General features: G+C 38.2%; 3 protein-coding genes across 3 annotated transcripts; all 3 read right to left on the bottom strand.

The window, feature by feature from the left end:
• Positions 1-1023: 1023 nt before the first annotated feature.
• LOC142850878 (olfactory receptor 10A2-like) lies at positions 1024-1977 on the bottom strand. Its single transcript, XM_075974782.1, has one exon. It carries the CDS (start codon positions 1975-1977, stop codon positions 1024-1026), a length of 954 nt encoding a protein of 317 aa, XP_075830897.1.
• Positions 1978-33617: 31640 nt separating this feature from the next.
• Positions 33618-34571, bottom strand: LOC142850877 (olfactory receptor 10A5-like). The gene has a single exon (XM_075974781.1). The coding sequence runs from the start codon at positions 34569-34571 to the stop codon at positions 33618-33620; it is 954 nt and encodes a 317-aa protein (XP_075830896.1).
• A 33740-nt stretch (positions 34572-68311) lies between these two features.
• On the bottom strand, positions 68312-69277 carry LOC142850876 (olfactory receptor 10A5). Its single transcript, XM_075974780.1, has one exon. The coding sequence runs from the start codon at positions 69275-69277 to the stop codon at positions 68312-68314; it is 966 nt and encodes a 321-aa protein (XP_075830895.1).
• Between the last annotated feature and the right edge of the window lie 2812 nt (positions 69278-72089).

Below are 72089 nucleotides of genomic sequence, written 5' to 3'. Positions count from 1 at the left end.
CTATGTTAAAATTAGTCATTTTATAGTGTTCAAAATGTGTGTCACACAACAGTAAAAGAACATTGAAATCCTTGGCACTGAACTGTTGGAATGCCAATAGAATCAGCAAGGAAAGAAATACAAAGGCTTTGAAGATGCTGCTGTCCCCTATAGCCACTTGCTATCAGTTTTGATCAGCTCTAGTGTTCTCTGGTATTGTGGTTGATGTTGAACCCTTGGGCTCCATCTCCTTTAAGATGTTTGCAGAAAAGTTCCAGTAGAAAAAATTTCATATTCTGAGCACTGTAGAAGAACCTGGTAATAAAGTTTCTATTTTTTCATAAAATTGTTCCAAGATTCATGTGTAACTTCACATGCTGTAGTGACAACATCAGCAAGTCCATCCACAGGCAGAAATTTAAAGATGAGCACTTCATCGTGAAGTGTATGGGTCCTGTATTTTGTCCAGGACATGCAGAGTTTCAAGTTAATCTGCCTTCCCAAAGTGGAATGGTTGGATGACAAGCATGTGTTTATTGAGAAGGTTAAAAGCATGGTCATTTTGGAAGCATGGAGCAATTGGAGTACAGACATGGCAAGGCTAGGAATGAGGTCATCGTGGGAAGCCCCAACTGCTGACTTGTGTACATCATAACCACTGGCCAATCCCTTTTAACTCAAGAGAGCCCCACCTCATCTGTTCACAATACTCACAGTTCACCTCTCTGCAGTTCTAAGGGATCCATTGCTTCCTTATTTGCCTCAAAGCCTAGGTGGATTTCAGAGTTAACTTTATAATTATGAATAGAAATTAAATAAAAATAAAGATATACCATTGTAATGTATAGTTGGCAGGTAAAGGAAACTTTATATATAACAATAATAGATCTAAATTACATTTGTATTTTTCTCATTCTAATGAGATTTCTAAGAGTCATTCATATTGAAAACTAAAATTCATCACAATAGAGATAAACCAGAGATAGATATGAATCACAAATATATGTTCTCCATTCAGCAAACATTAATCTTACCTTTTAATGTCTATAAGGTAAAGTTTCTGAGGGTCAGGGCCTTGTGGAGGGTCCGGCTGAGAGCATTCTTCATCTCATTATTCCTCAGGCTATAGATGATAGGGTTCAACAGAGGAGTCACAACAGTGTAGGCCAATGATAACAATTTCTTGTTTTCAGGGGAATTATTTGATTTGGGTCTAAAGTAAGTGAGGCTTAAGGACACATAGAAAAGAGAGACAGCAAGGAGATGTGAGGAGCAGGTAGAGAAGGCTTTGTGCTTCCCTTTGGCTGATGGAATCTTGAGGATGGAAGCAGCAATGCGAGTGTAGGAACACAGGATCAGCAGGCAGGGTGTCATGATTATCAGAATGGTGCCTACAATGGCATAGACCTCAAACTGTGCTGTGTTTGCACAGACCAGCATCAGCACAGGTGGGCTGTCACAGAAGAAGTGGTTCACCTTGTTGTTGGCACAGAATGGAAAACTGAAGAGCCATGTGGTCTGCACAGTGGCTACAGGGAATCCTGGAAACCAGGAGGCAGCAGCCAGTTTGGCACATGTCCCTTGGTTCATGATGACTGGGTAATGCAATGGACTGCAGATGGCTGCATAGCGGTCATAGGCCATGGTGGCAAGGAGGAAGCATTCAGCCACTCCAAAGAAGACAAAGAAATACATCTGAATGGCACAGCCAAGGAAGGAGATGCTTGTGTCCTGGGCAATCAGGGTCCCCAACATTTTAGGCACAATGACCATGTTGAAGCCAAGCTCTAAGAAGGACAAATTTCTGAGGAAGAAGTACATTGGGCTTTGCAACATGGGATCAGCCAGTGTCACCAAAATGATGAGGCTGTTTCCCAGCAGAGTGATTAGGTAGATGCCTAGAAATGCCAGGAAGAGCAAGGCCTGAATTTCAGTAGGCAGGAAAGAGAAGCTCACGAGGACAAACTCAGTTACTCCTGACCAGTTTCCTGCAGCCATGGCTGTGGACATAAATATCCAGTGTGCTCAGAAGACAGATTCTTGATTGCACAAATCAGATTCTGGATTTTTTTTCCTCCAAATTACTGATTAGTTTCATGGAAAGAGACAAAATCAGGATATGGTGGAAGAGGACAAATTCCTAGTGCTTATTTGAGCCATGCCTGAGTGAGCCCTAAGTGGATTCCCCATTTGCACATTCACAAGTAGGAAGGACAAGCATAAGGAGGTCACTGAGTCTGCAGAAGGGACATTGAAGGATACATTTTTGGAAATAAGATGGCTCTGAAAATGTACAAACTTTTGAGAAATATGTCCATTATTCATAATTTCAATAAAACCTCATTAAACAGGCATTTACTAAACCTCTGGAAATAGAATTGCAATAGTAGTTAGGCAAGCTGACATTCTTCTACTTCTCATGAACCTTGACTTTGAGAGGTGAGTGGTGTGCAAGCATGTACTGAAAACAGTTTATGTGTCCCATCTCCCTGAAATTTCTGTTTTCTGTGTGATCACACTGAACTCAGAGAAACAGTTGAAAAGAAAGGAGGGACAGGATTTTTCCTCAGAGTGGGTCTCACTGTGTAGCCCAAGTTGGCCTCAAACCCACAATTCTCCTGCCTCTGCATCCATCTCAGTGCTGAAAATAAAGATATGCATTACTACTCCTGTAACAAAGCAGATTTTTTAACCCAAACAATATCTATTGAATTGCACACCTGTTTCGATTTCTACTAAATTATATGTTACAGGAATCTGCTTTTACCTGAGGACATGTTCATTGAATTAATGGAATTTTTAAAAATAATTTCTAGAAGGATAAAGGAAAAGGTAATGAAGGGAACTCATATCACTAACATCAGTGTGTTCAGAAGGTTCTCTAGGCTTAGCTGGATGCTAGCTGTATCATATGGTTCTAACTATGTTGATTACCAGCAAGGTGTCACTATTGCAATCTAGGATATTGAATTATAAAGGAAAAATGATGAGAAACAGTTGGAAAATAAAATTTAATAAACTAGACATGGTGAGGTAATCACCCACCATAGGATAAAAATCTAAAAGAAAAACATGAACAGTGAAAGACAGAAAGACAGAGATTTAGATTCTCGGTGTAGTTGTCTGACTGTAATCCCAGCATTTGAGGCCGATGACCATGAGTTACAGATCAATCTGGAACTCCTGTGAGTGCCAGCCTAGCTTGGGCTGGAGAGTAAGGATTTTCTCAAATGTAAAATAAAACAAACAAACTAATTAAAAAACCCACCATATCAAAATTTATGCAAAGCAAAAATACTGATGTTGGTTGGGTATTTTATACTCCTATATTTTTTTCATGCTAATACATTTGAACTTTATTTTGTAGATGAAGAAACTACCTGAACGTTGGGGAAGTGGAATGACTTGTTCATATATGTCATGTAAAATGATTACTGACAATTGCGAGACCAGGTGCTATAGTGCAAATGAAGGAGAGGGATGAAAGCTGTGTGTATAGAATCAGGTTGCATGTTCACCTTTCTCATGAGTGTTCACTGCCAACAAATTCTGAAGCAATAGAAAAGCTCAGTGAAGAAAGCTTAATGTTATTGATAGATGATGCAAATATCAAGGTTGCCTTTAATATTCCAAGGCACCTACAGAGGAACAGAGAATTTTTATCACAGAATAAGTATGGTCACATGGACCAAAGATTTTCCTGAAGCAGGCAATGTCTTGAGTTTTCCAAAAAAGTCTTATAAAACAGTAAAAGAATCAATAATGCAGCATAAACTGTCAAGTAGAAACCTTTTTACTGCCACTGAAAGGCAAAAGTCAACTCTGCCATACAAATTATAATTAAAAAATGGTTATACTTTGACTATAATACACTCATCTGTATTTTATTTTACTTAATTTTGGGGTGAATAAGTAAAGTTCTTTTAAATGGCTTGATTAGAAAAACAATTAAACAATGCAAAATAAATAAAAATATCCATATAAATCACAACTAAGAAAAAAAAAGAAAATTACTTAACATCACTCATTTTTAAGGAAATGTTACCATCCTGAATCTGGCATTATATTGCAGTTTTTAAAGCCATTATCTTTGACAGAAAGGATATACTGAACTTCACTGGCCCATTTCCTGCAACTTTGTGCAAAACCAAATTTACCTCGGAAAGTAAAATGAAAAATGCAAAACGGAAGGCTGTATCTTTAAAATACAGTTCATGGTTCAACAAATGGAAACAAGTAGTTTTGGAAAGGAATCTTTTGTGAGAAGGGGGTAACTGGATGTTTGGAAAGATCTTCATCACAATAGTTTGTTGTCATAATTGGTGATATCTTCCACAAAACTAACATTCTTACTCACATAAAATCATAAACAGAATTTTATGCCAACTAAAAAAAATCTGTCTGATCCAGAATATCAATCAGCTTTGAATGCATTTTAAAAGAGGTTCTGCTTAAGTGAATTACTTTGAGTGCTACCTAACAATTAGTAACACGACAATCATAATAATGAAGGCATGATAAATGACCATATCTTACAATGAGTCAATAAGAAGTTTTGTTTTAGAAGATTGGAAATTTCTATAAAATTTCTGCATGTTTGTTGATCAGAATCATGGAATCAGCGACAATATTTAAGTAGCATAACCAGTAATACACTCATTTAATTTGTTTTCCTTCCTATATATTTAACAACACTCATTCTCTTAATAGTGAAAAAATGTTAACTGAGATACACAAACCCTGCTGCAGCAGGCAGAAGAAAATACTAAAAGATGCTTCGTCTACTACACTGAACTTACAGGATCAGAACAAGCTGAAGCAGATGACAGAAAACCCCTGGTTTAGTTGTCCTTAGCTGTCTCTCTTTTGTCTTTGGTGTTAGACGAAGAGATTAGAACCTTGGTTTCCCTCAGGTGTTACTAGACTTTCTTTTATTGCCCATGGGATCTGAACTTTCTTTAATCTATTGTACCTTGAGGATGTGATGAAGTTCCAGTGCCAACAGGATAAATCCCAAGAAAGAAAACCAAACTGTAGTTAAGGGTGCATCACCACCGTGTAAGAGTCTGCAGCTGAATGTCTTAAATTTAACCCTAGCTCTGGGACTCTCTGCTTGTGGTGCTTAGCAGTTTTGTTAAACACTCTGAGCTTCAGTTCACTTTTTAGTAAAGATAATTTTCTCATTGGATGCTATGAAATGCTATAGGAATGATGCTTTTATTAAATAAAATGTCATATATCCATTAAAAAGGTAACAGTTTATAAATTTAATAAATATTTGTATCACACAATAGCACAGATCGGGCACACTTTTACCCATTCAGTTATACTAGTAAGACAGTTTTGGTTCTTTTGCTTAGATGGCTTATACTTTTATTTATTTTCTTTGAAATAGGTTCTCATGTAGTCCAGGATGGCATTTGAGTCACAAAGGAGCTTTGTGACTTTGAACTATTCCTTTTGTCATGACTTACCAAATAATGAGATCATGGCTATGGACCACCATGCTCAATGTGTACAGTTCTAGGGTTGAACCAGGGCTTCACTTATGCTATGTAAGCACACCACCAAGCGAACTAGATCCCTAATCCAAAGCTTAGCCCATGTGTAGTGGGATTGCCAGGTAGACTGGAAGTAAGTATGACCCAGTGGCTTCTAGAAGTTCAGTAGGCAAGAGACAGAAAAGTATAAGGAAAAATTGTCCTAAGTACGTAGATGTTTTTCTTTCATTTATCCTGGTGGCATTGGAGGCTTCGGTGTGTCATGTAATATATCCCTTTGTCCCATCAGCTTAACTATAAATGCTCATTGCAATGAGTCACTGGTCTGGGTCAAGGCTTCTGGTTTTTGGTACATCATCCTCACGGGATTTTCACCAGAGCTCCTCCTCAGGCAGCCAGTGGCGGTTTCATGTCTTGGAGATCTTGTGGGTATGGTTCCAAAGGACCAGGCCCTTCATGAGCTCCAGAAAGTCCCAGGTGGGATAGATGCTAGCGTGTGTCAACTCAAGGCCCAGTTATGGGCTTGGGTGTTAGCCAGGCAGGTCAGATAGAGTCACTAGTGCCACCAGCCTAGGGTATTGGGGCAGAGTTAGTTCCCCTACATGTATGCCCTTTAGGTAGGCTCATCCTCAACTGTGGTATAAGGGGTGGGGGCCCTTTCTCCTAAATGCAGGGTCCAGCTCACTTACTGTAGTGGCCAGCAAGAGGCAATACCAGCTTTCCCAGCATAGTGAAGGGTGGTGCCGACTTAGCATAGTCTTCTGTTATCATCTAGCATGCATCCTAAGCTCTACTGAGGTGACACTGGCCATAGACTTCAAAAATAGACCATTCTGTGGCTGGACCACAAACCCAGACATGGTCCTTGGTAGCAGCCTGATCTGGACACCATGGTCCCAGTTGACAAGCAGACATCCCTTTTCAGTCTACTCCTCACCACCATCACCATGGACTCAGGAGACAAGTTGGCCTCCAATACACGCCCACTGCTTTGTCTACATTTCTTGCTTTATGTGTCTTTCCATGGTATATGAACCATTCTACTTCTCTATCTCTTTTGTTTCTCTGCCTCATTTTTCATTAAAATGATAAGAGGGCCCCATATTTCTTTCTGCTAGTCCGGGCCTAAGTACCCAGACTGGCTTTCTTCTCACCAGTAGGGGCCTTGAGGGTCTAAATACATAGATCTTAATCTTAGGGTTTTTGATTTTAGTTTTCTTGTTCTATGCTGATCATTTTCCAGGAAAGTGTATATGGAGGAGACATTTGTTCAGGTGAATGGAGGCTATTAGATTTTGATGGAGCTAGTCAACAGTTCAAGACAAATAGAATGGAATCAAATTAATATCAAATTAAGCAATCTTTTTTGTATAAACATCTTATATTGTAGCTATAGCTGGAGATAGGGTCCTGTGTTCAGAGACCCTGGGGTGGGTTTTAGAAGATGGTAGGTGAGTTCCTGACAGGAAACTTTGAATACCATGTTTCCAAAGGTCAGGGGTCAGGTAGCTATAGGTCTTGAAGATGGCATAAGAGTCTTGATCAAGTTGTCCAGTGTGGACATACAGTCCCTGGCTGAAGTGAGGCATCATCAGTACTGGCCGTTAGGATCATCTGAATTGCCAGTGCCTTTAGGTCTTGGATAAGGTTTATTTGTACAGAGCTACAGTGGATTGTCACCATTTATAGGTTAGTGTGGTACGTGTTTACATTCTCCCCTTACTAGCCTTTGCATAAGGGCACTGAGAACTTGGTCAAGGTGACAATCTTCCATATGGAGGTAATGACCTGCTTGAAACACATAATATTCAGTGTGAATGTTTTAATCTCCATAGCAACAAAGGCATTGAACCTGATCTTCTTCTACACTTGTGTAATCTTCAAAATCTCGTCCTGGAGGGAGACCCACAAGAAAAAGTCAATAATCTCAGATTCCTTGATGGGCACAGAGGGCAGGGACTTGAGCTTCATATTCTTGTCTGGGTAAAAAAGCTTGATTGGGATCCATTCCTTGTCTGTGGCTTTCACCATCATTCTCTTCCTGGCCAGAAATAGACACTGAACATGGCCCAAAAGGTCTTTGTAGAGGTACTTTGCCTCCTGATTCTTTGGGGCTACACCTGTGTCATCTGTTGTTTGTTGTTTATCAATTAATGCAGAATTAAATATTTAATTTGAGGCTTTAAAATAAGCATTTTACTACAGATAGCAAAATCTTAATTTTAAGTTTCAAAACCATATAAATTCACCATTAAATTTCAAAACAATATAGAAATTATCTTAAATCCACAAGTAGGAGCATTTATTAATTATAAATTAAAAATTTATAACCATAAATATATATTATTGTTAAAATTAAGATGAAGATCTAGATCTTAGTCACTGTTCTAGTTGTAAAGAGACACCATGATCAAGGCAACTGTTATGAAAGAAAACATTTAATTTGGGCCTTGCTTACAGTTTCAGGGGGTTGGTCTGTTATCGTCACGATGAGAACATGGTGGCACATGTGGTCCTAGAGCAGTAGCTGAGAACTACATCCTGATCCATTGGCATCAGGCAAAGGGAAAGCTTATTATGGGCTTTTGAAACCTCAAAGCCTACCCCTAGTAATATACTTCCACCAACACCACCACAGCTCCTCTAACAAGGCCTCCTAACCCTTCTAATCCTTTCAAATTGTTCTATTCTTTGGTGACTAAGCATTCAAATATATGAGTTTATGAGGGTCATTCTTTTTTCTTAAAGATCAGAATCTTTATTATGTGTCATAAATATTTTCTTTTTCATCCTACAATATTGTTTTTTTTTAATTTTTTTAAAATTTATTTATTTATTAAAGATTTCTGTCTCTTCCCCCCCACTGCCTCCCATTTCCCTCCCCCTCCCCCAATTAGGTTCCCCCCCCATCAGCCCGAAGAGCAATCAGGGTTCCCTGCCCTGTGGGAAGTCCAAGGAACCCCCACCTCCATCCAGGTCTAGTAAGTTGAGCATCCAAACTGCCCTTGCTCCCACAAAGCCAGTACGTGCAGTAGGATCAGAAACCCATTGCCATTGTTCTTGAGTTTTCAGTAGTTATGAGGGTCATTCTTATTCGAATCACCACAACCTAATATTTAGAATTGTCTACTATCTTCTTCTTTGAAAGTACTGGCTGTTTTCAGGATTGAGTAGGAATTGTGATATGAACTTGGATGCTCTGATGGTCCAGAGAGCAAATGCTCAACAAAACTAAAATGAAATATAACATATTTTATGTGAAAGTGGGGGTTAGAAACTGGGGGTAGAAAAGTCTAAGCAGGGAGATTAGGATATGTAGGAAAAGAGAGTGTAGAAAATAGGGTTAGTGGGCTGGAGAGATGGCTCAGTGGTGAAGAGCATTGCCTGCTCTTCCAAAGGTCCTGAGTTCAATTCCCAGCAACCACATGGTGGCTCACAACCATCTGTAATGAGGTCTGGTGCCCTCTTCTGGCCTGCAGACATACACACAGACAGAATATTGTATACATAATAAATAAATAAATATTAAAAAAACCAAAAAAACAAAAAAAAAAAGAAAATAGGATTAGCTATCATTAAGGAGAAATGAAATGCCATAAGGAGCACCACTACTTTGCGTTATTATAGAAATATAATTAAAAAAAGATTCTCAAATTACTCCCAGAAGTCATAAGATATTAAACAAAAATAGGGTCAGGAGTGAGATATCTTCTTATGAATTGTTGGGGGAGGCTCTAGAGGCATACCAAATAAAACAGACTATTGATAATGCTCTTGGTTGTCTACCATAGTTAGTATTTAGTTAAGGTTTCTGTTGCTGGGAAAAATCACCATGACTATGGTAACAATTTCAAGAAAAACGATGAATTGAGATGACTTGTTCCAGAGGTTCCACAGTTCCAGAAGTTCACTCTGTTATCATCATGGCAGCATGCAGCCACACTTGGAGCTACCTACATCAGAAGGCAGCTGTAAGTGGTCTCAGTCTCACATTGAGTGAAGCTTGAGCAAAAGAGACATCAAAGCAAGCCCCCACACAAAACCATACCTACTCTCCAAGGCCACACTTCCTAATCGTGGCACTCCATTTGGGGACAATTTTCTTTCAAACAACCAGAGACAGTAACATATTACTTATGAAGACACTCCACACTTTGATGACAGAATCAGATAAATCAAACTGGAACTTTACTGGAATCTTCCACCTGACTATTACATTTTCATGGTGCTGTAAAGTGCTGTGCAGCTACTGGAAGAAGAAGTTCATACTACAATACAGACCTTCCAGGTAAGATGGGCCCACAGACAAAGTGTGATACAATTGTGTTGGCAGTAACCAACCATAGTATGATTGAATTTGAGTCCTCCTAATCTACAGACAGGAATTTGTTCTTGTTACTTCAAAGAGACTTTCAGGGGAAAATGCCTCTAGGCTTAATAGCGACACCAACTAGTGCTGTTTTGTTAAGTGGATATAGGAAACTGCTCTTTAAATAATCATTTTATTCTAATATTTTTATGTGTGAGAATGTTTTGCCTGCAAGTAGAGAGGTTTTATGTGTTGGTCTATAGTCCTTGGAAGAGAGAAGAGGGCATCAGGTCCTCTGGAACTAGAGTTTCAGACAGTTGTGGCCCACTGTGTGGGTGCTGGGAACAGAACCTGGGTCTACCTCAAGAAAAATATATGCTTTTAAGTGCTGAACTACCTCTGTAGTTAATGCTTATGTTTATACCAGTAGATCACTACAGCTCTCAGCTGTGGCCAGATAAATTTCTTTTGTCAGTAGATAGAAATTGATGTAAAGATCCATGCCTGGTTGAAGTATGAAGAATAAGTGGCTGTTTCATTCTCATCCGTAAATGTGACATCTGTATCATGCCCTTCCACCAAGGCTTAGAGAACGTTGTGGAAATGGAAGCAGAAATAATATAAGAGTTAGAGACTGTGGAAAAGTGTGGTGAGATGCTGTCTCCTCATTACAACACAGCCACAGCATTCATGAACTTAGAATTCGATGTCTGTATAATATTTGGACATCATTGAGCCTCTCAACATTGCAGAATAGGCAATAGGGAACTTATCTGGCTACACCCAAGCTGAGGGTGTTAACAGCTGCTGGAAGAAGTAGGAACAATTTTCTTCAGTGCTGTAGCTGCTGGTAAGTGGCCCATGTTCCCACGAGTAACCTTGCCTTCATGCTTGTATAAACCATTCTATTTAAAGTAAGCATGTCATTAAAAATGAAGAAAGAGACTTATTGGGACTAAGAAGGCATCTAGAAAGAGTGAGAGTGAGCCTGTATTTGGAATTTTCTTGGGAATTTCTACCAGCCAGCTCCCAAATAAAGATTCAGAGACTTATTAAATATGAATCCTCAGCCTTAACTTAGGCTTATCCCACTAACTCTTTTATCTTAATTTAATCAATTTATATTTATCTATGTTTTGCCTCAGGCCTTTTTACCTTTCTTTCATTCTGCATGTCCTACGTTCCTACTTCCTCTGTGTCTGTCTGGCTGCCCCTGTCATTTCCCTGACTTCTTTCTTTCTTTCTTTCTTTCTTTCTTTCTTTCTTTCTTTCTTTCTTCCTTCCTTCCTTCCTTCCTTCCTTCCTTCCTTCCTTCCTTCCTTTCTTTTTTCGAGTCTAAACTCCTTCTCCTACTTACTCTCTCTGCCTAGAAGTCCCACCTATACCTCCCCCCTTGCTATTGTCCAGTCTACACTTTTTAAGACCAATTAGGTACCTTAGGCAGACAAGGTAAAACAGCAACACATCTTTCCATAATTAAACAAATGTAACACATCTTTACATGGTTGAACAAATGCAACACAACCAAAGCTAAGTAGTAGAGGGGATAAAGAAAACTGAATATAAATATGATCAAAATATATTATATACATGCATGGAATTATAAAGGAATCAATAACTTTTAAAATACTAAAAATAAAAAGAGGTCACTGTAGAATCATGTCAAAGAGGCACAGATGCCAGGTGTTCAAGAGCTTTAAATGATAGAATTTTAGAAGATTCATCTTTATTATTTGTAAGATTGTATGTTTATGTGTTTGAGCATGTGTACATGAGTGTAGGTTCTGATAGAGGTGAAAGAAATTAGAGACCCTGGAACAGTTGTCAGATGGTCAATGTGGGTGCTGGGAAATGAGCATGGGTCCCCTAGAAGAGCAGCAAGTGCTCTTAACCACTGCAAGAACTCTTAAACAAGTGCCACCTTTCCACCTCCAAATAGCTTTCAATAGGCATAGCTGTAACAATTCTGAGAAAAATAAAAGTAATAATAGATAATAATAATGATTAAAATTGCATAAGTGTGTATTGATGTAGACACAGGGTTCCCTGGAGCTTGTAGATGAATAGGTGGGTTTGAGGGCATGGTGGGTTGGGGGTATCCTAGCTGCAGGAAATCTGGCTGGCTGGCTAGAAAAGCCAAGAGAGTTGGGGAAGGACCCCTGGGTTTTGTCCTAGGGCAGGTCCTAGAGAGTGGGGCATCTGGCTGTGTGGTTGTTGACTCATCTTATAGCTCCCCTGAGTATTGGAGCAAACTGTTAATACATGCTTGGGTAAGAAAAAAAATAAAATGAAGAGAATCAACACATTTCTTCTGCAGAAAGATTCCAAAGAATTTATGTTGACACAAGTGTTATAATATAATGTCTCACATTTTGGGTTTTGTCTTCTGTGTATATGTATGTTCATATGATATGCACATGTATAGTGTGTACAGATGCATGGTGTCATGATGCATGTGAGGAGATCAGAGGACAACCTCAGGTGTTGGAATTTTCTTTTTACATTGTATGAGGAAAGGTCTCCTTGTTGTTCTCTGCTATGTATGACAGGCAAACTGGTCTTCCAACCTCTAGGGGTCTTCTGACTCTACCTCACATTTCACAGTAGAAGATCACAGAAGAGCCCCATGCTACCATGCCTTACATGGGTTCTGGATATTGGAACTGAAGTCTTCAAGCTTGTGTAACAAGAGGTTTACTGAGGCACCTTTTCAGCCAATTTCCCCACCTTTTGCCTGGAGACTCAGAACAGTGACTTTCCCATAAACAGTGGCGTATGGAAGTGTGAGTGTGTGCATGTGCATATATGTGCACACAAGCATGGTGTGTGTGTGTGTGTGTGTGTGTGACCTTATAATAGACACCTGATAATCACTGCTTCCACTGATCAATAGCCCTAAGATGTGAATAAGGAGTCCTTGATGGATGCGGTGACAGTGACACTTTAATCTTGTAATTCTTTTCTTAAGTCATAAACCCAGTCTTGGTATAGAAAAGACTGCAGAGTTACCTCAGTGAAGGATAGTGTTTTCTATTTCCATCCATTTGCATGCAAAATTCTAGAAGTCATTGTTTTTTACCGCTGAGTAGTACTCTAATGTGCATATATTCCACACTTTCTTCATCCATTCTTCCATTGAAGGACATCTAGGTTGTTTCCAAGTTCTGGCTATTACAAATAATTCTGCTATGAACATCGTTGAACAAATGCCCTTGTCATATGATCGGGCATCTCTTGGATATATTCCCAAGAGTGGCATTGCTGGGTCCAGGGGTAGGTTGATCCCGAATTTCCTGAGAAACCGCCACACTGCTTTCCAAAGTGGTTGCACAAGTTTGCATTCCCACCAGCAATGGATGATTTCCTTTCTCCACAACCTCTCCAGCAAAGGCTATCATTGGTGTTTTTGATTTTAGCCTTTTTGACTGGTGTAAGATGATATCTCAAAGTTGTTTTGATTTGCATTTCCCTGATCGCTAAGGAGGTTGAGCATGACCAGACCCAAAAAGACGAACATGGGATGTACTCACTCATAATTGGGTTCTAGCCACAAATAAAGGTCAGTGAGTCTATAATATGATATCCTAAAGAAGCTAAATAAGGTGAACCCAAAGAAAAACATATAGCTATCTTCCTGGTTATGGGAAGTTAGACAAGATTGCCGGGCAAAAAATTGGGATCTTGGGGGTAGAGTGGGAGGGGGGTAAGGGGAGATGGGGAAATAAAGTGAGAAGGAGAGGATGGGGGGAACTTGGGGAAACGGGATGATTGGGATAAAGGAAGGTTGGATAGGGGAGCAGGGAAGCACATATCTTAATTAAGGGAGCCATCTTAGGGCTGGCAAGTGACTTGGACCTAGAGGGGCTCCCAGGTGCCCAGGGCGATGTCCCCAGTTAGTTCCTGGGGCAGCTGAGGATAGGGAACCTGTAATGACCCTATCCTATAGCCATACTGATGAATATCTTGCATATCATCATAGAACCTTCATCTGGCGATGGATGGAGATAGAGACAGAGACCTACACTGGAGCACTGGACTGAGCTCCCAATGTCCCAGTGAGGAGCAGAAGGAGGGAGAACATGAGCAAAGAAGTCAGGACCACAAGGGGTGCACCCACCCACGGAGACAGTGGGGCTGATCTATTGGGAGCTCACCAAGGCCAGCTGGAATGTGACTGAAAAAGCATGGGATAAAACTGGACTCTGAATATGGCAGACAATGAGGGCTGCTGAGAAGCCAAGGACAATGGCACTGGGTCTTGATCCTACTTCATGTTCTCGCTTTGTGGGAGCCTAGCCAGTTTGGATGTTTACCTTCCTAGACCAGGATGGAGGGGGGAGGACTTTGGACTTTCCACAGGGCAGAGAAACCTGACTGCTCTTCAGACTGGAGAGGGAGAGGAAGAGGAGTGGGAGGAGGGGGAGGGAAATGGGAGGCTGGGAGGAGGCGGAAATTTTTTTCTACAATAAAAAAAATAATAATAAAAAAAGGAGAGACTGCAGAACAAATCCTGAGCATGTTTTTTTTTTTTTCAAAATACCTGCCTAGAATGAGATATCTGAGAAACTGGCACAGCTAAGAGTACCTCTTCATATGAAAGGGTATCCTAGATGTGGCCCTGGAATAGAAAAAAATGGCATGAAAACTGAGGATATAGGACTAAATAAGTGACTTTAGTTAACATAGGTGTGATCAGCAGGGCCATCTATGTCGATACAATTTGTTGTGCTACTGAACCATTTCTGAAAGTCTACAACTTGTAATTTTTTTAAAATCTTCATTTTTAAAAAGAAAAGAAAATGGCTCAGTAATTTGATTCAGGGATAAAAGCATCTTCCGGGGAAGCTGTATGAACTAAGTTCAATCTCTATAAACTGTGTAAAAGTGGATGGATGGAGAGATTCACCTCCATAAAATTGCCTTTTGACTTTGGCATGTATGTCATGACATTCATGTGCTCCCAACCCACAGCCTATACTGAGAACAACACCAGTAGATAAAATGTAAAGGATAAAGGAAAAGAACAATATAGACATAGATACACTACTCATGTATATATTGTATAAAAAGAAAATAATCAATACATAAAAATTGTTATTAGGAAATTTCAGTCATAATCTATAAGAAGTTAGTAGTAGCTGTTGTCCATGGAAGAGAATCACAATGTGTTGATAGAGAAATCTTCTTTCAACAAAGGTTTTTGTTTATAAACACATATTTATGTGCATATGTGAGTGTAGTATTCATAATGGCTGGAAGGGAGTATCAGATCCTCTGGAGTTGGAGTTACATGAGATTTTGTTTTATAAATGAAGACACAAGATTTAAGTTGCCCTCACTGTATCCTCTCTATCTCTGGAACACAGTACAATGTAATTAATACTTACTACCCAGCCATACAAGGTATTTGAAAATGTATGTGCATAAGGGAAAATGAGTTTAGATTTGTCAAGTGCAATTGTAGTCATAGAAAGGAAAACTTAGAGCTGAATTTTAAATGATGTTAGAGTCATCTTGGGATAAGGCATATGGGATAAAAGAAAGAGACTGTAGTCAGAAAAAGTGAGAAAAGACACAGAAATGTGATAATAAAATATGCTTTCTTTTGAAGACCCACACTCTTCCAAGTAGTGTTATCCTTAATATATATATAAAGTTCCATAACCTCAGAGAAATAGTTTTCTGTATACATTAATAGTTCATCTATTTGCATTTAATGGATTTGGTTAATTTTTCTCCTTCTGACACACCTGAAAAGTTTGACATCCCATATCAGACACTATTATTTTCTTTCTTCCTTCCTGTTAGTCTTTGTATATTAGAGCAGAATAAGCTATATTGAAAAGAACACAGGATTTGGGGTAGGTATCCATGGATTTCAATCTAGGTTATGGCAGTTATTACTTTGTCTTCTGTACTTTTTGTTCATACCCAAATATAGTCTTACACAGATAGAGCCCATATTTAGGCATCAATTACAAGTTAGTACCTTTAATCAATAGTATTCTCTTGGTAAAGGAAGAGACCTGATAAATCATCTATGCTGCAATTGTGGCATCATGATAATTTATTTCTCATTCACCTAATGAACGAATGTAATAAGAAATATAGTTGTAAAGAAACTAGAACGGAACTGTAAGCTTATATGGCAGACTAAGAACATTAGTTTAATTATGTAGAGAGTTAAAATGAGTTTATGCACCATAATGACTGATATATGCAAATTTAGAAAGCATTCAAGGGCAGCTAAGGAGAGTAGATTAAAGGACTTGTAAACTTGCATCATTACTGAAGGCAGCCAGGCCAAATAGTATGCTCCACTCTTGATCCTTGTAGGAAGTAAAGTCAATGCCTGAGATTTATCTCCACAGGGATGATTCATTGCAACCCTGGGAAAGGCTGGGCTGTCTGAGAGATGCACACCAAAGAGGAAGGAAGGCTATTGGATCCCTAGAACACGAACTAAAATAGCTTAGGAAAAAGGACTCTGCGTTTGGATAGGAAGGGGAAACAACAAGAGCATCTATAGATATAGAAGACACAACATTAAATAGTTCTGAGAGCAACATCTTTTTTTCCACAGCATCCTATGAAGCCTGAAGAGCACCTGACTTCTTCAAGTGTTTCTATAGGTGAAGAGTTGCTGCAAGCATGGGATCACAGGACTCTGTCTTTCCTTTATGCACCAAAGTCTTGTACCTCTAGGTCTGTATTTTCAGAGTTACAGTCTCTGGGAGCTGCTAAGGACCCTAGAGGTCTAATAGTAAAAGTTCGGAGTCCTCCAAGAGAAGTTTTTTCTTTTCACCCTGACCCAGCTACTCTTTGGCTGAGCACTGTTGTCACTGACTTCTGTTCTGAGTTTCCTTAGTCTCTGGGGCTGCAGACTACTCAATTTATTAATGAGCAGTAACTGTGAACTCATTAAAAAGTTGTTAATGAGCTACTCTGCTGCACAGGGAGAGCAGTTGACAGAGGCTCCCAGTGGCCTACAATGGGACCTGGGGGAACCTTAGGTGTATAGCCAGGATCAGATCTGGAGAGGCTAATGGCACAGACATCAGAAATATATCCCCTGATTAGCTTACGTTGACAAGAGGCCACCTCCAAATCCCAAGCCCCTGCTGTCTTCAGGTTTAAGGAATGGCTGCTGTCCAGAACAGTGGTGGATTTCCTTTGGGTGCCCAGTTTTGTTTTGTACCAACTCTTATGACTTGTATTGATGGGAGACTTCAACTTCTGAGATAAAAAAAGTGACCCTCCTTCACCTATTTCTGCTCCATTACAAAATTCTTTTGATTTATCTGTCTTACAGGCCATTTCCCCATGTTATCTATGAATTTTTGTGACTGCTAAGGTGATATTTCTAAATATCCAGGTCTAACTATTTCTTTGTCCTAATGTCCTAAATTAATTTATTATAGTTCACAATATTGTTTTCAAACAAGTTGGTATATAATCTTCTCAATATCTGTTTTCTTGCTACCTCTACATCTTTATCATCATCAGGTTTTCTCTTCCATGGCCCTGGCCTATATTATTTTCACTCCCCCACAAATTTAAATACCACGTAATCATGTCACCATAATGACTTACATTTCTATTGAAATTACAATGTTCCTAGAATAATTTTTACACTGTTTTTCACACACTGACTTACGAATTCATCCACTGAAACTGTTAAGCAGGGATATGATTGTCATTCTGTGTGGAAGAAGAGACTAAAGCACAAGAAATTCCAAGCAAATTTCCCAGAACTATACAGCTGATTAATGATAAGATCAGTATCAAAGCCTAGGCATTTTAGTTTCTGGATTTATATTCTTGGAGTATTTGAAAACTAAACTATAGATCATGAGCTAAATTCAACCCTTCATCTGTCTTTGTCTATAAGGAAAGACTTTCCATTCGTAGGTTGCATAATTAATTAGTATATTTATAATGGCTATGTTACTAAAACCAAATTTCAAATTCAATGAAATCCCCGTAAGGCTACTATTTTTGCAGAAATAGAGAAAACAATCTATATAAAACCCTCTTTTAAAGGACCTCAAATAGCTTAAGCAGTCCTGAGCAGCAGCAGCAGCAGCAACAACAAAAACAACAGAGTTAGATAGGTCAAAACATTTGATTTCAAATCATCTTCAGGTAGAAATCACATTTTCTGGATTTTTTTTATGTTCCTAATTTTTGTAACACTGGAAAGAAGTGAATCAATCACACCTCTATCAGAAGTTTAAAAAGATGTTTACTATTCATGAGGGGGGGTTACTTTTCTTAAAATTTTTCATTAAAATAATTTGATATTCTTAAAAAAACAAAAAACAAACAAACAAAAAAACAAAACAAAATACACTACAATGTCTAATAAGAAATGTCTATGTGCTTTGGCATAAGAACACACACACACACACACACACACACACACACACACACACACAAAGTAGATTATAGAATCCAGAAATATACAACAACAAAATGCATCTGATTTTCAATAAAGGTGTAAAAGATGTAGAAATACCCGTGTTGGAGAGAAGACAGTGTCTTGTCCCCATGCAGAAAAGTTAAACTAGAGTTCTCTCTCTCATCCTATAATAGTCAACACCCTTAATGTACACATATGAAAATCTGAAAGTACTAGAGGACAAAGTGGAGAGAACACTTTGAAATACAGCACAGCTGAGGAAGTAACAGCAAGAAGCTGCAAATAGTGTCACAGGAAATTCCAAAGCTTCTGAAGGGAAAACGAAATAGAAGAGAGTCCAGAAGGTAGACAATCTCTGGTAATCATTTTCCAGGAGAAGGTTAATATCCAGAGTGAATAACAAACCAAAAATGTTGATAGCTTAGGAGCCAATCTTTCAATAAGTGGGCAAATGATGGACAGAGTACCCAAAAGGACATGAAGGCAAAAATATATGAAAAGTATTCACCATGTTGGCCATAAGGAAATGTAAATAGAACCTACAGAGAAAGCCCCTCACTCCTGACAGTTCAATAGAGACAGAGTGTATATGGAATGAGATTTTTTTGCCCAACATAATATTATTATTGTTTATTTGGGAATTGCATGCTAAACATCCAGATCACACTCACTTCCCATTCGACCCATATCCAACCTCCCATCCTTGTCTTCCCCCTGTTGACTGAGTTTTCTGTCCTGCCTAGTTCCTGCAGTCATTAAGTCCCAAAGAAATCACACAGATGTCTACATTAACCATAAAATGATTGGCCCATTAGCTCAGTCTTCTTATTAATTCTTATAACTCACATTAGTCCATTATTCTTATCTGTGTTAGCCAAATGGCTCAGTACTTTTATCAGTGACGTAGTCACATCTTGCTTCTTCTGTGTCTGGGCAGGACTACAGAGGGAGATTTCCTCTTCCCAGAATTCTGCTGTTCTCCTTGACCCGCCTCTACTTACTGTCTGGTTTTCCCACCTATACTTCCTGCCTGGCTACTGGCCAATCAGCGTTTATTTAAAACATAATTGACAGAACATAGACAATTGTCTTGCACCACTCCCCCAAATACACCAAGTACAATATGTGTTACCCATATACTCATTGGAGCGTTGTCAGACTCTCAGTGGCCAGATTTTTACAGATAACTGATACTTTCCCCACCCTCTAGCCAGAAGCCAACAAGTGTGAGGAGCTACACTTCAGCATCTTTACCACACTTTTAAAAGACACTCTCCTCAATGGCAACCTGTCTAGACTGCTTGTTTCTTCTTTGTTGAGGAGGGTGTTAGTTATTGCAGAAATCTTCAATGTCTCTCCTATGAGTATGGAGTCATCTATACCACTGTGATAGATGCTTCCTTGCGGGTGTAACAGTCAGTGTCAGTATGGAACATGAACTTCCATATGGCTTTCCATGGCTGCACAGAACGGTAACAACCCACAGGGTCCCTATATGAATCACGGACATCAGAAAGTCCCCTGGAGGCATCAGAGATCACAGACATCAACATGGGCTCCTGTAGCAGTTGTGATCACAGACATGGGCATGGCGTCCCTTGGGGAAACATGAAGTTATGCATGATCTAGTAGACCTCTGGAGGCTGTGTTGATCAGGGCTGTCACAGGAGACAATGTTGATGTCTGTGATCTGTGCTGCAGCAGGAGGTCCTGTTAATGTTCGTGAAAAAGAGATTATGAAGCCCGTTATTCTGTATGCTAACTAAAATATGAGGAAAAACCACAAACGAAACAAAACAAAACAAAATCAAAAACCAATACCAAACCAAAACAAAAACTGCAATAAACTCTTCAGCCACAGGATGGCACTACAGATTCAGTTAATATCTTTGAAGCCAAGAAGAGGAAGCCTTTTCTTTTTTTAAATTATTTTTTATTGAAAATTTCCACGTCCTTCCCTTCCCCTCCCTCTCCCTCTCCAGTCCAAGGAGCAGTCAGGGTTCCCTACCCTATAGGAAGTCCAAGGTCCTCCCTGTTTTCCCCAGGTCCAGGAAGGTGAGCATCCAAATAGATTAAGCTCCCACAAAGCCCATCCACGCAGTAGAATCAAAACCCAGTGCCGTTGTCCTTGGCTTCTCCGTCAGCCTCCACCATCAGCCACATTCAGAGAGTCCGGTTTGATCACATGCTCCACCAGTTCCAGTCCAACTAGACTTGGTGATCTCCCATTGGAACAGTTCCACTGTCTCAGTGGGTAGACGCACCCCTCACGGTCCTGACTTCCTTGCTCATGTTCTCCCTCCTTCTGCTCTTCATACAGACTTTGGGAGCTCAGTCCAGTGCTCCAATGTGGATCTCTGTCTTTATCTCCATCTATCGCCAGATGAAGGTTCTATGGTGATATGCAAGATATTCATCAGTGTGGCTATGGGAGAAGGCCAGTTCAGGCAGAAGAGGAAGCCTTTTCAAAGTTTTGTCAAGCTTGTGTAGTGAGGCTACTACAATTATTACTAATTATTACCCCAGATGAATGTTTAGTAAATTATGAATAAAAGAAAACACAAATTAGCCATAATTTAGAATAAGATAAAAAGAAAAACCCCACACATGCTGTTAATGATGACTTAAAAATATCGATACACTTCATAATAAACAGGTTAGTATTCACTTTAGGTGTCTGTGAGTGGATAAAAAGACAGAACGTGTGCTGTGTATGAAGAATGGAATATTATTTGTCAATAGAGTAAAATGAAATCCTGCTGTTTGCAGAAAAATGGAGTAAAATAAACCAAATACAGAAAGAAAAGCATCAATGGCTCTCATATGCCGTCTAGGGAAAGGAGTAGAAAGGAGTTAGAGGAGGGAGTGGAAAAGGGAGGGCGAGTGCAGGGCAGGAGAAAACAATGGGTGTGTATGATAAAACATGTTGTACACATGTAGGAAAATGGGTCATGAGACCCATTATTTTATATAATGCATGTTAATTGCAAAATGCATTTTTTTCATTTTAATTCATCGTAGTTGAAATTGCAGCAGATTGAAGTTGTAGATCAATGCAGGGATTTTTTAAATTTATTTATTTATTAAAGATTTCTGTCTCTTCCCCACCACCGCCTCCCATTTCCTCAGCCCGAAAAGCAATCAGGGTTCCCTGTCCTGTGGGAAGTCCAAGGAACCCCCACCTCCATCCAGGTCTAGCAAGTTGAGCATCCAAACTGCCTAGGCTCCCACAAAACCAGTGCGCAATGCAGGGATTTTTAAAATCATAATTTTAACCAGTACATAGATGCCATGTTTATTTATCAGAACAATAAATTTCTCAACAAACAATGTACATGCCATTTTTTGCATGTGTGTTTACATCTCTAATCCATTCCATTATCTTCTAGCTTTTGTCTTTGTTTGTTAAGAAACACACTGATAGTTTTTCTACCCCATCTCTATAGTATGGAGAGTGTGTGTCCTTTAAGACTTGCTTAACATTTTCTTTTATTTTTAGTGTTCAAATACTTTTGGCCTGATAGATGTAGTAGTAGGATTCTTTTTCATTAGCTGACTTGTGACTTACTTCTGTCTCTGAATGTGAGGATTTAGGTATTCTCATTCAGTTATTGACAGATACCCCATATATATATGATAATAAAATATAATTAATTAGAAATTGCATGAATCTAAATATCAGCACAAGGAAGGAGGATCTTATTAGGTTAGAGTCACACTCATATGTTTGTGTATTATGGCTGTTTTGCCACTAGAAACCCAAAGCTGAGTGGCTTTGACAGTTTGTCCATTTGTGGGTCTGTCATCTTCTGCCTGAGCACCGAGACACATAGTGTTTAGTCACTACTGGTTTGTGTTTTTAATGCTGCACGTATTTATGTTAAATAGTATTTTATATATATTCCTTTTTATTGTCAGTACACCCATCATGATAGATAATAGCAAGTAGAGTCTACACTTCCCGAGTGTAGTGGAGTAGGGATCATTTGTTGTCCAACTTGATGGGATAGTCAAGTGCTTTTTACTATGCACATGGCCCTGGATTTGACTCCCAGGGTTATAAAAAAAGAGACAGGCTGTAACAGCAAGTTTATTAAGCTATGTTTAATTGTCAAAACCAAGATGAGTCCAGATAAAATGAATAGTTGTGATATACCCCTGATTCCTGGAGGATTAGAGATTAGGGAGTAGAACCAATCTCTAGCTAGAAAAGGTATTTTTACTGTCTTTAGTGACTCTTTATTAGCTGAGTGATATTACTGATACAAATCACTTTTTAGTGAAAGAGCACTAGCTGAATTTAAAACGTTAGCCATTACATGGAATTGAATTAAGAATATTATTCAAAGGAGGAGGGATTATATGAGCAAGGGGTTGTCAAGATCATGAGCAGATACCAAAGAGACAACTGACCCACAGACTCTAAACCAAGAGCTGGGGAACCTGCATGGGACCTAACTAGGCCCTTTGCATGTGGGTAACAGTTGTGTACCTTGGTCTGTTTGTGGAACCCCTGGCAGAGGGACCAGGATCTATCACTGATGCATGAGGTGGCTTTTGGAGCTCATTCCCTATGGTGGGATGCTTGGTTCATCCTTGATGCAGGGGGCAGGGCTTGGTCCTGCCTCTATGTGACAGGCTTTGTTGACTCCCCATGGGAAGCCTTCCTTTTTCTGAGGAATGAATTGGGGAATGGTGGTTTGGGGGAGGTAGGGGGGATAGCAGGAGGAGGAGAGGGAGGGGGAACTGTGGTTGGTATGTAAAATGCTTAAAAAGGAATATAACTTAATAATAAATTCAGGAAACATCAACTAGTACAAGTTGATATAAACTACATTCAGGTGTCATAATTCAAGGAGTAAGAAAGTGGGGAGAGCATGAAATGATTCAGTTGAAAAATTTTGCAGTCATGGAAATGGTAATATTTAAAGCAATTGGGCTGTGAAGTCATGCTTCCCATCCATTCTCCTGTTCTAGCCATGTCTCTGTATCTGTTTTCCTAAATTGGGCATGGTACTGGCATGCTTATCCACAAAGCTGAACATTCTTAATTAGGAAACCAAGTTTTTGATTTCTTTCTCCATGCCTCACCTTTCCCAACAAATAAACTCTTCTTCCTTCCTTTCTGTCTTGATAAAAGGGGCAACCGTGCCATTGGTTGCTTATGCCAGAACTGTGGGAGGAGTTTGCTCTCTCTTCTCCCTTAGTTGTCATAATCTAGCTCAAACAACTTTGTGAACTTCACATAAATGTATATTTAAAATCTGAACTGATTTCTGGTGCCACTATTGTGAATGAGGCCACCATTATACCCGTCTCTCTATTTCAGCTCTTCTTATTTTCAATATGTGCTACCCAGCTACCATTGTTATCTAAGTCACTGTCTTGATCAAAATGTTTCAAAGTTTACTAATTGTGTACAGGTTAAATTTTAAAATTAATACTGTGATCAATTAAATTTCCTGTTTGTGCTGACTTCTGGGTATGAATCAACTATTTTTCTTTTTTAAAAACATCTGTACATCTTCTCCAATTCACAAAAATTTACCAAAAAGTATTTTGGGACTGGAGAGATGGCTTAGTGGTTAAAAGTAGTGGTTGTTCTTGCATAGGACCTGAGTTCCATCCCCAGCACACACAAGGTTGCTCCCAACCATCTCTAACTCTAGTGCTAGGGGATCCATAGCCCTCCTCTGGCCACCACAGGTACTGCATGTGTTTCTATTTTGTTGATTTCAACCCTCAATTTGATTATTTCCAACCATATGATCATTTCATTAGTTGCTGAAAAAAAGCATTTGACAAAATCCAATACCCCTTCATAATAAGGGTCTTGGAGAAATTAAAAATAAAGGATCATATCTAAATATAATAAAAGCAATATATAGCAAGCTGACTGCTAACATCAAATTAAATGGAGAGAAACTCAAAGCAATTCCACTAAAATCAGGAACAAGACAAGGCTGTCCACTCTCCCATATCTTTTCAACACAGTTCTTGAAGTTTTGGCTATAGCAATAAGACAACAAAAAAGATCAAGGGGATTCAAATTGGAAAGAAAGAAGTCAAACCTTTGTTATTTTCACATGATATGATAGAATATATAGGTGACCCTAAAAACACTATCAGAGAACTCCTACAGTTAATAAATACCTTCAGTAATATGGCAGGATACAAGATCAACTCAAAAAAAGTCAGTATCCCTTCTATATACAAATGATAAAGAAACTGAGAGTGAAATCAGAGAAACATCACCTTTCACAATAACCACAAGTAACATAAATTATTTTTGGGTAACACTAACCAAGGAAGTGAAAGATCTATTTGACAAGAACTTTAAGTCTTTGAAGAAAGAAATTGAAGAAGGTACCAGAAAATGAAAAAATCTCTTGTGCTCATGGATAGGTAGGATCAATATAGCAAAAATGGCAGTCCTACCAAAAATATCTATAGATTCAATGCAACCTCCATCAAAATCTTAACACAATTCTTCACAGACCTTGAAAGAACAATACTCAACTTCATATGGAAAAACAAAAAACCCAGGATAGCCAAAAAAAAAAAATTATGTTGGAGGAAATGATGCTTGTTAGTCCCCTCCCACCTGGCTAGCTTAAACCTGAAATAATTACACAGAAACTGCATTTACTAAATTACTGCTTGGCTCATTAGCTCTAGCTTCTTATTGCTTAACTCTTACATATTAAGTTAACCCATCTCCATAAACCTGTGCATCATCACGAGGTCATGGCCTACCAGCAAAGTTTCATCATATCTTTTTCCGGTGGCTCTATGGCTTCTCCTTGACTCTGCCCTTCTTTCTCCCAGTATTCAGCCTAGCTTTCCCTGCCTACCTAAGTTCTGCCTTGCTATAGGTCCAAAGGAGTTTCTTCATTCATTCATGGTAATCACAACACACAGAGGGGACTCTCACATCACAATCCTGTATAATAAAAGAACCTCTGGAAACATCACCATCCCTGATATCAAGCTTTATTATAGAACTACAGTAATGACAATAGCTTGGTACTGGCATAAAAGCAGAGAAGTCCACCAATGGAATCAAACTGAAGACCCAGATATTAATCCACACACCTATGAACACCTGATTATTGACAAATAAGCTAAAATTATACAAAGGAAAAAAGAAAGTATCTTCAACGAATGGTGCTGACATAACTGGATGTCAACATGTAGAAGAATGAAAATAGATCCATATCTATCCCCAAGCACAAATCTCAAATCCAAATGGATTAAAGGCCACAAGATAAACCCAACCACATTGAACCTGATAGAAGAGAAAGTGGGTAGTAGGAGACCATTTCTTAAATATAACACTAGTAGGACAGATACTGAGAGCAGCAATAAATAAATGGGACCTCCTGAAACTGAGAAGATTCTGTAAAGCAAAGGACACAGTCAATAAGGCCAAAAAGGCAGGCTACTGAATGGGAAAAGATCTTCACCAACCCCATATCAGATAAAGGACTGATCTCCAAAATACATAAAGAACTCAATATATTAGACATCAAAATTCTAAATAATCCAATTTAAAAATGGGGTTCAGAAGTAAATAAAGAATTCTCAACAGAAGAATTTTAAATGGCCAAATGATACTTAAGTAAATGTTCAATATTCTTAGCCATCAGGAAAATGCAAATCAAAACAACTGTGAGATACCATCTTATACATGTCAAAATGGCTAAGTTCCAAAACACCAATGATAGCTTATGCTGGAGAAGATGAGGAGTAAGGGGAACACTCATCTATTGTTGGTTGGAATGCAAACTTGTGCAACCACTTTGGAAATCAGTATGGCAGTTTCTCAGAAAACTTCGAGTCAACTTTCCTCAGGATCCAGCAATACCACTCTTGGGCATATACCCAAAAGATATTCAATTATAATACAAAGGCATTTGTTCAACTGTGTTCATAGCAGCATTATTTATAATAGCCAGAACCTTGAAACAACCTAGATGCCCCTCCACTGAAGAATGGATAAAGAAAATGTGGCACATTTACATATTCGAGTACTACTCAGTGGTAAAAAGCAATGACGTCTTGAATTTTGCATGCAAATGGATGGAATTAGAAAACACTATCGTGAGTGAGGGGTAATGTAGACCCAAAAAGATGAATATGGTATGTACTTACTCATAAGTGGATACTAGCTATAAACAAAGAATATTGAGCCTATAGTTCATGATCCTAGAGAAGCTAAGTAATGAGGTGAACCCTAAGAAAAACATATATAGATTTACCTGGAAAGTGGAAACAGACAAGATCACCCGACAAAATTGGGAGCATGGGGCCTGGGGGAGAACGGAGAATAAAGGAGAAAGAGGGGAGAGGTGAGGAGAACTTGAGGGAATGGGTTAGTTGAGATGGAGGAAGGATGGAGATGAGAGCAAGGAAAGAGATATCTTGATTGAGGGAGCCATGATAGGGTTATCAAGAAACCTGGCTCTAGAGAAATTCCCAGGAATCCACAAGAATGACCCCAGCTAAAACCCTAAGGAATAGAGAAGAGGGGGTCCAATCTTGACTTGCCCTTAGTCAGACTGATTAATATCTTAAATATCATCATAGAATCTTCATCCAACAATTGAAGGAAACAAGAGGCAGAGACCCACATCGGAGCACTGCACTTAGCTCCCAAGTCCAGTTGAAGAGTGGAAGGAATGAGAATATGAGCAAAGAGGTCAAGACCATGATGGGTATACTCACTGAAACAGGCTACCTGAGCTAATGGGAGCTCACCAGCTCCAGCCAGACTGGGAAGGAACAAGCATAGGACCAATTTATTCCCTCTCAATGTGGTTGACAGTTGCATGGCTGGGGCAGACTATGGGGACAGTGGCAGTGGCACCAGGATTTATCTCTACTGCATGTATTGGCTTTCTGGGAACCTATTCTCTTTGGATGGATACCTTGTTCAGCCTAGATATAATAGGGAGGGCCTTGGCCCTTCCACAAAACAGTGTGTCTTACCCTCTCTGAAGATTGGATGGGGGTGGGTTGGAAGCAAATGTGGAGGGAATTGGAGGAGAAGAGGGAGTGGAAATGTGGATTTGTATGTATAATAATAAAAAATTTTTCTTTTTTAAAAAATAAATTAATTAAAAAACAAAACCAAGCAAACATACAAACAAAAGTAAAAATAAAAATTCTGAAAAAAATTTTAACCACAGTTTCTTTTGCATTTCCACCCTGTAAGTTCATTACCTGGAACTTTTGTGGTTTTGTTAAGTGGAGTCCTATTTCCCCACCTCTTAACTCAATTACAGGACTTAGTTTAAACATCACCACACAAAGGGCTGGAAAATATTTCTTTGTTTTTATATGTTTGGCAATTATTCTTTCCCCATCCTGGTAATTTAAGAAACTTCTAATTCTAGTTGTTTTAAAGATGGGGTTTTATATAGTCCAGATTATCCTTGTATTTGATATTTAGCTGAGGAGTATCCTCTCTCTTCCCTTTGAGAGTGCTGATATTACAAGTGTCATCACTGTGCCCTGCAGCACTTTAAATCTGAAAGGTATGGTGCCATTCCTTTAAATGCCAGTGAGTCAGCCATGCTCTTGAATTATCCAAAATACCACTGTACTAATAAATCCCTTAATAGTTGGGCGGTGGTGGCACATGCCTTTAATCCCAGCACTAGCAAGGCAGAGGCAGGTGCATCTCTGTGAGTTCAAGGCCAGCCTGGTCTACAGAGTGAGTACCAGGACAGCCCTACACAAAGAAACCCTGTCTTGAAAATAAAACAAATAAAGAAACAAAAACCAAACCAAACACCCTACTTTAACAGTTTTCCTTATTATTTATAAAGTTAAGAGCAACCTGACTCTGTAAATTTCAAGTGCTGTAACAGCTTTTGACGATCCCCATAAGATTATAGGTGATTAATTTTTATTTTATCTTTATAGTAATGATTAAATATTGTTAAATTTCCTACAAATATTTTCTAAAAGCTTGAAGTGTCTTAGTTTTGGCTGCACACAGGTAAAGGAGACTGTGGATGTGAGGAGAGGGTATTGCTTGGGGCTTATAGCTGGAGTTCTGTAAGTGGTGAGAAGTATCCCACAGTGTTGGGGGCTGAATTCTGGTCCCCTGCAAGAGCAGCAAGCACCTTTAACAGCTGAGCACACTCCCTAGCTCCTGGTGTGTTCTCTCAATCCTATTTTTGGCAACTTTATGTTTTCTTGCTCAAGACTTTTTGTGTTTACTGTTTTTCATTCTGCTTACTTATTTTTGAGAAATGACTTAAGAATTTGTCCATTTTTCAATTCAGCTCTATTTTCTTTCATATCTTAAGGCTTTCTGTTGTATGGAGCTATAGGGCTGTGTTCCTGGCACCCGGCTCCTGGCCACCAGCTAGCTTTAAACACTGCTTGGCCCATTAGTTCTAGCCTCTTATTAACTAGCTCTTACATATTGATCTAACCCATTTCTAATAATCTGTGTAGCCCACGAGGTGGCTTACCAGGAAAGATCTTAACCTCCGGCTGTGTCGGGTGGGAGAATCATGGTGACTCACTGACTCAGCTTCTTTCTCTCAGAATTCTGTTCTGTCTACTCTGCCTACCTAATTTTCTGTCCTATTAGGGCCAAGCAGTTTTCTTTATTAGTTAACCAATGAAAGCAACAGATAAGATACAAGACCCACCTCCATCATTTCCCCTTTGTCTGTTTAAACAAAAAAGGCTTTAACTTTAACATAGTAAAATTACATTTAGCAAAACAGTTATTAAGCAAGAATCACAGTTACAATATTTATATCTATTTTATCATTTATCATAATTAAGGAAAACTATAACTATAACTAACCATTCTTCAACTCCATCAAAGACTCCAGAAGGATATAATATTACCTAAGCAAACAAAAAATTCAAAGCTCTAGAAATGACAGAGACATCATACTGTCTGTAGAGTCACCCAAAGTTATCATTGGGGTATCCGTCTTCGGCCTTCAGGCCCATAGTGTCCAGCAGACATTTATGCAACAGTCAAGGCAAGAACAGTTTCTTGCCCAAATGGCTATCCAACTCCATAAGGAGCCTCTTCGATGCCCATCTTCCTCTTGAAGTAGCTTGTGCTGCCAGGAGCAGACGTGTCTCATTGTCATGAAAAGCCCTAAGTTATTAAAACATTTAAATGCCATATTCTGTAGTCTTTGAAAGATATGAAGAATGCCTATCTAACTGAAATATATCTAGAAAATCTAACTAACATGACTACAAGCTTGACTATTATCAATGATTATCCACTAACAACCTATATTTTTTGATTATACATTACATTTTTAAATGAACTACACAATCACAATACCGTAATCAAAATCAGAAATACATATACATATAACAAAATTGACCTTAAAATCCATACCAATGTAAATTATTCATATCTATATCATATACCCCCTTTAAATGTAAAAGAACATTTATAAACAATATTTGGGAACATGGGCACAGTTTTTTTTTCTCCAAACTGCTTCCTGCTGAATGGCATCGTTAATTAGGTCTTTCATGGTATAACCTGTGTGCCAGGGTCATCTCAGTTGGCAGTTGAGCGAAGCAATTTTTTTAAAGGTGTTCATAGCAACCTTTCAGGAGGGTGTGGTCTATCATACCATATTGGGATAGACACAATCCACAGTGTCTCATCCTCTGTGAAAACAAAAGAAGACCCACCTCCATCAGCTTTCATATTAAATGAATATACTCTCAATTGATTTTACCTGTTTCATGATATAAACCATTTTATCCACCAGAAGTTGTGCATGTTTTTACTGGGAAATACTACCAAGCATGGTGCTTGGTTTATAGTAACTGTATGTACGAGAAAAATAGTTAAAATAAGATCTTTCATGTATTTTGGCCCATTAATTCCACATGGTATCTTATATTAATAAAAAAGTCAAACTACTAAAACACTCATCTCATTACTGTTTATATTTGATAAACATATTATTTGATATATATTTCATAAAAATGTGCTAACCAATCCAGTTGAATTAGAGATAATAATAAGATGTATGAATTAAATAATTACAGCTATACAAGTTAATATGCTTTATATTTTATAAACAACAGATGTTTCCTATTTTTTTTCTTTTTCAAGACAGGTTTCTCTGTAGCTTTGGAGCCTATCCTGAAGCTAGCTCTTATAGACCAGGCTGGCCTCGAACTCATAGAGATCCACCTGCCTCTGTCTCCCGAGTGCTGGGATTAAAGGTATGGGCCACCAATGCATGGCCGATGTTTGCTACTCTTACATACAATTATAGAAGGATAATGAAAATGAAAAATACTTTATGATTACGCCTTTCTTCATATTGATCATTTAACTCAAATGTTGCTATTCTGGGTACAAATTATCATAGTTATCTCCATGTTTGGATGAGAAAACTTTAATGTAACAAATAGCTTATGCATATCCAAATCTTGGAACTCTAGCAATGATATTAAGTAATAAACCATACAATAACATCAACCTACATATAAGAAATTAAAACTTACATATAAATCCATAGTGGTCAGAGATTATTAAGTTACATGCAGTAAAATGAAATCATTTTTAGTCCTGTGTAATAAAATTTTGTGTTTTTATTTTTATAGTTCATCCTTTTCTAAATTACAAGTAGTTTTTCAACTATATAACATAAGTGACACAATGTCATTCTTCAACATTCAAAAATTAAGACTAATAAATATTAAAGTGATTGTGGCGACATCAGTTTAAGTAAGGCACGAGGTAGTTAATGGACATTAGAGGAAAAGACGGAAGTATGGTGGGGAGAATTGTGTTTATATTACATGTATTTATTCTGGAGAAAGAGAGGACATGAAGGCAAGGTAGTGTTAGATCTTGGGACATCAGTGCTATGTCAAGAAGGTGACAGGTGAGTTGGAGTCATTTTATATGCCAGCATATGTATCAATACAATGTCCTATTGGGGAAAATAGGTGAAGCAACTTCATAATTAGAACACTGTTTTCTATTTTGATTTCTTTTTAAAAATATCCATGTATTTTTGTAAATATGAATGTTTGGTCTGTGTGCATGTATATGCATCATGAGGGTGCTGGCCTCAGAGGACAGAAGAGGGCATCCGATCCCTTGGAACTGCAGTTAGAGGCAAATGTGAGCTAATAAGTGGGAGCTGGCAACTAAATCTGGTCCTCTGCAAGAGCAGCAAGTGCTCTCAACCATTGAGGTGTTTTTCAAGGTCTTCCATTTTGATTTCCAAGCCCTAACTACAGAGAATTTTAGTTTTTTAAAATATACTTCCATTATGAGTGTACAACTTGCCCAGACTCATGGCCTTATTCCCAGGAATAAGAGCATTGATTATGAGTCTATTTTTCCAGTGTTGGACATAGAATAGTACATACAAAGGAATGACTTATTTAAAATAGTTCTCTATTAATTATATCCATTAATATAACTTGACCTTAGAAAACAATGGCATAAAATGTTCATTTATTGTTATTCAGTCATATATTTAGTGGTAGTAATAACCTTTCTCTCTTTATTTTGTCATGGAGACATTTATTATTTCCCCAAGTTATAAACACAAAGTGAAAAAATATTTTCATATTTTCAAAAGACAAGATATTAACAGAATATGTGGTTTTATTTTCTTCTCTAAGGCTATGAGTTACAAAGCAATTACAGAGCAGATTCTTGAACATTTATTTTGGGTTGTTCAAATAAAATATTTATTGCACGTTCATGGAGCTTAATATCTCAGAAAAGAGTTGATTGCCACCAACAGCAAGGTGACTAAGACAGACTGGGTAAGGGAGTGAACTTGTTTTGAAAGGATAAACGAGACACCATGTAACTATAGCCTATTTCCACGTCCTTCTCCATCTGGTCCTCACTGCGCAGGGTTACTCTATGCAGCTTTATCCTCTATAACATGAATGTCTGCTATCGTGGTTTCTGGTCTCTTGACTTGAACATACATTTCTGCAGTATGTTCTCAATAACTGTCATTTTAGTATATGGACTTATAGTGCACCATGCTGGCTTTCATGTGGTGTTAACTTGCACTCTGAGGGTAGGACTCTTCTGGCTTCTAATAACACGAATGAGCTTAACTGGCTTATGTGAGTGTTTTCTGTAAATTCACTTTTGCAAATATTGCTCCTTTCTTTACCTAAATGCTTGTAGTCTTAAGGTGTGTAAGGAGTGTGGTCATCTTTGTATAAGTTTTCTAGATTATCCCTGTGCATCTTAAGTGAAGGATGCTCCAAAAGAAGTCTGATCAGCATGATATGCTGTGAAGCTCTTTGTTTTGAACTCTTATATGTTTAGTTGTATTTTTCCTCATGTGGTTGAAGTTTGAATTAAATGCAAGCTCTTTATGTATTTCTCAAACATATTCTTGACCACTCACTTCTCTTTCAATCACTCTTATAAAAGATTGTTTTACAATGACTCTGAACTAAATAATTTCTACATATTATGTGGCACTGAAAAATAATAATCCTGATATTAAAATACTTGGGTTTTAGAAATATATCTAGTTATACTTGTTTAAATGTCTTTAATTTACTTTCTGCAGTCATAAATTAATTTGCTCTTATCAGTGACTTTATTTGAACACCTCAATATTAATTAACATAGTCACTTGTGATGGGCCTTTGTATTTTCATCCGGACAATTCACATAACTTTAAAATGCAAAGTCAGTAAGTTCAATAGACTGGTGCTCTTGAAGGATCTGTGCTGGCATCTGTAGGGGCCCATGGGAAATCTGCAGAGGACAGTATCATAACAGACTGTGTGAGAATTAACAGCTGTTTTTAACAAAGTATTAGAGCCTAAAAATGGAATTGGGAGAACTGTAGGCTAGGTTAGTCCACCTGGCCAAAGTAGCCTTTGGGAAGAGCCAATGGCATTGTTGAGGCCATGTAAATATGCATGGGAATTAGTAGTTGGCCCTCCTCTGTTTGAGGCTACAAACTGCCTATCTATGGGGAAAGTGAAATAAAAGGAAATAACAAATGAATCATGCACTAGAAGAATAGGGATGTTCCTTCTTACCTGGAACCAGACTAGTTAAAGCCAAACAAAGGGCCAGGATGACTTTTGATGCTTTTCACTGAATTTTCTGGTATATGATTCCAAGTGCACATTAGAAGGGGTCACACACAGTTCACAATGTATACCACTTTCATGCCTATTTGCAAAATAAATACCTTGAACAAACTTCCCACAGAGTACCAAAAATTCAAATTACTCTGGTGAGAAAACAATGTTCACACAATGGGAAGGCAGAGAATCATAGATGGATATCAATGGCCTCTATGTTCCTTTGTCTCTACTGAGCTTCCTAACAGCCATTAAACAAGTGGGTGTCACTCCAGGGGACATTAAAGAGGGGGAAGCAATTTCATGTGATGTGGCTTCTGAGACCCAGGGCCTTGTTGAAGGTCCTGCTGAGAGCATTCTTCACCTCATTATTCCTCAGGCTATAGATGATAGGGTTCAACATGGGAGTCACAACAGTATAGGACAATGACAGCAACTTCTTGCTTTCAGGGGAATTATTCGATTTAGGCCTAAAGTAAGTGAGGCTTAAAGACATATAGAAAAGAGAGACAACGAGGAGATGTGAGGAGCAGGTAGAGAAGGCTTTGTGCTTCCCTTTGGCTGATGGAATCTTGAGGATGGAAGCAACAATGCGAGTGTAGGAACACAGGATCAGGAGGCAGGGTATCATGACGACCAGAATGGTGCCTACAATGGCATAGACCTCAAACCATGCTGTCTCTGCGCAGACCAGCCTCAGCACAGGTGGGCTGTCACAGAAGAAGTGGTTCACCTTGTTGTTGGCACAGAATGGAAAACTGAAGAGCCATGTGGTCTGCACAGTGGCTACAGGGAATCCTGGAAACCAGGAGGCAGCAGCCAGTTTGGCACATGTCCCTTGGTTCATGATGACTGGGTAATGCAAGGGACTGCATATGGCTACATAGCGGTCATAGGCCATGGTGGCAAGGAGGAAGCATTCAGCCACTCCAAAGAAGAAGAAGAAATACATCTGAGTGGCACAGCCAAGGAAGGAGATGCTTGTGTCCTGGGCAATCAGGGTCCCCAACATTTTGGGCACAATGACCAGGTTGAAGCCAAGCTCTAAGAAGGACAAATTTCTGAGGAAGAAGTACATTGGGCTTTGCAACATGGGATCAGCCAGTGTCACCAAAATGATGAGGCTGTTTCCCAGCAGAGTGATTAGGTAGATGGCTAGAAATGCCAGGAAGAGCAAGATCTGTATTTCAGTAGGCAGGGAAGAGAAGCTCATGAGAACAAATTCACTTATTCTTGACCAGTTTCCTGCAGCCATGGGCTATAAATTTCCACTTTTTTTTTTGTGAAGACAGAGTTTTGATTGCACAAGACAGATTCTGAACTCCCCTAGCTCTCCAGATTACTGATTAGTTTTACGGAAGAGGCAAAATCAGGATATGTTAAAATAGGACAAATTCCTAGTGCTTATTTGATCCATGCCTGAGTGTATCTCTGAAGTGGATTCCCCATTTGCACATTCACAAGTAGGAAGGACAAGCATAGGGAGATCATTGAGTCTGCAGAAGGGACATTGAAGGATACATTTTTGGAATTGTGATGGCTCTGAAAATGTACAAACTTTTGAGAAATATGTCCATTATAATAATTTCAAAAAACCCCCACTAAATAGGCATTTACTAAACCTCTAGAAATAGAATTGCAATAGTAGTTAGGCAAGCTGGTGTTCAACTTTTCATGAATCTTGACTTTGAGAGGTGATTGGTGTGTGAGCATCTGTTGGAAACAGTTTATGTGTCCCATCTCCCTGAAATTTCTGTTTCCTGTGTGATCACACAGAACTCAGAGAAATAGTAGAAAAGCAAGGTAGGGACAGGATTTTTCTTCTGATTGGGTCTCACTGTGTAGCCCAGGTTGGTCTCAAACCCACAATTCTCCTGCCTCTGCACCCACCTCCTTAGTGCTGGAAATAAAGGTATGCATTACTACTCCTGTAATAAAGAAGATTTTTAACCCAAACAATGTCTATTGAATTGCAATTCTGTTTTGAATTCTACTAAATTATATGCTACAGTATTCTCCTTTTACCTTAGGATTTGTTTATTGATGCTTCAGAGAATTAATGGAATTTTTAAAATAATTTCAAGAAAGATAAAGGAAAAGGCAATGAAGGTAACCCATATCACTAACATCAGCATGTTCAGAAGGTTCTCTAGGCCTATCTGGATCTAGCTGTATCATATGTTTCTAACCTCGTTGATTAGCAGCAAGGTGTTTACTTAGCACCATCGTTGCAATCTAAAGTATTGAATTCTAAAGTAAAATCATTGAGATTCAGTTGGAAAATTAAATTTACTGAACAAGACATGGTGAGGGAATCACCATAAAAAAAATATCTAAAGGAAAAACATAATGAACCGTGAAAGACAGAGTTAGATTCTTGATGTAGTTGGTCATACCTTTAATCCCAGCATTTAGGAGGCTGATGGCCATGAGTTACAGGTGAATCTGGAACTTCCATGAATTCCAGGTTATCCTGGGCTAGAGAGTAACGCTTGTCTCAAAAATAATGCAAAATAAGCAAACCAATTAAATACTCATCAAACCAACATTTATGCAATAAAAAGCAAAAATAATACTGTTGGATGGGTATTTTATACTCCTATATTTTTTCCATGCAAATTCATTTGGACTTTATTTCATAGATGACGAAATCACCTGAACTTTGGGGCAGTAGAATTACTTGTTCATGTGCATCATGTAGAATGATCACTGACAATTGCAAGACCAGGTTGTATAGTGCAAATGAAGAGAGGGATGAAAGCTGTGTGTATAGAATCAGGTTGCATGCTCACCTTTCTCATGAGTGTTCACTGCCAACCAATTCTGAAGCAATAGAAAAGCTCAATGAAGAAAGCTTAGTGTTATTGATAGATGATGCAAATATCAAGGTTGCCTTTAAAATTCCAAGGCATCTACAGAGGAACAAAGAATTGTTATCACAGAATAAGTATGGTCACATGGACCAAAGATTTTCCTGAAGCAGGCAATGTTTTGAGTTTTCCAAAAAAGTCTTATAAAACAGTAAAAGAATCAATAATGCAGCAGAAACTGTCAAGTAGAAACTTTCTAACTGCCACTGAAAGGCAAAAGTCAACTCTGCCATACAAATTATAATTAAAAAATGGTTATACATTGACTATAATACACTCATCTGTCTTTCATTTTACTTAATTTTGGGGTGAATAAATAAAATTCTTTTAAGTGGCCTTATTAGAAAAACAAACAATGCAAAGTAAATAAAAATATTCATAAAAATCACAACTCAGAAAAAAATTTCTTACCGTCACCCATTTTTCAAGGAAATATTACCATCCTGAATCTAGCATTTTATTGCAGCTTTTAAAGCCATTATCTTTGGCAGAAAGGATATACTGAACTTCACTGGCCCATTTCCTGCAACTTTGTGCAAAACCAAATTTACCTCAGAAAGTAAAATAAGAAATGCAAAATGGGAGGCTGCATCTTTAAAATACAGTTCACAGTTTAACAAATGAAAACTAGCTTTGTAAAGGAATCCTTTCTGAGAAGGAGGTAATGGATGCTTGGAAAGATCTTCATCACAACAGTTTGTTGACATAATTTTGATATTTTCCACAAAACTAACATACTTACTCACATAAAATCATAAACAGAATTTTATGCCAAACAAAAAATCTGTCTGATCCAGAATATCAATCAGCTTTGAATGCCTTCTAATAGAGGTTCTGCTTAAGCGAACTAATTACTTTGAGTGCTACCTAATAACTATTAACATGGCAATAATAATAACGAAGGCATGTTAAGTGACCATATCTTACAATGAGTCAATAAGAAGTTTTGTTTTAGAAGACTGAAAATTTCTATAAAGCATCTGCATGTTTGTTGTTCAAAATCATAGAATCAGTGACAATATTTAAGTAGCATAATCAGTAATAAACTCATTTGTTTTCCTTCCTATATACTTACCAATACTCACTCTCTTAATAGTTAAAAATGTTATCTGAGATACACTGACCCTGCTGTAGCAGGCAGAAGAAAATGCTAAGAGATGTTTCATCTACTACACTGAACTTACAGGATCAGAACAAGCTGAAGCAGATGACAGAAAACCCCTGGTTTAATTGTCCTTAGCTGTCTCTCTTTTATATTTGGTGTTAGATGAAAAGATTAGAACCTTGGTTTCCCTCAGGTGTTACTAGACTTTCTTTTATTGCCCATGGGACCTGAACTTTCTTGAATCTATTGTACCTTGAGGATGTGATGAAGTTCCAGTGCCAACAGGATAAACCACAAGAAAGAAAACCAAGCTCTAGTGAAGGGAAGCATCACCACCATGTAAGAGTCGGCAGCTGAATGTCTTAAACTCAATCCTTGCTCTGGGACTCTCTGCTTCTGGTGCTTAGCAGTTTTGTTAAACACTCTGAGCTTCAGCTCACTTTTTTTTAGTAAAGATAATTTTCTCATTGGATGCTATGAAATGCTATAGAAATGATTCTATGATTAAATAAAATGTCATATATTCATTAAAAAGGTAACAGTTTATAAATTTAATAAATATTTGTATCACACAATAGCAGAGTTCAGGCACACTTTTACCCATTCAGTTATACTAGTAAGACAGTTATGGTTCTTTTGCTTAGATGGCTTATACTTTTATTTATTTTCTTTGAAATGGGTTCTCTTGTAGGCCAGTATGACTTTTGTGTCACAAAGGAGCTGACTTTGAACTGTTCTTTTTGTCATGACTTACCAAATACTGAGATCATGGCTATGGACCACCATGCTCAATGTGTACAGTTCTAGGGTTGAACCAGGGCTTCACTTATGCTATGTAAGCACACCACCAAGTGAACTAGATCCCTAATCAAAAGCTTAGTCCATGTGTAGTGGGATCTCCAGGTAGACTGGAAGTAAGTATGGCTCAGTGGCTTCTCTAAGTTCAGGAGGCAAGAGACAGAAAGCTATAAGGGAAATTTGTCCTAAATATGTAGATCTTTTTCTCTTTCAAAAAAACTTCTTTATTATATCTTTGAGTGTTTCACATCATGCACCCCAATTCTGTTCACATCCAAGTCCACCGATATCCAACCTCATCACTGCAGCCTGTACCCACAAAAGAGACAAAACAAGGTAGGCAAGCAAGCAAACAAATGCAAGAAGAACAACAACAACAGAAAAACCAACAACCAAAACAGAATAGTTGTGGACCTGAGTATTAGCCAGGAAGGTCAGATGGAGCCACTATGGCCAACTGCCTTGGGTATGGGATGGAGTCAGCTCCATTACATACATGCCCTCAGGGTGGGCTCATCCTCAACTGTGGTGAGGGGCGAGGCCCCTATTGTCTAAATGCAGGGTCTTGCTCACTTACTAAGTGGCCAGTGAGAGCAAGGGCCAGCTTTCCCAGCATAGTGAAGGGCAGGGATGACTTAGCATAGCCCTCTGATTTCATCTTGCATGGATCCTAAGGCAAACTGAGGTGACACTAGCCACTGACTTCAAAATAGGCCAGTCTGTGGCTGGACCACAGACCCAGACATGGTCCTAGGTAGCAGTGTGATCAGGACATCACAATTGACCCAGGTGATAAGCTGGCCGCCAATATATGCCCACTGCTTTTCTACATTTCTTGCTTTATGTGATTTTCCACAGCATATGGTCCATTCCACTTCTCTATCTTTCCTATTTCTATGTCCCATTTTTCTTTAAAATGATGAAAGGGCCCCCTGTCTTTCTTTCTGTCAGTCTGGGCCTAGGTACCAGGCTGGCTTTCTTTTCCCTTTAGGGGCCTCGAGGGTAGATCTTATTCTTAGATTTTCCATTTTTAGTTACCTTGTTCTACACTGATCATTCTTCAGGAAAATGTATAAGGAGGAGACTTTTGTTCCCTAATCATTCAAGTGACTGGAGGCTATTAGATTTTGAAGGAGCTAGTCAACAGTTCAAGACAGAAATAAAATGGAATTAAATTAATTTGTAAGCAAGCTTAATTTTTTTCTGGCATAAAAATCCTATATTGTAGCTATAGCTGGAGATAGGATCCTATGCTTAGAGACCCTGAGGTGTTACAAGGAATGGGAACCTTTGTTTGTCCTGGTAGCCTGGCTGGATTACACCAGAAATAACCACACAGAAACTGTATTCATTAAAACACAGCTTGGTCCATTAGCTCTAGTTTCTTATTGGCTAATTCTTATATCTTAATTTAACCCATTTCTATTAATCTCTTTATTGCTATGTGTCAGTGGCTTACTGGTAAGATTCTAAATGGAATCCGTCTCTGGCGGGAGGATCCATGGCTTCTCTCACTCTGCCCCTTTCCCCAGCATTCAATTCTGTCTTCTCTGCCTACCTAAGTTCTTCCCTATCAGGCCCATAGCAGTTTCTTTATTCATTAACCAGTCAATGAAAGTGACACATGAAGAGAAGAACCTCCTACACCATTTCCCCTTTTCTGTTGAAACAAAACGGAAGGCTTTAACATTAACATACTAAAATTACATATAACAAAACAGGCATTAAGCAAGAATTACAATTACAATATTTATATCTACTTTATCTTTTATCATAAGTAATGAAAACTATAACTATCTACCTATTCTTTAACTCCATCAAAAACTCCACAAGGATATAATATTACCTAAGTAGACAGGAAGTGCATCATAAACAACTTCCAAAACTCTAGAACTGACAGAGACATCTCACTGCCTGGACATTTGCTCAAAGTTCTTCTGTACCGTTGGGGCACCCATTTTCAGCCTACAGGCCCATAGTATCAGGCAGACTTTTCTATGAAGCAGGAAATTTCAAAGACAGTTCAGTCACTTTCTTCTGTATCTTGTAGAATGTCTCGTGGACTCTTTCATGAAGCAGGAACCCCGAAGGATCACCTCACCTTTAGGCAAGTTCAACAGTCATCTCTCTGTGGGTACTGCATGTCCAATGAACCAGACTAGGCAAGAGCAGTTTCTTGCCCAAATGGCTAGCAAACTCCATAAGGAGCCTCTTCAATGTCCATTTTCCTCTTGAAGTAGCTGGTGCTTCCAGGAGCAGATGCATCTCATTATCATGAAAAGCCCTAAGTTATTAAAAACATTTTAAATGCCATATTCTGTAGTCTTTGAAAGATATGAAGAATGCCTATCTGAAATATAACTATGCACATCTAGAAAAATCTAACTAACATGAATACAAACTTGACTACTATAGATGATTATCTATTAACCATTATTTCTTAATTATACATTGTATTTTGTAAATGAACTACACAAACACAATACCTTAATCAAGAGCAGAAATATACATAGAACAAAATTGACCTAAATTTATATCAATAAACCAAGATCCATCCCAATGTAAATTATTCATATCTATATAATATCCTTCTTTAAATGTAAAAGAACATTCATAAACAATATTTGGGAATATGGGTATATTTTTTCTCTCCAAACTGCTTCATGATATTTGGGGGTCCTGTTAATCAGGTATTTCATGGTGTATCCTATGTGCTAGGTTCATCTCAGTCAGCAGTTGAGTTAAATAAGTTTTGAGGGTGTTCATGGCAACCTTTCAGGAGGCCTTGGTCCATGAAACCATATTGGCATGGAAGCAATTCACAGATTCTCATCTTCTATGAAAACAAAAGAAGAACCTTTTTTCCAAAGCACCATATTTTTAGACCCAAATTCGGAAGTCAAAATACCTTTATAACATACATGCTGGTTTATTTTATTTTTTATTTTTTTAATTGGTTTTTTTAAATTTATTTATTAAGGATTTCTGCCTCCTCCCCGCCACTGGCTCCCATTTCCCTCCCCCTCCCCTGATCAAGTCCCTCTCCCTCATCAGCTCGAAGAGCAATCAGGGTTCCCTGACCTGTGGGAAGTCCAAGGACCACCCACCTCCATCCAGGTTTAGTAAGGTGAGCATCCAAACTGCCTAGGCTCCCCCAAAGCTAGTACGTGCAGTAGGATCAAAAACCCATTGCCATTGTTCTTGAGTTCTCAGTAGTCCTCATTGTCCGCTATGTTCAGCAAGTCCTGTTTTATCCCAGGCTTTTTCAGACCCAGGCCAGCTGGCCTTGGTGAATTCCCAATAGAACATCCCCATTGTCTCAGTGTGTGGGTGTACCCCTCGCGGTCCTGAGTTCCTTGCTCGTGCTCCCTCTCCTTCTGCTCCTGATTTGGACCTTGAGATTTCTGTGCGGTGCTCCAATGTGGGTCTCTGTCTCTGTCTCCTTTCATCGCCTGATGGAGGTTAATATTCAGGAGGATGCCTATACGTTTGTCTTTGGATTCACCTTCTTATTTAGCTTCTCCAGGATCACAAATTATAAGCTCAATGTCCTTTATTTATGGCTAGAAACCAAATATGAGTGAGTACATCCCATGTTCCTCTTTTTGGGTCTGGTTTACCTCACTCAGGATAGTGTTTTTTATTTCCATCCATTTGTATGCAAAATTCAAGAAATCCTTGTTTTTTACTGCTGAGTAATACTCTAATATGTATATATTCCATACTTTCTTCATCCATTCTTCCATTGAAAGGCATCTAGGTTGTTTCCAGGTTCTGGCTATTACAAACAATGTGGCTATGAACATAGTTGAGCATATACTTTTGTTGTATGATAGGGCCTCTCTTGAATATATTCCCAAGAGTGGTATTGCTGGGTCCTGGGGTAGGTTGATCTCGAATTTCCTGAGAAACCGCCACACTGCTTTCCAAAGTGGTTGCACAAATTTGCATTCCCACCAGCAATGGATGAGTGTACCCCTTTCTCCACAACCTCTCCAGCAAAGGCTATCATTGGTATTTTTATTTTAGCCATTCTGACAGGTGTAAGATGGTATCTTAAAGTTGTCTTGATTTGCATTTCCCTGATCGCTAAGGAAGTTGAGCATGACCTTAAGTGTCTTTTGGCCATTTGAAGTTCTTCTGTTGAGAATTCTCTGTTCAGCTCAGTGCCCCATTTTATAATTGGGTTGATTAGCCTTTTATGGTCTAGTTTCTTGAGTTCTTTATATATTTTGGAGATCAGACCTTTGTCACTTGCGGGGTTGGTGAAGATCTTCTCCCAGTCAGTGGGTTGCCTTTTTGTCTTAGTGACAGTGTCCTTTGCTTTACAGAAGCTTCTCAGTTTTAGTAGGTCCCATTTATTCAATGTTGCCCTTAATGTCTGTGCTGCTAGGGTTATACGTAGGAAGTGGTCTCCTGTGCTTGTGTGTTGTAGAGTACTTCCCACTTTCTCTTCTATCAGGTTCAATGTGTTCAGACTGATATTGAGGTCTTTAATCCATTTGGACTTGAGTTTTGTGCATGGTGATAGATATGGATCTATTTTCATTCTTTTACAGATTGACATCCAGTTGTGCCAGCACCATTTGTTGAAGATGCTTTCTTTTTTCCATTGTATACTTTTAGCTCCTTTATCGAAAATCAGGTGCTCATAGGTTTGTGGGTTAAAGTCAGGGTCTTCTATTCGATTCCATTGGTCGACTTCTCTGTTTTTATGCCAGTACCGCACTGTTTTCATTACTGTAGCTCTGTAATAGAGTTTGAAGTCAGGGATGGTAATGCCTCCAGACAATCCTTTATTGTATAAGATTGTTTTGGTTATCCTGGGTTTTTTTGTTTTTCCATATAAAGTTGATTATTGTTTTCTTCAGATCTGTGAAGAATTTTGATGGGATTTTGATGGGGATTGCTTCTGGTAGAATTGCCATTTTTACTATGTTGATCCTCCCAATCCAAGAGCAAGGGAGGTCCTTCCATTTTCTCGTGTCCTCTTCAATTTCTTTCTTCAAAGACTTAAAGTACTTGTCAAATAGATCTTTCACTTCCTTGGTCAGAGGTACCCCAAGATATTTTATGCTATTTGTGGCTATCGTGAAAGGTGATGCTTCTCTGACTTCCCTCTCTGCTTCCTTATCCTTAGTGTATAGGAAGGCAACTGATATTTTGGAGTTGATCTTGTATCCTGCCACATTACTTTAGGTGTTTATCAGCTTAGGAGTTCTTTGGTAGAGTTTTTGCGGTCACTTATGTACACTATCATATCATCTGCAAATAACGAAAGTTTAAACTTCTTCCTTTCCAATTCGAATCCCCTTGATCCCATTATGTTGTCTTATTGCTATTGCTAGAACTTCAAGCACTATGTTGCAGAGGTATGGAGAGAGTGGACATCCTTGTCGTGTTCCTGATTTTAGTGGGATGGCTTTGAGTTTTTCTCCGTTTAATTTAATGTTAGCTGTCAGTTTGCTGTAAATAGCTTTTATTATATTTAGGTATGACCCTTGTATCCCTAATCTCTCCAAGACCTTTATCATAAAGGGGTGTTGAATTTTGTCAAATGCTTTTTCAGCATCTAATGAAATGATCATATGGTTTTTTTCTTTCAGTTTATTTATATGGTGGGCTACATTGATAGATTTGCGTATGTTGAACCAACCCCGCATCTCTGGGATGAAGCCTACTTGATCATAATGGATAATTTTTCTAATGTGTTCTTGGATTCGGTTTGCCAGTATTTTATTGAGAATTTTTGCGTCGATATTCATGAGTGAGATAGGCCTGTAATTCTCTTTCTTGGTTGGGTCTTTGTGTGGTTTTGGTATCAGGGTAACTGTAGCTTCATAAAAGGAATTTGGCAATGACTCTTCTGTTTCTATATTGTGAAATACATTAAGGAGTATAGGTATTAGTTCTTCTTGGAAGTTCTGGTAGAATTCTGCATTGAAACCATTTGGTCCTGGGCTTTTTTTCGAAGGAGATTTTTGATAACCATTTCTAATTCTTCGTGACTAACAGGTCTATTTAGATCATTCACCTGGTCTTGGTTTAGCTTTGGTATATGGTACTTATTTAAAAAAATGTCCATTTCTTTTGTATTTTCCAGTTTTGTGGCATACAGGCTTTTGTAGTAAGATCTAATGATTCTCTGAATTTCCTCTGTGTCTGTGGTTATGTCCCCCTTTTCATTACTGATCTGATTTATTTTCGTGCTCTCTCTCTGTTGTTTAATTAATTTGGATAGGGGTTTGTCGATCTTGTTGATTTTCTCCGGGAACCAACTTTTTGTTTCATTGATTCTTCGGACTGTTTTCTGTGTTTCTATTTTGTTGATTTCAGCCCTCAGTTTTATTATTTCCAGTGTTCTACTTCTCCTGGGCGCGTCTGCTTCTTTTTTTTCTAGAGCTTTCAGATGTGTTGTTAAGTCCCCAATGTATGCATTCTCCGTATTCTTTAAGTGGGCACTTAGTGCTAAGAACTTTCCTCTTAGCACTGCTTTCATCATGTCCCATAGGCTTGAGTATGTTGTCTCTTTATTTTCATTAAATTCAGGGAAGACTTTAATTTCTTTCTTAATTTCTTCCTTGACCCAGGTGTGGTTCAGTAGTTGACTGTTCAGTTTCCATGAGTTTGTCGGCTTTTTGTGGGTAGTATTGTTGTTGTCTTCTAACTTTAATCCGTGGTGATCTGATAAGACTGATATTTTTTTGTATCTGTGGAGGTTTCCTTTGTTTCCGAGTATGTGGTCAATTTTCGAGAAGGTTCCATGAGCTGCAGAGAAGAAGGTATATTCTTTCTTATTTGGGTGGAATGTTCTATAGATGTCTGTTAAGTCCATTTGCTTCATTACCTCCAATAATTCTCTTAATTCTCTATTAGGTTTCTGTCTGATTGACCTGTCCCTTGGAGAGAGAGGTGTGTTGAAGTCTCCTCCTACTAGTGTGTGTGGTTTGATGTCTGCCTTGAGTTCTAGTAATATTTCTTTTATGTAAGTGCGTGCTTTTATATTATGGGTATAGATATTCAGGATTGAGACGTCATCCTGATGAATTGTTCCTGTTATGAGTATAAAGTGTCCATCTCGATCTCTTCTGATTGATTTTAGTTTGAAGTCAGTTTTGTCAGAAATTAGTATGGCCACACCTTCTTTTTTCTTTTGACCATTTGCTTGAAACACCTTTTCCCAACCCTTTACTCTGAGTAGATACCTGTCTTTGTGGTTGAGATGTGTTTCTTGCAAACAGCAGAATGTTGGATCCTGTTTTCGTATCCAATCTCTTAGCCTGTGCCTTTTTATAGGTGAATTGAGCCCATTATTATGAAGTGATATTAATGACCAGTGGTTGTTTACTCCGGTTATTCTTATTGTTTTTCGTAGTAGAGTTTGTGTGTCTCCCTTCTTTGAGATGTGCTGGTGAAGGGTCCCTAGATGCCTGAGTTATTGTAGGCAGTGTTGGCAATGTTGGATTCTTTGGGTTGCGATTTTCCTTCTATTACTTTCTGTAGGGCTGGATTTGTGGCTACGTATTCTTTAAATTTGTTCTTATCCTGAAATGTCTTTTTTTTTCTCCATTGATAGTGAATGATAGCTTGGCTGGGTATAGTAGTTTGGGTTTGCATCCATGGTCTCTTAGCTTCTGCAGTACATCTGTCCAGGACCTTCTGGCTTTCATGGTTTCCATAGAGAAGTCAGGTGTAAGTTTGATCGGTTTACCTTTATAAATTACTTGCCCTTTTTCTTTTGCAGCTCTTAATATTCTTTCTCTAACCTGTATATTTTGTGTTTTGATTATTATATGGCGAGGAGATGTTTTTCTTTGATCCAGTCTGTTTGGTGTTCTGTATGCTTATTGAATATTTAAATGAATATCTTTCTTTATGTTGGGAAAGTTTTCTTCCATAATTTTGTTAAAAATATTTTCTGGCCCTTTGAGCTGTGACTCTTCTCCTTCTTCTATTCCTATTATTCTCAGGTTTGGTCTTTTTATTGTGTCCCATACTTCCTGAATGTTTTGTGTTGAGAATTTGTTGGCTTTGCTGTTTTCTTTGATCTGTGCGTTTATTTTCTCTATGGTGTCTTCAGAATCTGAGATTCTTTCTTCTATCTCTTGTATTCTATTGATTATGCTTGTTTCTGTAGACTCTGCTCATTGACCTAGATTTTCCATATCCAGCTGGTCCTCAGTTTGTGTTTTCTTCCTTGCCTTCATTTCAGTTTTCAATTCTTGAACTGTTTCCATTACCTGTTTGATCGCTTTTTCTTGGTTTCCCAGGGTATCATGTACGTATTTACTCATTTCTTCAAACTTTTTGTTATATATCTCATCCATTTCTATAAGGGCATTTTTTTTACATGTTGTTTAAGGGATTCTATTGCTTTCATGAAGTCAATTTTTTCCACTTCTTCTGTGTTAGGGTGTTCAAATACTTCTGCTGTAAGACCATTGGGTTCTGGTGTTTTCATGTTGTTTTTCAGATTATTGGGTGAATTCTTGCCTTGGCGCCTGCCCATCTCTTCCTATTGATCCTATCTAATGGGTCTTTTAAAATTGAATCTGGTTTCCCTGCTGGCCAAGGTTTCTGCTTATCAAATACCCTCGCTCTGTTTCCTGGTTCCTGCCGCAGGCCAAGAACCCTCTCTCCCCTCCAAAGGGTCTTCAGGTTCAGGACCAGGCTCCCCGTTTGCCAGTGACCTAGCCAATAAAAGGCCTACCTCTTTGATTTAATTGTAGTGGGGTGATGTGCTCTCGTTATTGCGCGCCCGTCCCTGCCGCTTGCGTCTGCCGCAGCGCCAGTCCCCGCTGGTCCCGCCACTTGCATCTGTCGCTGTGCTGGTCCCCCAAAGCCTATTTTTGATTGCAGCGCCTCTCCGCTGCGACTGCGTGCCACGCTTCTCCGCCGCAACTCTGTGCGCTGTGCCTCTTTGCCGCGACTCGCTGGTTTAGTTTAGCAGCCCATACAATAAAATGACTCTGTGTACTTAGCTCCTTCACAGTCAAAAAATTCAAAGGAAACACAATAATATGCTCTCTGTGAATTTTCCATTTTTACCTGGCTTATTTTTCTTAACTCCTTTTAATCTATCACTATCTGTACTCTGACTCTTTAAATACTCTACCCTTTTTTAAAGCATTAACTTTATTTTATGACTATAGTCTTTTTCTTCTCTCTCCTAAGCCTACATGCATCCATCCAACACCGTGACCCATTTAGAGGTAATATATGTCTGAATTTGTCCTATTGTGAGTCTGTACCTTTTTACTGTACAGGAGCACTTCTTTTTTTTTTATTTGAGAAAAGGAAAAAAAGTTTCCTCCTTCTCCCAGCCTCCCATTTCCCTCCCCCTCCTCCCACACTTCTCCCCCTCCCCCTTCAGTCCAAAAAGCAGTCAGAGTTCCCTGCCCTGTGGAAAGTTCAAGGTCCTCCCCCCTCCTTCCATGTCTAGGAAGGTGAACATCCAAACTGGCTAGGCTCCCACAAAGCCAGAACATGAAGTAGGATCAAAACCCCGTGCCATTGTTCTTGGCTTCTCATCAGCCCTCATTGTTCGCCATGTTCAGAGAGTCCGGTTTTATCCCATGCTTTTTCAGTCACAGTCCAGCTGGCCTTGGTGAGCACAGGAGCACTTCTTAGTACTCTAAGGGCTTCTTAAAATCTTAAATTGTTAGTAGGGATAAAATGGTAACACCTGTTTGCCTGCCCAGTCTAAAACTTAAACTGCGCTGTTACTATGGTAAATAGGTTGTTCCTGCCTACACTCTGCAGAGTTCAGCATGGCAGAGCTGATTGCACCTCTGAGCCATGCACAGTGCCCCAATTCCAAGCATACAGTCAATCCAAGTTGCCATCAAGCTAGCCGCATGCACTACAATGCTGACAACCCCATCCAAGTGCTTGGTCTACCAAAAGACTCAGAGTTTGCACTGGCAGCGTAGCTCAGAAATCTGGCATTTCAAAACTGCCACATCTTTTTTCTTATATGGCTGAATCTGGAAAATCTCTCTAAGAGCTGCCACAAGCAACCAACAAGCAGCAAGAAGTTTATTTTTTTCTAGAATTCCCTTTTAAGCCCTCTTAGGTTTTATGTGGTGTTAGTTGGCCATGTTGGGCCACCAAATGAGCAGGAGCCGTTGTTTGTCCTGGTCACCTGGCTAGCTTACATCCAAAATAACCACACAGAAACTGTATTCATTAAAACATTGCTTGGCCCATTAGTTCTAGTTTCCTATTGGATAGTTCTTACATCTTAATTTAACCAATTTCTATTAATCTGTGTATCTCCACATGCCAGTGGCTTACTCCAAGATTCTAACCTGCATCCATTTTAGGCGGAAGGATTCATGGCTTCTCTCATTCTGCCCTTCTTTCCAGCATTCAATTCTGTCTTCTCCACCTACCTGAGTTCTGCCCTATGAGGCCCAAAGCAGTTTCTTTATTCATTAACCAATGAAAGTGACACATGAACAGAAGGGCCTCCTCCAACACTGGGGTGAGTTTTAAAAGATGGCAGGTAAGTTCCTGACAGGAAACCTTGATTACTATGTTTCCAAAAAGTCAGGGGTCAGGTAGCTATAGGTCTTGAATATGGCATATAAGTCTTAATTAAGCTGTCCAGTGTGGAAATACAGTCCCTGGCTGAAATGAGGCATCATCAGAACTGGCCATTAGTATCATCTGAGTTGCCAGTGCCTTTAGATCTTGGATAAGGTTTATCTGCACAGAGCCTAGTGTACTGTCATGTTTTACTGGTTAGTGTGGTACATGTTTACATTTTCCCCTTACTAGCATTTGCACAGGGACATTGAGAACTTGGTCAAGGTGACAATACTCCACATGGAAGTGATGACTTCCTTGAAACACATAATATTCAGTGTGAACCTTGTAATCTCCATTGCAACAAAGGCATTGAACCTGATCTTCTAAAATGGTGTAATCTTCAAAATCTCATCCTGGAGGGAGACCCACAAGAAAAAGTCAATAATCTCAGATTCCTTGATGGGAACAGAGGGAAGTGACTTGAGCTTCATATTCTTGTCTGCATGAATAAGCTTGATTGGGATCCATTCCTTGTCTGTGGCCTTCACCAGCATTCTCCTCCTGGCCAGAAATAGATACTGAACATGGTCCAGAAGGCCTTTTTAGAGGCCATTGTCCCTCCTGATTCTCTGGGACTATACCTGTGTCATCTGTTTTCTGTTGTTTACCAAATAAGGAAGAATTAAAGATTTAATTTGAGGCTTTCCAAGTTATTTTACTACTGATAGCAAACTCCTAATTTTGTTTTAAGCTTCAAAACCATAAATATTCCCCATTAAATTTCAAACCAATATAGAAATTATTTTAAATCCACCAATAGGAGCATTTATAAATTATAAATTTATTACTGTAAATGTATATTACTATGTTAAAATTGAGATGAAGATCTGGATATTCATCACTGTTCTATTGTTGCACAGAGACACCATGATCAAGGCAACTGTTATGAAAGAAGACATTTAATTTGGGGCTTGCTTACATTTTCAGAGGGTTGGTCTGTTATCATCATGATGGGAACATGGTGGCACATGTGGTCCTAGAGCAGTAGCTGAGAACTACATCCTGATCCATTGGCATCAAGCAAAGGGAAAGCTTATTATGGGCTTTTGAAACCTCAAAGCGTACCCCTAGTAATATACTTCCACCAACACCACCACAGCTCCTCTAACAAGGCCTCCTAATCCTTTTAATCCTTTCAAATTGTTCTATTCTCTGGTGACTAAGCATTCAAATATATGAGTTTATGAGGGTCATTCTTATTCACACTACCACAACCTAATATTCATAATTGTCTAATATTTTCTTCCTTCCATGAAAAGAATTGGTGTTCTTTGAAGTACTGGGAGTAGGAATTGTGATATGAACTTGGATGCCCTGATGGTTCAGAGAGCAAATGCTAAAAAATACTAAAATGAAATATAACATATCTCATGTGAAAGTGGGGGTTAGAAACTTGGGGTGGAAAAATCTAAGCGGGGAGATAAGAATATGGAGGAGAAGAGATGATATAAAATAGGGTTAACTAGCATTAAGGATAAATTAAATACCATAAAGAACACCACTACTTTATGTTGTTATAAAAATATAATTAAAAAAAGATTCTCAAATTACTCCCAGAGGCCATAAGATATTAAACAAAAATAGGGCCAGGAGTGGGATATCTTCCTAAAATTGTTGTTGAGGGAGGGTCTGAAGGCACTCCAAAGAAAGCTGACTATTGATAATGCTCCTGTGTTGGAGGAAAGGTCACTTGTTTGTTCCCAGCCACCCTGCTAGCTTGAACCCTAAATAATCACACAGAAACTTTATTAATTAAATCGCTGCTTTGTCCATTAGCTCTAACTTCTTATTGGCTAACTCTTACGTCTTAATTTAACACATTTCTATCAGTCTGTGTATCACCACGTGGCTCTGGCTTACCGGCTAAATTCCCCACATCTATCTTCAGAGGCTCCATGGCTTCTCTTTGACTCTTCCCTCCTTTATCCCAGCATTTAGACTAGCTTTTTCTACCTACCTAAGTTCTGCCTTGCTATAGGTCCAAAGCAGTTTCTTTATTCATTAATGGTAATCACTGCACACAGGGGACTCTGACATCACTTCTGGTTGTCCATCATAGTTCAACAGTGTTCAGTTAGGGTTTCTGTTGCTGGAAAAAATCGCCATGATAATGGTGAAAACAATGAATTGAGATGACTTGTTCACAGTTCCAGAAGTTCACTCTGTTATCATCATGGCAGCATGCAGCCACACTTGGAGCTGGCTACATCAGAAGGCAACTGTAAGTGGTCTCAGTCTCACATTGAGTGAAGCTTGAGTAAAAGAGACATCAAAGCAAGCCCCCACACAAAACCATACCTACTCTCCAAGGCCACACTTCCTAATCGGGGCACTCTGATGGAGGAAGGTCATTGGCTAATAAAGGAACTGCCTTGGCCCATTTTATTGGTTAGAGCATAGGTAGGTGAAGTAAACAGAACAGAATGCCGGGAGGAAGAGGAAGTGAGCTCAGACTCAACAGCTCTCCTCTAGGGAGCAGAGGCCTCAGAGAGACGCCATGCCCTGCTCCCAGGCAGACACACGCGATGAAGCTCCGACCTAGAATCTTCCCGGTAAGACCGGTGCTCACAGATTATTAGAGATGGGTTGATCGGTATATCAGAATTAGCCAGTAAGGGCCAGAGCTAAAGGGCCAATCAGTGATTAAATGAATACAGTGTCTGTGTAATTATTTCGGGGCATAAGCTAGCCAAGCAGGCGGCTCGGGGTGCTGGGAATGCAACCCCGCTGCCGCCCCTATTACTACAGCACTCCATTTGGGGACAATTTCTTCCAAATCACCACAGACAGTAACATATTACTTATGAAGCCACACCACACTTTGGTTATAGAACACAGATAAATCAAACTGGAACTTAACTGGAATCTTCCACCTGACTATTTCATTTTAATGGTGCTGTAAAGTGCTGTGCAGCTACTGGAAGAAGTTCATGCTACAATAAAGACCTTCCAGGTAAGATGTGCTCACAGAAAAAATAGTGCTACAATCATGTTTAGGAGGCTGTTTTGGCTGCTTGTGCATTTCCCAGCTGCCCAGACTCCTGAAGTAAGCACACAGAAACTGTATTAGTTAAATCTTGCTTGGCCCATGAACTATAGCTACTTATCAGCTAACTCTTACATCTTAGTTTAACCCATTTCTATTAATCTGTGTATTGCCACAAGGCTGTGGCTTGCTGGACAAAGTTCTGGTGTCTGCCTCCGGTGGGGCTACATGGTTTCTCTCTGGCTCCTCCTTATGTCTCCCAGTATTCAGTTTAGTTTTTCCCACCTAGATCTTCTCTACACTTTCAGGCCAAGCCAGTTTGTTTATTAATCAATGGTTTTCACAGCATACAGAGGGAAATACCATATCCCTTCCCATTTTTTGTTTAAATAAAAAGGAAGGTGTTAACTTTAACACAGTGAAATTACATATAATAAAATGGGTATCAAGTAAGAATTATAGTTACAATATTTATATCTATGTTATCTTTTATCATAACTAAGGAAAACTATAATCATAACTATCTATTCTTAAACTCCATCAAAGATTCCAGATGGATGTGATATTACCTAAGTTGACAGGAAGTGCATTGTAAACAACTTCCAAAACTCTAGAATTGACAGGGACATCTCACTGCTGGGACAGTTACCCAAAGTTCTTCAGTATCGTTGGGGAATCCATCTTCAGCCTACAGGTCCATAGTATCCAACAGACTTTTCCATGAAGCAGGAAATTTCAAAGACATTTCTGCCTATATTGGCAGTTTGTCAGTCACATTTTTCTGTGTTCTGCAGAATGTCTAGTAGACTCTTTCATGAAGCAGGAACCCTCATGGGCATTCTCACCTTTAGGTAAGTTCAGCAGCCATTTCTCTGTGGGTTCTGCATGTCCAGTTCCTACAGCATAACATCAAACAGTCCAGGAGACAGCAGTTTCTTGTCCAAATGGTTAGCAAACTCCAAAAGGGTCTCTTCATTGCTCATATTCCTCTTGAAGTAATTGGTGTTGCCAGAATCAGATGTTGCTCATTGTTATAAAAAGTCACATGTTCTTAAAATATTTTAAATGCCATATCCTGAAGGTCTCTGAAAGGTTTAAAGACCATCTATCTAACTGAAATATATCTCTATATATCTAGAAAACCTAACATGACTACAAGCTTGACTATTATAGATGAGTATCTGTTAACCTATATTTCTTAATTATACATTCAATTTTAAAATTAACTGAACAATTTCAATACCTTAACCAAGAGCAGAAATATAATATACATCAATAGACCAAGATCCATACCAATGCAAATTATTCATTTCTATATCATATACCTTTTTAAATGTAAACAAACATTTATAAAAAATACTTGGGAATTTTGGTGTAGTTCTCTCCAAACTGCTTCCTGATTTTCATTGGGTGAAGTATTTTTGAAGATGTTCACAGTGACCTTTTAGGGGCTCTTGGTCCATTAAACCTCATTAGTCTGGAATGAGCACACAGGTCCTCATCCTCTGTAGAAACAAAAAAAGAACCTCTTGCCAAAGCAATATATCCTTAGACCAAGTTTGAAATCAAGATAACTTTAAAATATATTTGCTGGTTTAGCTTTGCAGCCCATACAATGAAATGTCTCATTCTACTTAGCTCCTTTACAGTCAAAAAATTCAATGAAAATACAATAATATACATAATTTACACTCTCTGTGTGTATTCAATATTTATGTGGCTTAATTTTCTTATTCTATTATTTTTCTACAATTTTAATATTCGTTTTATTATCCTTACTCCTTTCAACTATGACTGTCTGTACTCTGTCTCTATAAGACTTGGTTAAACCACTTATTTCTTTTTAAAACTGTCTATATTCTTTTTCTTTTCTCTCCTATGAGCATTTAGAGATCTTATTCATCTGAATTTGTCTTTACTGTGTATCTGCAATCCTTTTATGACAAGGACAGCTTCTTAAAATGCTAAGTGCTTCTTAAAATCTTAGGTGCTTCTAAGGCTGCTTTGTTCTTTGGCTCTGCCCAGTCCAATATGGTGGGGCAGAGTTCTGTTTAGCTTGAGCCATATTCACAGCCCCATTTTCAGATACACAGTGGGTCTATTTTGCCATTAAGCAAGTTGTAGCACTCTGCTCACAAACCCCATTTAAATGCTCAGTCTTCAGAAAAAGCAAGAATTTTGCTGGCACCAGAATCTGCAATTTCAAACCTGTGCGGCTTTTTTCTATACCTCTTAATCAGGAAGACCTCTCTTAAAGGAGCTGCAGCATGCTAATAGCAAGTAGAGTCCATCTGAAAAAAAAATGATATGTGCTAAACTTTTTAAAATAGTGTCTAGAATTCCTTTCCAAGCCCTCTTAGGTTTTATGTGGATTTAGCTAGCACTCAGGGAGTGCCAATTTGTTATATGAGGCTGCTTGGCCACTTGTTCATTTTCTGGCTGTTCAGACTCTCAACATAATCACACAAAACTGTATTAATTAAGTCACTGCTTGGCCCTTGATCTCTAGCTTCTTCTTGGTTAACTCTTACAGATCAATTTAACCCATTTCTATTAATCTGTATATTGTCACAAGGCTTTAGCTTACTGGGTAAAGTTCCAGCATTTGTCTTTGGTGGGGCTACATGGCTTCTCCCTGACTGCTCCTTCCTTCTACTAGCATTCAGTTTAGTTTTCCCTACCTAGCACTTCTCTACCCTATCAGGTCAAACCAGTTTCTTTATTAGCCAATCATATTCACAGCATATAGAGCGTAATCCCACATGACAATTGTTTTGAGAGTAACCAACCATAGTCTGCTTAAATTTGAGTCCTAATGTAAAGATAGGAATTTATTCTTGGTACTGTAAACCTGAGTCAAAGATACATGGCTGGAGAAAATACCTCTAGGCCTAATAGGGACACCAACTATTGCGGTTTTGTTAAGTGGATATATGAAACTGCTTTTTAAATATTTATTTTATTTTTTATGTGTAAGAATGTTTTGCTGCAAGTAGACAGGTTTTATGTCATGTCTTTAGTTTTTGGAAGACAGAAGAGGGCATCAGTCCACTGGAACTAGAGTTACAGGCAGTTGTGACCCACTGTGTGGGTGCTAGGAACAGAATCTTGGTCTACCTCAAGAACAATATATGCTTTCAAGTGTTGAGCCACCTTTGTAGTTTAGTGTATGTTTATGTTTATACCAGTAGATTACTAAAGCTCTAAGCTGTGGCCAGATACATTTCTCTTTTCAGTAGCTAGAAGGTGATGTAAAGATCCATGCCTGGTTTAAGTATGAAGAATAAGTGGCTGTTTCATTCTCATCCTTAAACGTGACATCTCTATCATGCTCTTCCACCAAAGCTTAGAGAACACTGTGGAAAAAGAAGTAGAAATAATATAAGAGTTAGAGACTGTGGAGGAGTGCTGTGAAATGCTGTCTCCTCATTACAACGCAGTCACAGCATTTTTGAACTTAGACTCTGTTGTCTGTATAATATTTAGACATCATTGAGCCTCTCAACATTGCAGAATAGGCAATAGGGAACTTATCAGGCTACACCCAAGCTTAGGAGCTATTGGGTGTTAACCGCTGCTGGAAGAAGTAGGAACAATTTTCTTCAGCACTGTAGCTTCTGGTAAGTTGCCTATGTTTCCCTGAGTAACCTTGTATTCATGATTGTATAAGTATGTGTACTTATTTAAAGTACTTATTTAAAGTAAGTGTGTCATGAAAATGTAGAAAGAGACTTATTGGCACTTAGAAGGCATCTAGAAGGAGAGAGAGGGAGCCTGTATTTGGATTTTCTTTAGACTACCAATTGGCTCTCAAATAAAGACACAGAGCCTCATTATTTTTTCCTTTCTTTTAAATTTATTTATTTATTAAGGATTTCTGCCTCCTCCCCGCCACCGCCTCCCATTTCCCTCCCCCACCCCCGATCAAGTCACCCTCCCTCATCTGCTCGAAGAGCAATCAGGGTTCCCTGACCTGTGGGAAGCCCAAGGACCGCCCACCTCTATCCAGGTCTCCTAAGGTGAGCATCCAAACTGCCTAGGCTCCCCCAAAGCCAGTACTGCACGAACAGAGACTCATTATTAAACACGAATCCTCGACCTTATCTTAGGCTTCTCCAACTAGCTCTTTTATCTTCATTTAACTTGTTTCTATTCACCTATATCTTGCCCGAGGGCTTTTTATATTTCTTTTTTTTCTGTATGTCCTACTTTCCTGTTTCCTCTGAGTCTGTCTGGCTGCCCCTGGCATCTCCCTGATTTCTTATTTTCTTTCTTTTCTTGAGTCTAAATTCCTCCTCCTACTCACTTTCTCTGCTTAGAAGTCCCACCTATAAGTCCTCCCCTGCTATTTGCAATTCTACTTTTTATTTAACCAATTGTGTGCCTTAGGCAAGCAAGATAAAACAGCAACACCTCTTTATATAAGTAAACAAATGTAACACATCTTTACATGGTTAAACAAATGTGGCACATCTTTGTTCAATATTATTTAGTTAAATATTTCACAACAAAAGCTAAGTAGAGGGGATAAAGAAAGTTGAATATGATAAAAAATGTTACACACATGCATGGAATTATCAAGGAATAAATAACTTTTAAAATATTAAAAGTAAAAAGGAAATAAAAGAGAAGTCACTGTTGAGTCATGTCAAAGAGGCACAGATGCCAGGTGTCCAAGAGCTTTAAATGATAGCATTTTAAGTGATTCTCTTTATTATTTGTAAGCTTATATGATTATGTGTGTGTGCATATGTACACAAATGTAGGTTCTGATAGAGGTGAAAGAAATTAGAGACCCTGGAACAGTTGTCAGGTGCTCAATGTGGGTTCTGGAAAATGAACATAGGTGCCCTAGAAGAGCAGCAAGTACTCTTAAACACTGCAAGAATTCTTAAGCAAGTGCCACCTCTCCACCTTCAAAGAGCTTTCAATAGGCATAGCTGTAATAATTCTGGGAAAAATCAAAATAGTAATAGATAATAATAATAAAAATTTCATGAGTGTATATTGACGTAAACACATTTTTGTGTTTGCAAATAAAATAAAATGAAGAGAATCAACACATTTCTTCTGCAGAAAGATTCCAAAGAATTTATGTTGACACAAATGTTATAATGTAATGTCTCACATTTTGGGTTTTGTCCTTTGTGGTGTGTGTGTGTGTGTGTGTGTGTGTGTGTGTATGTTCATATGATATGCACATGTATAGTGTGTACAGATGCATGGTGCCATCTTGCTTGTGAGAAGATCATAGGACAACCTCAGGTGTTGGAATTTTCTTTTTACATTGTATGAGGAAAGGTCTCCTTGTTGTTCTCTGCTATATATGACAGGCAAACTGGTCTTCCAGCCTCTAGGGGTCTCCTGACTCCAGCTCACATTATACAATAGGAGGTCACAGAAGAACCCTATGCTATCATGCCTTACATGGGTTCTGGAGATTGGAACTGAAGTCTTCCAGCTTGTGTAACAAGAGGTTTACCCAGGCACCTTTTCAGCCAAATTCCCCACCTTTTGACTGGAGACTCAGAACAGAGACTTTCCACAAAACAGTAGAGTATGTGAGTGTGTGCATGTGCATATATGTGCACACAAGTGTGTGACTTTATAACAGACACGTGACAAACACTGCTTCCACTGGCTGATCAATAGCCCTAAGATGTGGATAAGGTGTCCTTGATGGATGCGATGATAGTGACACGTTAATCTTGTAATTCTTCTCTTAAGTCATAAACCAGTCTTTTATAGAAAAGAGAGCAGAACAAATACTGAGCATGGGTATTTTTCAAAATACCTGCCTAAAATGAAATATCTGAGAAAGTGGCACAGCAAAGAGTACCTCTTCATATGAAAGGGTATCCTAGACGTGATCCTGGAATAGAAAAAATGTCATGAAAGCTAAGAATATAGGACTAAATCAGTGACTTTAGTTAACATAGGTTTGATCAGCAGGGCCATCTATGTTGATACAATTTGTTGTGCTACAGAACTGTTTCTGTAAGTCTATAACTTGAAATTTCTTTTAAATCTTCATTTTTAAAAAGTAAAGAAAATGGGTCAATTTGACCCAGGGATGAAAGCATCTTCTGGGGAAGCTGTATGAACTAAGTCCAATCTTTAGATACCATGTAAAAGTGGATTAATGGAAAGATTTATCTCCATAAAATTGGTCTTTGATAGCATGTATGTCACGACATTCATGTACTCTCAACCCACACCATATACTGAGAACAACATCTATAAATAAAAATGTAAAGGGTAAAGGTGAAGAAAAATATAGACATAGATACAACACATCTGTGTTTACTGTATAAAAAGAAAATCATCAATACATAAATAAAATTTGTTATTAGGAAATTTAGACAGAATCTACAATAAGTTAGTAGTAGCTGTTGTCCTTGGAAAAGAATCATAAAATGTTGATAAAGAAATCTTCTTTCAATAAAGGTTTTTGTTTATAAACACATATTTATGTGCATATGTGAGCGTAGCATTCATAGTGGCTGGAAGGGAGCATCAGATCCTTTAAAATTAAAGTTACATTCGATTTTGTTTTAGAAATAAAGACACAAGTGTTAAGCTGCCCTCACTTGCCATGGGACAATAGTTTTACCCTGTAAAGATTTGTCTCTTGTACTTGTTTAATAAACACTGATTGGCTAGTAGCCAGGCAGGAAGTATAGGTGAGGCAACCAGACAGGAAGTAGGGGCAGGGCAATGAGAATGCTGAATAGAGGGAAGTGCCCTCTGCAGTTGTGACCCAGCCACAGAGGAAGCAAGACAGAAAGATGTGACTGCCTTGCCAAAAAAAGGTACCAAGCCATGTGGCTAACACAGAAGAGAATTATGGGCTAATATATGTTATGAGTTAATAAGAAGCCTGAGCTAATATGTCAATCATTTTATGATAAATGTAGACCTCTGTGTGATTCTTTGGGACTTAATGGCTGTGGGGACAGAAACCTCTCTCAACAAATGGTGCCCGTGTGGACAAGTGCATCCACATAAAGCCTGAAAGAGTTTGGCAAGTAACCCTAGACAAAAAAAAAATCAAACAAACAAACAAAAAAACAAACAAAAAAAACATAGTTAAGCACGGCTTCTTGGTAGAATTTTCTCAGGTGGGCTCTGCTTACTAGAGGCAAGCACTCTCATTTAAGAGAGGCTTCCTAACTTAGCTTTAGCTGCAAAACCTTGCAGCTCTTTTAAGAGGCTCTGCCATAAAACATTTAAGTGGTGTTTATGAATAACCTACAACATGCTTCTTGGTGGTCGCATGGACCTTGAAATGCCATACATTGTGACAATAAACATGGCTCCAGCCATGTTATGTTCTCTTTGAATTGTTTGAATGCTGAGAAAGGAGCAACAGCTGCTAAAAGATATTTGTTCATAAATGTTTCTGAATTAATCTAAGATAGGTATTTTGTAAAGTACTTGACTTCAAAATTGAAGTCAAAAAGTATGTAACTTTGGAGAAGAGGTTTTGCTTTTGCTTTCACAGGAAATGAGAGGCTGTGGATTCATTCTTGGGTAAGAAAAATCAGCTTTCCTCAAGGAAGACCTCCTGAGAAATCTCTGATAGGAGCAGATGGCCCAGATGTCTGAGTTCTACTCCAGAGCAGATTCAAGATTGCTGCCTGAGATGATCAACCCTCACAGGATACTCCAGTCACAACTTGACCAAAATGCTAAATTTTCTTTAGGTCCACATAAAATTATCAGTGCCCCCAAACAACAGGAAGAATCCTAGAAAACTATGCCCATATTCCCAAAACTGGCTTATCTTTGTTTAGAGTGTTGGTTACAATATGTTATGGATAATGGTCTGGACAAAAAGCTAAACAAAGGATATCAGATTCAGAGTTCTTGTTCTGAAGAAAAAAGATGGAGAGGGGGAAGTGCTGTGGAGACAATGGTTTTAACCTGTAAAGATTTGTCTCTTGTTTAATAAATGCTGATTGGCCAGTAGCCAGACAGGAAGTATAGGCGAGGCAATGAGAATGCTGGGAAGAAGGAAGTGCTATCTGCAGTCGTGACCCAGCCACAGAGGAAGCAAGATAGAAAGATGTGACTGACTCGTCGAAAAAGGTACCAAGCCATGTGGCTAAAACAGACAAGAATTATGGGCTAATATAAGTTATAAGAGTTAATAAGAAGTCTGAGCTTCTAGGCCAATCAGTTTATGATTAATGTAGACCTCTGTGTGACTCTTTGTTACTAAATGGCTGCAGGGACAGAAACCTCTGTCAACACTCACTGTATCCTCTGTATCTGTAAAACACAGAACAATGTATTAACACTTACTACCTATCCATACAAGGTATTTGAAAAAGGATTTGCATAAAAGAGGATGATTAGGTTTGTTGAGTGCAGTTGCAGTCATAGAAAGGAAAACTTAGAGCTAAATCTTAAATAATATTAGAGTCATCTTGCGATAGAGTAGATGGGAGAAAAGGAAGAAACTGTAGTAAGAAAAAGTGAGAAAAGACACAAAAATGTGATAATAAAATATGCTTTTTTTGAAGAACCACACTGCTCCAAGTAGCGTTACTTTTAATATATATATATATATATATATATATATTAGGTTGCATGATCTCAGAGAAATAGTTCTTTGTATATATCAATAGTTCATCTATTTGTATTTAATTAATTTGTATTTGGTTCATTTTTCTCCTTCTGACACACCTGAAGACTTTGACATCCCATATCAGACACTATTATTTTCTCTCTTCCTTCCTATTAGTCTTTGTGTATTAGAGCAGAATAAACAATATTGAAAAGAACACAGAATTTGGTGTATTTATTCATGGATTTCAATCTAGGTTATGGCAGTTATTACTTTGTCCTTTTCTGTTCTTTTTGTTCATACCCCCAAATAGATTTATACAGATCTAGTCCATATTTAGGCATCAATTACAAGTTAGTACCTTTAGTCAATAGTATTCTCTTGGTAAAGGAAGAGACCTGATAAATCATCTATGCTGCAATTGTGGCATCATGATAATTTATTTCTCATTCACCTAATGAACGAATGTAATAAGAAATATAGTTGTAAAGAAACTAGAACTGAACTGTAAGCTTATATGGCAGACTAAGAACATTAGTTTAATTCTTTTTTTTAAATTTATTTATTTATTAAAGATTTCTGTCTCTTCCCCGCCCCCGCCTCCCATTTCCCTCCCCCTCCCCTAATTAAGTCCCCCCCCCAGCCTGAAAAGCAATCAGGGTTCCCTGTCCTGTGGGAGGTCCAAGGAACCCCCACATCCATCCAGGTCTAGTAAGTTGAGCATCCAAACTGCCTAGGCTCCCACAAAGCCAGTGCATTAGTTTAATTCTGAAGAGAGTAAAAATGCATTTATGCACAATAATGACTGATATGTGCAAATTTAGAAAGCATTCAAGGGCAGCTAAGGAGAGTAGATTAAAGGATATGTAAACTTGCTTCATTACTGAAGGCAGCCAGGCCAAATAGAATATTCCATTCCTGATCCTTGTAGGAAGTAAAGTCAATGCCTGAGATTTATCTTTATAGGGATGATTCATTGCAACCTTGGGAAAGGCTGGGCTCTAAGAGATGCATGCCAAAGAGGAACGAAGGCTATTGGATCCCTAGAACACAGACTGAAATAGCTTAGGAAAAAAGGACTCTGTGCTTGGATATGAGGGGAAAACAACAAGAGCATCTATAGATATAGAAGACACAACATTAAATAGTTCTGAGAGCAAGATCTTTAATCCACAGCATTCCAGAAAGCCTGAAGAGGACCTGACTTCCTCAAGTGTCTCTATAGATGAAGAGTTGGGGCAAGCCTGGGAACACAGGACTCTGTCTTCCCTTTATGCCACCAAAGTCCTACACCTCCAGGTCTGTATTTTCAGAGTTACAGTCTCTAGGAGCTGCCAAGGACCCTAGAGGTCTAATAGTAAAAGTTCGGAGTCCTCCAAGAGAAGTTTTTTCTTTTCACCCTAACCCAGCTACTCTTTGGTTGAGCACTGTTGTCACTGACTTCTGTTCTGAGTTTCCTTAGTCTCTGGGGCTGCAGACTACTCAATTTATTAATGAGCAGTAACTGTGAACTCATTAAAAAGTTGTTAATGAGCTACTCTGCTGCACAGGGAGAGCAGTTGACAGAGGCTCCCAGTGGCCTACAATGGGACCTGGGGGAACCTTAGGTGTATAGCCAGGATCAGATCTGGAGAGGCTAATGGCACAGACAGCAGAAATATATCCCCTGATTAGCTTACGTTGACAAGAGGCCACCTCCAAATCCCAAGCCCCTGCTGTCTTCAGGTTTAAGGAATGGCTGCTGTCCAGAACAGTGGTGGATTTCCTTTGGGTGCCCAGTTTTGTTTTGTACCAACTCTTATGACTTGTATTGATGGGAGACTTCAACTTCTGAGATAAAAAAGTGACCCTCCTTCACCTATTTCTGCTCCATTACAAAATTCTTTTGATTTATCTGTCTTACAGGCCATTTCCCCTTGTGATCTATGCATTTTGTGACTGCCAAGGTGATATTTCTAAATATGCAGATCTATTTCTTTGTCCTAACATCCTAAATTGACTTATTATAGCTCACAATATTGTTTTTAAACAAGTTGACATATAATTTTTTCAGTATCTGTTTTCTTGCTACCTCCATATCTTCATCAACCTCATGTTTTCTCTTCCATGGAGCTAATTTCTATTATTTTTTATTCCCCTACTAATTTAAATACCATGTAATCATGTCACCATAATGACTTACATTCTTATTGAAATTACAATGTGCCTAGAATCATTTTTAAACTGATTTGCACACACAGACTCAAGAATTATCCTAATGAAACTTTTAAGCAGGGATATAATTGTCATTCTGTATGGAGAAGAGACTAAAGTGCAAGAGATTCCAAGCAAATTTCCCAGCACTATAGAGCTGATTAATGACAAGATTAGTATTAAACATTATGCATTTTAGTTTTGGATTAATGTTCTTGGGGTATTTGAAAACAATAGCTAATGAACTAAAATCAACCCTCCATTTGTCTTTATATTGACCATAAGTAATGACTTCCCATTCATAAGTTGCATAATTAATTAGTATATTTATAATGTCTATGTTACTAAAACCAAATTACAAATTCAATGAAATCCTCCTAAGACTGTGATTTTCGCACAAATAGAGAAGATAATCCATATAGATCCCACTCTCAAAAGACCCCAAATAGCTTAAGCAGTCCTGTGCAACAACAACAATACCAACAATAACAGTGTTTGATAGGTCAAAATTTTTGATTTCAAAATACACTGCAAAGTCTATGCTTTGGCATAACAACACACACACACACACACACACACACACACACACACACACACACACACACAAGTAGATTATAGAATCCAGAAATATACAACAACTAAATGCATCTGATTTTCAATAAAGGTGTTAAAGTTATAGAAATACCCGTGTTGGAGAGAAGACAGCGTCTTGTTCCTATGTAGAAAAGTTAAACTAGAGTTCTCTCTCTCATCCTATAAAAGTCAACACCCTTAATGTACACATATGAAAATCTTAAAGTACTAGAGGACAAAGTGGAGAGAACACCTTGAAATACAGCACAACTGAGGAAGTAACAGCAAGAAGCTGCAAATAGTGTCACAGGACACCCCAAAGCTTCTGAAGGGCAAAGGAAACAGCAGAAGAGAGTTCAGAAGATGGGAAACAATCTCTGGTAATCGTTTTCCAGGAGAAGGTTAATATCCAGAGTAAATAAAGAACCAAAATTGTTGATAGCTAAGGAGCCAATCTTTCAATAAGTGGGCAAATGAAGGACAGAGTTTCCTAAAGAATCATATGAAGGCAAAAGATAGAAAAATATTCACCATGCTGGACATAAGGAAATGTAAATAGAACCTACATAGAACGCCCCTCACTCCTTCTAGTTCAACCGAGACAAAGCGTATATGCAATGAAATTTTTTGTTTGCCCAACATAATGTTATTATTGATTATTTGGGAATTACATGCTATAAATGCAGATCACACTCACTTCCCACTCGACCCAAGTCCAACCTCCCATCCCTGATCTCCACCAAATACACCAAGTACAATTTGTTTTCCACATATACTCACTGGAGCATGTCAGACTCTCAGTTGCCAGTCCCTTACAGAAAACTGATTCTTCCCCCACTCCAGACAGAAGCCAACAACTGTGAAGAGCTACATTTCAGCATCTTTATCACACTTTTAAAGGACCCTCCTCAATGGCAACCTGTCTAGACTGTTTGTTTCTTCTTTGCTGAGGAGAGGGGATTATTGCAGAAACCTTCAAAGTCTCTCCCATGAACATGGAGTCATCTATACCACTGTGACAGATGCTTCCTTGCTGGTGTAACTGTTAGTGTCCATGTGGCTTTTTGTTGACGCACAGAACGGTAACAACCCACGGGGTCCCAATATGGATCACGGACATCAGCAAGTCCTCTGAAGGCATCAGAGATCACAGACATCAACATAGTCTCCTGTAGCAGTTGTGATCATGGACATGGGCACGTTGTCCCTTGGGGAGCCATGAAGTTACACATGACCTGTGTGGCCTTGGGAAGCTGTGTTGAACAGGGATGTCACAGGAGACTATGTTGATGTCTGTGATCTGTGCTGCATTTGGAGGTCCTGTTAATGTTCGTGGAAAAGAGATTATGAAGCCCGTTAATCTGTACGCTAACTAAAAGATGAGAAAAACCTCAAATAAAACAAAACAAAATCAAAAACTCAAAATCAAACCAAACCAAAAACCGCAATAAACTTCTCAGCCACACGATGGCACTACAGCTTCAGTTGATATTCTTGAAGCTAAGAAGAGGAAGCCTTTTCAAAGTTGCTGTCAATCTTGTGTAATGAGGCTGTGACAATTATTACCAATTATTACTCAAGACAAATACTAAATTATTAATAAAGGAAAAGACGAATTATCAATCTTTTACAATAAGATATGAATAAAAACTCTACAAATGCTGTTAATGATGAATTAAAAATATTGATACACTTCATAAATAAACAAGGTTGTTTATGCCAGATTTGTGGGAGGAGTCTGTGCTCTCCTTTCCCTTAGTTGTCATAATATAGCTCAAACAACTTGTAAATTTTATATAAATTGTTATTTAAAGTCTGAACTGATTTCTGGTACCACGACTGTGAATGAGGCCACTATTACAACAGTCTCTCTGTTTCGGCTCTTCTTATTTTCAATGTGTGCTACCCAGCTACTATTGTTACCTAAGTCACTGTCTTGATCAAAATGTTTTGAAGTTTACTTATTGTGTACAGATTAAACTTTAAAATCATAAGCATGGTCAATTAAATTTCCTGTTTGTTTTGACCTCTGGCTATGAATCAAAAAAATTTTTTTAAGACACCTGCTCACAAAATTTCACCAAAAAGCATTTTGGGAGTGGAGAGATAGCTTAGTGGTTAAGAGTAGTAAGAGTAGTGGTTATTTTTGTATAGGCCATGAGTTCCATCCCTCAAACCCTTATGGTTGCTACCAACCATCCTTCAACTCCAGTGCAAGGAGATCCGATGCCTTCCTCCATCGGTATTGCCCAGACATACAGGCAGGGAAAACAACACATAAAAATTTCAATCACAGTTTCTTTTGCATTTCCACTGTGTAAGTTCTTCTTTACCTGGAACTTTTGTGGTTTTGTTCAGTGGAGTCTTATTTCCCCACCTCTTAACTCAATTGCAAAACGTAGCTTAAACATCATCACACAATGGGTTGTAAAATATTCTTTTTCCTAAATTATAAGTCGTTTGTTGACTATAAAACATAAGTGACCCCATGTCATGCTTCAGCATTCAAAAATTAAGACTAATAAATATTAAAGTGATTATGGCGACATTAGTTTAAATAAGGCACGAGGTAGTTAATGGACATTAGAGGAAAATAAGGAAGTATGGTGGGGAGAATTGTGTTTATATTATATGTATTTATCCTGGAGAAAGAGAAGACACGAAGGCAAGGTAGTGTTAGATCTAGAGACATCAGTGCTATGTCAAGGAGGTGATACATGAGTTGGAGTCATTTTATATGTCAGTATATGTATCACTACAAAGTGCTATTGAGGAAAATAGGTGAAACAACTTTATAATTAGAACAATGTATTCTATTTTTTTCTTTTAAAAATATTCATGTATTCTTGTAAGTATGAGTGTTTTGTCTGTGTACATGTATATGCATCATGGGCATGCTGCCCTCAGAGGACAGAAGAGGGCATCAGATCCCTTGGAACTGCAGTTAGAGGCAGCTGTGAGCCAGTGTGTGGGAGCCAGCAATCAAATGTGGTCCTCTGCAAGAGCAGCAAGTGCTCTCAACCATTGAGCCAGTTTTCATGCCTTTCCATGTTGATTTCCAAGCCCTAACTACAGAGAATTTTAGTTTTTTAAAATATACTTCCATTACTTCCATTATGAGTGTACAACTTGCCCAGATTCATGGCCCCATTCCCAGGAATAAGAGCATTGATTATGAGTCTATTTCTCCATAGTGTTGGACATAGAAGAGTACCTATAAAGGAATGACTTATTTAAAATAGCCTTTTACAAGAGCTAGTTCCGGGACAGGAACCAAAAGCTACGGAGAAACCCTGTCTCGAGAAATCAAAAAAAAAAGTTCTCTATTAATTATATGCATTAATATAACTTGGCCTTGGAAAACAATGGCGTAAAATGTTCATTTATTGTTATTCAGTCATATATTTAGTGGTAGTAATAACTTTTGTCTCTTTATTTTATCATGGAGACATTTACTATTTCCCCAAGTTATAACCACAAGGTAAAATGTGAGGAAAAACTTTTCAAGTTTTCAAAAGACAAGATATTAGCAGAATATGTGGTTTTTTTTTCTTCTCTAAGGCTATGAGTTACAAAGCAATTACAAAGCAGATTCTTGAACATTTATTTTGGATTGTTCAAACAAAATATTTATTGCAACTTCTTGGAGCTTAATACCTCAGAAAAGAGTTGATTGCCATCAACAACAAGGTGAAGACATAATGGTTAAGGGAGTGAACTTGTGTTGAAAGCATAAAGGAGACACCATGTAACTATAGCCCATTTCCATGTCCTTCTTTATCTGGTCATCACTGCCCAGGTTTAGTTTCTGCAGCCTTATCCTCTAGAGCCTGCATGTCTACTATGGTGTTTTCTGGTCTCTTTACTTAAACATACATTTCCCCAGAATGTTCTAAATAACTGTCATTTTACAGTATATTGACTTATAGCACATTGTGCTGGCTTTCATGTGGTGTTAACTGCACTCTGAGGGTTGGACTTTTCTGGCTTCTAGTAACACAAATGAGCTTGACTGATTTATGTGAATGTTTCATGTAAATTCTCTCTTGCAAATATTGCTCCTCTCTTCACCTGAATGCTTGCAGTCAGTATGTAAGGAGTGGGATTATCTTTGTATAAGTTTTCTGATTTATCTATGTTCACCTTAAGTGAAGGATGCTCCAAAAGAAGTCTGATCAGCATGATATGCTGTGAAACGCTTTGTTTTGAATTGTTAGAAGTTTAGTTGTATTTTTCCTCATGTGATTGAAGTGTGAATTTAATGCAAGCTCTTTATGTATTTCTCAAGCATATTCTTGACCACTCACTTCTTCAACCCACCCTTATAAAAGATTGTTTTACAATGACTCTGAACTAAACAATTTCTACATATTATTTGGCACTGAAAAACAATAATCCTGATAATCAAATACTTGGGTTTTAGAATTGAATCCAGTTATACTTGTTTAAATGTCTTTGGTTTTATTTCCACACTCATAAAATTAATTTGCTCTTATCAGTGACATTATTTGAACTCCTCAATATTGTTTAATGTATTCACTTGTGACGGGCTTTTGTCTTTTCGTGCTGATAATGCACATCACTTTAAAATACAAAGACACTAAGCTCAATACACTAGTGCTCTTAGAGGACTTGTGCGGGCATCTGCAGGGGTCCATGGGAATCCTGCTGAGGACTGTATCATAACAGACAGTATGTGAAAATTTGCAGTTGTTTTAAACAAAGGGTTAGAGCCTAAAAATGTAATTGGAAGAAATGTAGACTAGGTTATTTCACCTGGCCAAAGTAGCTTTTGGGAAGAGCCAATGGCATTGTTGAGGCTATGTAAATATGCATGGGAATTAGTAGTTGGCTCTCCTCTGTTTGAGGTTACAAACTGCCTATCTAAGGGGAAAGTGAAATAAAAGGAAATAACAAACGAATCATGCACTAGAAGAATAGGGATGTTCCTTCTTACCTGGAACCAGACCAGTTAAAGCCAAACAAAGGGCCAGGATGACTTTTGATGCTTTTTTACTGTATTTTCTGGTATATGGTTCCAAGTGCACATTAGAAGGGGTCACACACAGTTCACAATGTATACCACTTTCATGCCTATTTGCAAAATAAATACCTTGAACAAACTTGCCAGAGTACCAAAAATTCAAATTACTCTGGTGAGAAAACAATGTTCACACAATGGGAAGGCAGAGAATCATAGATGGATATCAATGGCCTCTATGTTCCTTTGTCTCTACTGAGCTTCCTAACAGCCATTAAACAAGTGGGTTCCCTCCAGTGGACATTGAAATAGGGGAAAACAATTTCATGTGATGTGGCTTCTGAGACCCAGGGCCTTGTTGAAGGTCCTGTTGAGAGCATTCTTCACCTCATTATTCCTCAGGCTATAGATGATAGGGTTCAACATGGGAGTCACAACAGTATAAGACAATGACAGCAACTTCTTGCTTTCAGGGGAATTATTTGATTTAGGCCTAAAGTAAGTGAGGCTTGAAGACACATAGAAAAGAGAGACAACGAGGAGATGTGAGGAGCAGGTAGAGAAGGCTTTGTGCTTCCCTTTGGCTGATGGAATCTTGAGGATGGAAGCAGCAATGCGAGTGTAGGAACACAGGATCAGGAGGCAGGGTATCATGACGACCAGAATGGTGCCTACAATGGCATAGATTTCAAACTGTGCCGTGTCTGCACAGACCAGCCTCAGCACAGGTGGGCTGTCACAGAAGAAGTGGTTCACCTTGTTGTTGGCACAGAATGGAAAACGGAAGAGCCATGTGGTCTGCACAGTGGCTACAGGGAATCCTGGAAACCAGGAGGCAGCAGCCAGTTTGGCCCGTGTCTCTTGGTTCATGATGACTGGGTAATGCAAGGGACTGCATATGGCTACATAGCGGTCATAGGCCATGGTGGCAAGGAGGAAGCATTCAGCCACTCCAAAGAAGAAGAAGAAATACATCTGAGTGGCACAGCCAAGGAAGGAGATGCTTGTGTCCTGGGCAATCAGGGTCCCCAACATTTTAGGCACAATGACCAGGTTGAAGCCAATCTCTAAGAAGGACAGGTTTCTGAGGAAGAAGTACATTGGGCTTTGCAACATGGGATCAGCCAGTGTCACCAAAATGATGAGGCTGTTTCCCAGTAGAGTGATTAGGTAGATGGCTAGAAATGCCAGGAAGAGAATTATCTGTATTTCAGTAGGCAGGGAAGAGAAGCTCATGAGAACAAATTCAGTTATTCTTGACCAGTTTCCTGTAGCCATGGGCATGACCATAAGTATTGCATGTGCTCAAGGACATAGATTCTTGATTGTCCAAATCAGATTCTGGATTTGTTTTTTAGACTCCTGATAATTGGCAGGGAAAGAGTTAAAATCAGACCCTTTAAAAGAAAACAGACCTTGTGCTGCCTAAAAAGAAAGAAATGATATAGAGCAAACACCAAAACTGTGATATTCTTTTTTAAAAAAAATTATGCATATTATAAAACAAATTGAGCGTTTTTACATAGTTTCATCCTTCTGTTACACTGAACATACCTAAGTAACTAGGCTGAATGAAAAGGTTCCTGAGCCAAAGAAGTAGAATCAAGTGAAAAACAATATGAACATTTTATTTGTACATTATATTTATTTTTCTTCATCAATATATCACTGTTTCAGTCTTTATCTACTGACAAATTTGATAGGTATTTTATGAGTGCCTCTGGCCTGTACCTCCAGAACACTTTGACAAATTACTATTTATTATATTGTGATTTGCATCATTGGAGGAAAAGGAGGAAGGCATGCCTAAAAACTGATTTAGTGGGTTAGGTTAATGCCATGCCTTAATTGTAGACTACCTCAACTCAGAAAATTGTAATTGTTTTTTACCTTCTCAGGTAATGCCAATTCTAGCATCTTCATCTTCAATATATCAGAGCCCAAACTGACAATTGGTGGTCAGTAGTTGCATCATCATTTTATCTTAAAATTAAGATCCTCAGAATAATTATATATAAGGAGGTGGAAAATTAATGTGTGCAATAGGTTTCAAACAATTTAAAATGGAAAACCACAAGTATCCCAACAAATGAATAACCCCTGCACTAACAGTTTCCTTAATTTTTTTTGTTAAACTTCTGAGAAACATTACCATGAAATTTCAAAGGCAAACATTCAATAGTCCATCAACTACACAATTTAAAAGATAGATTCTAAATGATATGAAAGTTTCAAAATTTATTCAGTTCTTGTAAAGTAACTGGTTTGATGATGTGTGAGGGCTCACTGAAGTCCAGAGTCTAATGAAAGAGATTAATTTTAAATAGGTATAAAATAACTACTAGAGATGGAAATTATATAAACATAGCATTTATGCATGAATCAAAAAATTTAATGAAATATAAAGAAAGCATACTGTATCTTGGAGGACACACATGAAGATTAATAACCCCTAACACAAACAGTTATTACTTTTTAGGTATTGAGAAAATAAAGTTGGTTAAAATATAGGCATGAAAAATCTTAATGCAATTATGAAAATATTATAGCAAAAACATATTTCAAAAATAGAAACAAGTAAAGTACAGACATGCTTCAAATACAAGAATTTATGTATAAGAATAGAAAGCATAACAAGAGTACAATAAAGTTTAGCTAAACTTACAGCATACAAGTATATCTCATGTGGAAGATGTTGTAAATACTGAATGGAGCTGTAGACAACTGTGAAGAAAAGTCATTCAGATTTAGTACTAGAATGTAGATATCTCTAAGTAGATAGTGCAGCAACCTTCATAATGAGAAACATGAATCAGTTCCTAAGAAATTGCTTTTGAACACTTAAAAATAAAAGCTGAAGGAAAATTAAAAATTAGAAAGGTTTAATTAAAAATCTAGGCTATATGGCAAATTTCCAAAGAGTAGAAAAACATGCAAAAGGACATACAAGCAAATATGAAGACCAAGAGAACAGATTAGACAACCCAGAAATCAATTCATGCTGACACAGTGAACTGATATTTGATTATGTGTCATGGGTGTACAATAGATAGTTTTCAATAATGAAAAGTATTTTATTAAGTTATGTTAAAAATTATAGGTCAAATGCCAAATATATTTTAAATTATACACTAAAGACATTTTGAACTAGGTATGCTCTACAATTTTAGATTAAATTTGGAGAGGTTTGCTTTCTAGAATTTGCCTTTTATCATCTGTCATGATATTGTAACATCAACTAAAGAATGAAAAGAACAGATGGAGCAACATTTGACATAAATTGATTTACTATGGGCTTCTTTGAAGTCATTAAGGATTGTGCTATAAATGAAGGTTTAACAGCATTAGAAGATGCTGTTATGCTATATGTTTAGGTCAGTGAATGCTACAAATATTATACTTACTTAAGGCAAATATGTTAACTTTAATATACAATATTTTATCTATGAATGTCAAAACTGCCAATGTATTAATTTCACTATTTCTCTTAATGAAGCAATTGCATTTTATACTTTATTCCATAATTTATACCCTATTCATTTTGATGTATTTTTATATTTAGATTAACAGGTTAATAAGAATAAATTTCTGTTCAGTATTTTAAAGATAAATGACAAACTTGAAACAACATTTGTGGCAATTCAATATATAACAAGTCATATTTCTATAACCGATTTATCAAGAGATCACATAAGTCAGTGGTTAGGTTCTATTGCTCTTATTTTATCATTACAGATTGAATAATATACACATATAATTTATTACTGTATTACATTTACAAATTAAATAATGAAAGGATGGGAACTTAGAGCCATTGTATGAATTTTCATGACCAGTAAGGATCACATGCAGAATGTCAACCAAGACATCTAACTTTGGGAATATAGTATGAGGCAGTAGAGAAGCTAAAAATGCATTTTTAAAAGGGAAAAATTGAGTATGAATATAATTGAGTGGATAAAGGCAAGAACTGACCTTTGAGCAGTAAGCTAGTATTTTGACTTAAAATTCATGATGAGAATATATTTTATTCTATAGATTATGGGAAATATAAAGATTTTGAGCATAATAATGACAGATTGCCCCAAATGAATTTCAAATG

Source organism: Microtus pennsylvanicus, chromosome 5, assembly GCF_037038515.1.
Source record: "Microtus pennsylvanicus isolate mMicPen1 chromosome 5, mMicPen1.hap1, whole genome shotgun sequence".
Taxonomy (NCBI): domain Eukaryota; kingdom Metazoa; phylum Chordata; class Mammalia; order Rodentia; family Cricetidae; genus Microtus; species Microtus pennsylvanicus.
The sequence above is the reverse complement of the archived record's forward strand: the minus strand, read 5'-3'. Positions and strand labels throughout refer to the sequence as shown.

What these genes read in the sequence shown, in the direction of transcription:
- LOC142850878 (XM_075974782.1), bottom strand. Translation starts at nt 1,977, where the DNA reads ATGGCTGCAGGAAACTGGTCAGGAGTAACTGAGTTTGTCCTCGTGAGC.
- LOC142850877 (XM_075974781.1), bottom strand. Translation starts at nt 34,571, where the DNA reads ATGGCTGCAGGAAACTGGTCAAGAATAAGTGAATTTGTTCTCATGAGC.
- LOC142850876 (XM_075974780.1), bottom strand. Translation starts at nt 69,277, where the DNA reads ATGGTCATGCCCATGGCTACAGGAAACTGGTCAAGAATAACTGAATTT.